This window comes from Haemaphysalis longicornis, unplaced genomic scaffold (genome assembly GCF_048455015.1).
Source record: "Haemaphysalis longicornis isolate Haplotype H1 unplaced genomic scaffold, Haemaphysalis longicornis Haplotype H1 scaffold_14, whole genome shotgun sequence".
NCBI classification, from domain to species: Eukaryota; Metazoa; Arthropoda; class Arachnida; order Ixodida; family Ixodidae; genus Haemaphysalis; species Haemaphysalis longicornis.
This window is the reverse complement of record NW_027526245.1, coordinates 46,999,283-47,071,371: the sequence shown is the minus strand read 5'-3', so window position 1 is coordinate 47,071,371 and position 72,089 is coordinate 46,999,283. Positions and strand designations below refer to the sequence as shown.

The following is a 72,089-nucleotide window of genomic DNA, read 5'->3' as shown; positions in this document are numbered from 1 at the left end:
ACGTTCTATCTGTTTTTCTTTTAAATTGTCCCAGTACCAAAAATAACTAAGATGAGCTGACGCGTTTGGTTGCTACTGTAGAACCGCAAGTTATTATGGGCACGGAGTCATGGCTGGAGGAAAACGTTGGACGCGCAGAAGTTTTTTCTTTCCGGTATACTGTTCACCGCAAAGACAGGCATCGATAGGCGGGGGGAGGTTGTTTTCTGTTAACATCAAGTAGAATAAAGACCAGCCGCTTTTTATACCAAGGGCAGGGAATCTGTATTTTGTTGTGTTTATTTTTTCAAAAAAAATTGTAATTGGTACAATTTAATGCCCCCCAAGCAGTGTGAAGAACAAATGGGAAAACATGCTAAGTTGTTCTGAGTGATACCTACCGAATCGATTTTTGGCGGCGATGTTAATGTGCCCGACTTCGATTGGAATGCACAAAACTCTACGACTAATACGTCGCAGCGTCATTGTATGTTTAAAGTATTCGTATCTGTTTGGCTTCAACCAGTGCGTTTCAGAACCTATCAGGCTGGCTGTGAAAGAGGATTCGATGTTATCTAACCACACAAATATAATATGTAAAGCAAGTGTCATTCCTGGCATAGGCTACCATAAAGCAGTTAAAGCGGAATGGTCGTTACGCTTTGCTTTCAATCGAATGAAACATCCTCGCAAAGTTTTCATGTTTCACAAAAGAAACTGTGAACATATAACTGCAGAAATAAAATCATACTGAGAAAGACTTATTATGTTGTCTCAATTCGTGGGTTTGAGAAATCTTTGGCATCTCTTCCGTGACAATGTAAAACATCTATCTGAAAAGTGTGGATGGTCGCAATAGTCAACGCCGAAAAAAACCAACGGAAACCTTGGAGTAACGACAAAATTCACGAAAGCTGAAGGCGAGTCAGGTGAGCCAACCAATGTTTCTGCAAACATAGGCGTGAATATAATGAACAGGCATTGAAATACGCTAAATGTATTGGTAAAGTTGTGATAAAAAATGCGAAGAACAGTTTTTTTTGCCGGCTGAGCATACTTATGAGGCAAAACCGGAAAAAATTTCAAAATACGTAAACAAAACCAGGAAGGGTGACATTTCTACGCAATTGTCATCACTGAATGGTGCTACTATGCAAACTAGTGGTGCATTGAGGGCAACATTCAATGCATTTTTCAGGTATGTTTGTTACAAAATCCTTTACTGCTCTCTTACCGTCCTTAAATAGGGATTTAACCGTATGGTATATACGACATCATTAGAGATATTCATGGTGTGGATCACCTCTTACCTGAATGTGACACTTCGAGGGCATCTTGTCCATATGGGCCATCGCCATTTCCTCTAAAGAATGGCGATGACTTTGTAATTTACAAAATGTTACTTGTGTCAGGCATTGTTTGCAAAGACGAAAAATTTGCATATGTGACTCCTTTTTATAGTCCCATGATGGGAAAGGGTAAAACATTCTAGGCCATCTTTACTTCAATTTTTAGTAAACTCCGAGATTATATATAACGCAATACTCCAATACCTCAACTCCATTACCTATCCTCCACCTTCCCAGCTTAGCCTTCGCAGCGGAGTGTCATGTAAGACTTTACTGATAAAATTTCCGCACAACTTATCTCAGGCCCTCGATAATATTACCCAAGTGGACGCAACCTCTCTTGATCTTAGGAAAGCATTCCACTATGTACCTCAGAATCTTTTGTATAATGAGCTTTCACCCCTAAACATTAACCATAAAATTCATACTTGTATACATAAGTACCTGGATGGCCGCAAGCAATATATGGCTTTGAATAGTCATAAATCTAGCTCGGTTGTAGTGAGTTCCGGTCACGAAGCACGAATAAGATATATTCTTATCTTACCCCAAGGTGCTGTATATGGACCATTATTATGCTTCATTTATATAAATGATATCACAGAGTCCATTCCCTCGAAAATCAAATTATTCTCTGCTGGCTGTGTTATGCATAGGCACATACATACTTTACGAAAACCATACACACTACAGAAAGACTTAGACATGGTAGCTCGGTGGTGTGAGGGTTGGGTCTTAAGCCTAACATCGAAAAATATAATAACCATCGGTTTCTACAAAAATTAGCTATTAACCATGCGATCTGTTAAGGATATAAAAGATAAAATAGCCATATCCATTCAATATGTAAATTAGCCATTATTCATGCAATCTTTAATAAAACGATTAATATTCAGTAGCGTCATGGGCTACAAATACCTGGGTGTGTACTTGACTCAGTAGCTCAAGCGCGTTAAACATGTGCAGCACGTAATTACAAATACCAGTAGAATCTTATATTTTTTGTGTATAAGTTTAACGATTCATGTGGACAAGTGAAAGAAAGGCTATTTTATGTATGTCCGATCTATACTTGAATATGCGTGTGTGATGTCGGAGCCACCGTTCTCTTTACAATTTTTACCGGGTGGTCAGGCCTCTGGCATATCCTCACAGCCTTATCGTACAGTCGTATGCCTTCTTCGTTTGAAGAAAGTTGGGGGAATGTTCTGTGAGGTCTTGAAAGGTCAATCTTGCGATCATTAGCCATGGACACTAGTGGAAACTTGTTCGATAGTTGTACTTTATGCCGCCCATTTTCCAACCGAATTTATACATCTTCACCGGGATACGAGTCGGCAGAGTTCTTGAGCCCAACAGTGTCTAACTCCCTAGACCTCCGAAAAGGGGAAGAGAGGTGTTCCTTCTCATGCGTGTCCCTGCGTAGAACACAGACCAGACTCGCTCCTTTGCTTTTATTGCTCTCTTTTAGGGATAAAAGCCCTTGTACGGTCCATCCCAGGCTTCTGGGGACGGCGACCAAAGCAGGATTCGTTTCTTCCCACTGTAATTGGATCGTCTTAATAATAAACTTCCAGATCTGGTCTGACCCGATGAACAGGATTACACCTTGCTTCAACTCCACACCTGAGAAAGCAATGGTGTCAGCCAGAAGCTTCCCCTCGGCGACCAGGTGTTGCAGAAGCGTGTTGCCCTCCGGTGCTTCAGCCTCGTCTTTGCAAATAAAAGCACGATGATGGCTTCAACCTCAGCATACGTGCTGTCATATTGACGGCGAAGGGTCGCTCTGACGACTTCAAACTTTTGAGGACCTCCAAATCAGCGGAAAGCACTGATGGCCAGATCGACTTCGCCAATTGCAGCTAACTTGAGCTTACAGGCGAGGTCTTGTCGGATGAAGGTCGGGTGGCTGCCATTATCAAAAACTCCACGGACGTAACAGCAATGCGACGAAGCCATAGTCTACGCCCGGAGCGTCCAAAGTTAGGCGTCGCCGGCGAGTCGCGGAATGGCTGATTTGAGTGCGTTAACGTGTATCGCTGCACGCCGCGTTTCTGCAGCCGATTCCCGTGGTTTTCGAGCGCGGACAGCGGTGCACATCGTGGTAGCATGTCTTCGCTTACATGCCCCACACCGGACCTTTTTTCTGCACCTCCGTAAGGGAGGTGTCCCTTGGCCGTACATCCGAACCATCGGCCGTGACTTGCTAGGCGGCTTCTCTTGTCGACCAAAGGGAGGTCGTTCGGACATTCTTCTATTGTGTGATCATTGGCGGAACAGAAGAAGCAAGTCGAAGTCTGTGCTTGTTGTGCAGTACAGCACCGGTCGGAAGAGAATGCAGCTTCTTGCGCCCTCGGTCAGCCTCCTCACTTCGTTGAGGCATGGTGATCTGGAAGCGTCTTTCCCTGCACTCGACTTCCGCTCGCAGAAAAGACGGTAGATGTTTTACGTACTGGGCTGAAGAACTCTGACTGCTCGTAGAAAGTGTGCTGGCAGCTAGGCTCTGCTGTTTGAAGTAATCGACATTAATGTCGCCAGGTATCACCCTTAAAAGGGCTTCATTCAGCATAGCCGCGTAAGAACGTAAAACGCATAAGCTTTGCAGTCCTCGCAGGTTTATTTGCACGTGGTCGTACAGCTTCCTCAAAGCGGCCACGTTGCTGGCTGAGTCGACAGGCCGGATCTTCCGCAGATTTTCAAAATGCTTCTGCTCTATCACTTTGGAATTTCCAAAAAGATTCTTCAACATATCAAGAGCATCTTGATAGCCCGACTCGGTCACTTGAAGGTCAGCAACCGCTTCAGCAGCAGCTCCATCAGGAAGCGAACGCAATAATGAAACCGGTCACTATTGGACTGCCGGGGATTCTCGTAAACGGCATGTCGAAACATGTCCCAAAAAGGTTTCCATCGCATTATCGCTCCGTCGAAGCGGAACAGCTCTAGCTTCCGTAGGCGAGCTTCAAACTTCCGAGTAGGTGGCATGGGCTGTTTGGTAGACGTCGCAGCCCGTCGTTCTCCGCTGGCCTCTTCCAATTTAGGAGCAGTCTGGAGCGTCGAAGATGACCTGAACACCTCCATGTGATGCTCGAGTAAAGTCAGTGCGCTGGTCACTGCGTCGTCATACTTCATGACCGAAGTGTAGTCTTTCGCTGCCTGGTCGTCGGGCAGGTGGGCTTCAAGCTCGGCGTTAAGGGAGGACAATTCTGCATTGCTCGCTCGAAGACGCCCGTGAAAGACACGAAGGACGGAAAGCTCTAACTGCTGGGACTGTAGCAGCTGGTCCACCTCGCTGATGATCTAGGTTTTCATAGCCCGCTGTGACACGCGGTTGTTCTTGATCCGCTCCATGCCAGTCGTAGCTGACGACAGCAGGCGCGAAGCCACAATAGTAGCTGACTGCGAAATGCACCCAATGGAAAAAATGTCCTTGCATTCGCACTCAATATATTCATGTCCACATTATCTTCCCACGATATGGATCCGCACTGATAACTGGCCCACGATTTTTATAATCATTTAGTAGTTCTAGCATAAACCCCTTCAATTTTTTTTGTTTGCTGGTAAGCATACGTGTATGCTGGTACGTATTAGGCGTTAGCACATGAACGGCGGTGTGAGTAATACAGCGTCATTATACAATTTAAAACTACCCAACTATTCCTTGCTGCATGGCCATGTGTTTAAGACACCGTCATTTGGAAATCGCAAAGGAACCGAGTGTTCATTGTTTATATACACTTTCCTATTTTTCAATTAAATTTCTAGCCGCCTCTTCGCTAGGGACTGTGTAAGAACGGTGTGTCTATTTTTCTGCTGGGCACCATTTTTGACCGATACTTTTCTTGGAAGTATCCTACCAGAGAATCATCAGTGAATAATTTTTGATTAAGACAACGGAAGACGTTCATTAATGATCCCTCATTGTTGTCAGTACCTTCTTGGGGGAGAATGTGTAAAGACCTTTGTCAATATTGCAAAGGCAATAAAGAAGTTTATTGCATCCAACAGGTTTTATAATTGTTTAATTGATTGCATACAAACCACAAAATATGAAAGTTGGGGATTTTTGTTTTTAGAACATAATGATACTTACTCCTTTTCAGAACATAAAAACCCGTACTAACCTGAGAGTACGCTAAAATGAAAAAAATTGCGGTATGTGTATTTGAAGTAGGTGCGCCGCTATTGTCGCGTGGTTATGGTACTATTTTACGAAACAGTGGAAAAGATCAATTTTTCGCTACACAAACTGAGAAGTCTAATGTATACTTTACAAAGCAAATATGTTTGACTCAGTAGGAATTTAAAATAAAAGTAAGGAATGGTCCCACACGCAAAGAACAGACCGCAAAATCAGAAAATGATACAGAAATGACTGGGGAAAATTGAAGGTGCAAGTTAGGAAAGGGTATTTAGGTTTATATTTTCAAGTAGCGTGTGCAAAATGTTTTGAGAGAACGAAGGCGAACAACAGAGTGCATGTCGCCAGACTTGCGGTAATCATTGTGGGGTAAGTACTGTGTATGCGGTTGTGTAAAATATTGCCACCAGCATAAAGATTAAGACATTTTAAAATTAACTGGTGTAAATACAGCTTGATTGGTTATATACAGTGAGTAAGACTGCGGGAGTGGTGACTCTGATAAAGGCGTTTTGCGTGTTTTATTTTGAGCCATTCGAACGGTGGATGCGCAGATATATAAGTTTTTCAACTGCAATTTCTATACGTAGGCATTTGTTGGTGTAACGTATTTGGCAAACACGTCTTGCTGTCGTGCAAAAAGCCATGTTCGGACAAAAAACAATCTGAAAAAAATTCGAATGTGTCTACGAAATGCCCGAAGAAAGGTTTGGTACGTCCTATGTTACGCCAGCGTGAAGGCAATTTTTTTGAAGAAGCATGCTATGCGTTAACATAAAGTTAAACGTTTCTGTTATTTTAAAAGTATTTTTTGAGTTTTAAAAACGAAAAGCAGCGAAAACAATAGTCAATAAAACATGTTTAAAGTTCCAGTTTCCCTCGCAAGTATTTTATATTCCGGCAGTACCAAAAATTGCATCGAAGCTTTCGCATCCGACTTGGCGTGGCAACTTAAAAGCTGGTTCATTGTTTGTAGGAGACATACTTTATTGTAAGCTTCAAATTGTTAGCCTTGCGTGTAGGTATTTTTTCTTACCTATTGTTCATAAGCCTTCAGTGAAACCGTTGTATTTTTGGTACCGATGTTTTGCCCCGCCGAGTTGCATGTTTTGTTCTCGATGTAACGTTTTTTTTCCCGACCTAACTTGGAGTGTTTTATCCGCTCACACTACATGCTGAAGGCTCACTCTTACATTCTTCTTTGAAAGTGAACCTTGCTTTCAACACTTTTTTTATATTCTTAGAGGCTTCGGATTGAATACCGAATTCCTACAAAAGGTTTGTCAAACAAAGCCTTGCTGTATTCTTAAAATACGCAAGTAAAAAGCCGAGCCGTTATGTGCTTTCTAAATACTTTTTTTTGTAACACACAACTCACGACATGTATTTTTTCTACTCACACAATAATATTCACCTCTATCTGAGCAGAGCAATTTTATGGCTGGATTCCTGCGAACATTCCAAAAAGTCTATTACCACTTTTGTTGCCGACAACTCGAAGTTTAAATAACACCTACCAACACTTCATACAATTTTTATCTCTTCTCCCTTCTCCTGACGGTCATACTTTTTTGAAGAAGAACAGCGTCATTTTGCGGCCCCTTTTTGTCCTGAAAACCTGGCTTCTCGAAATTATTTGACAAATTTTCATTCCCTGACAAACTTTAAAACATTCCCTGGCTTGCTCACAGTTCTCCACGGGTGTATTGTATTGCCAGTAACCTTGCAATAATATGCCTATGTATGTGCTGTGTTTTACCGCCCGTCCGCTCACGGATGTGTTATCTATGTGGAACAAAGCGTGGGTGCCATCCTTTTTTATGCCTCTCTGGTTATTTCATTTGAAACGAAGAATGTCTTACCCTGTCCTTAGTGGACTAGAATATTCTTGTGTGATCTCCAGTGTTCCTGGTGTAATCGGACGATTCTAGTTAATGATCTCGCCGAGCAGATGCCACGGCATTCGATTCGCCGACACTCGCGTGCGCGTGTAACTCTATGGGCTGGTCCTTCGCCGACTCTGTAATATTTAATTGCCAGTGGAGCACAAGTTTGTTGCAACATACTTTCTTCTGGTTGACGACTGCCACGCGTCGTTCCCTACGTGACATCTGGTACGGGTGCGGGGTACATGCCCCCTAAGCCCTCGCCAAGAGGAAAAGCAAGCCTAACTAGAATCAACCACCAACGGTAACGTCTTCAGCCGGAGTTTGGAGGGCTTCCTGATGAAGGGAAAAACAAAGATGTCGTGTAAATCACAAGGATCTATACAAGCACCTCGACCAGAGCTACCAATGCTACCTTCCTTCTTCAGCAACGCCGAGAGCCCCCATCATTTCATGGGTGACCTTCGGGGGATCACGAATACTGGTTTAAATAAGTCGAACGAGTCAGGCTGTTTAACCGATGAGACGAGTCGGAGATACTCAGGCAAGTAGTATTCTACCTTGAAGATTCAGCACTGATCTGGTTCCAAAACCGTGACAGGTCCCTAGAGTCTTGGAACGAATTAAGAATGCAACTTTTGACGACGTTCACCACGGTTGTACGAAGAGAGCGGCCCGAAGCCTTCCTGCAGACACGGAGACGGCACCCTTACGACAGCATTGGCTTGTCCGTCGAAGAGATGAAAACGCTTTTCAGGTGTGCTGACAATTGCAGAGCGGATAAAAAGAAGTTACGCTTGCTGATGCACCTTATGAAGAAGGAAATGTTTTTTATGAACTCGTACAAAATCCACCCAAAACCGTAGCGAATTCCTGGCCGAAGCCAGCACAATTCAGAAGGCCCCCGAAATGCCTGCTAAACACTGATCGCAACTTTGCTGGCGCCGCCAACATGCGGATGACAGCGTGCAACCCGTATGTCAGGCGTGCTAACAGCATCCAGATACCGGCAGATAGCATGCGCGAGGCAAACCGCACAGTATTTAGGGAAGAGCTGCGGTAATGAGGGAATAAAAGCAGAAAGCGCTGGCAACTCCGGCGACGCCAGAAGCACCCCGCGAGCTACAAGCCATGGCATACACCGCTGCTCTTCGCCGACCTTGCACACCTGCACCATATCGTCACGAGGCCCCGTACCCTCCTCCACTGTCGCCGGCCAGACCACCTGTGGTGCAACACCCCCGCCCCATGGAAGACCGATGTGCGACGAAAGTCCACTAATCGTCCGCTGTGGTACCAACGCCTGAGAGGCCACACACATCAATCGTCGGTGCCCCTACAAGAGGCTCGGTTTGCGAGTGTTCTTTTCGATGTACCACGCTCCATTCCCGGCCAACGCCCTACTGAGGCCGACGAATACCTGCCCAGCACAACCGAGGTCGAGTGCTAATCAACCGTAGCTGTCGCCCTACCAAAACCGATCGCCAAGCCCTAGAAGCAACTCAGATTTCACGCGTGGGAGGTTCCCCAGACCACGTAGGGGAAACTAAAAGCAGCAACTTCTGGCGGTTAAGTTGCACAGCGGCGGAAAAAAGAAAACCTTCTAACGACGCAACCACTCACCGAAGACCATGACTCACGACGTTCTCTCAGCCCGACTCACCCTGACGGGACTGCCGAACACGACGACAAAAATACAGCGCGCCGCGTACCTGACATAACAGAGGCTGCCAACGAGAATACGACGACAACAACGACGCATAGTGGCCAGACGTTAACTCGCCCAACCCGACGTACGGCGCCCCGACAAGTCCGAACTCGAGTATTGCGGCGTACGACGTCTACTTGTCCATCGACGGCTTTGATGTAGTTGCACTCATGGTATCGGGAGCCGACTACTCAGTGATCAGAGCCGACTACTCAGTCATGAGCGGATCATTTGCGCTTAAGCTGCAGAAAGTTACGACCAGGTGCGACGGTCTGCACATACCCACAGCAGTAAAGCAGCTCCTAACGCATAATTGAACGTGCACATCACTTGTTACCATAGACGCCACGACCTACCCTCCCCCGTTCGTCATTTTGCTTAACTGGTCCCACGACATAATTGGAATGAACTCTTTGACGAACCATGTGCAATACCTGATCTGGCGATAAAGTTACTAGCATTTTCTTACCATGACTCCATGACCTTGGAACGGAACTCCCAACACTGTGCTGCTGTAAAGATACATGATGAATATGTCACCGTGTACACTCGCGCAAGCTTGATGATAACCGTCTACTGTGAGGAGGTTGCTCCTCACGTCTGTGCTGTCGTCGAGAGTGACTAAAGTTGGCTTCTGCACAGTGGCGTCTCCATCGCAAGAGGCATTGCGCGCTATAAGGAGCGCATGCCCCACGTTTAGATCACTAATATAACCCAGGTGTACCACCACCTTCACAAAGGTGCTGCAATTGTATTCCTCTAAAGAACGCAAGAAGCAAGTGACTTGACAGCGGTCGTCGATTTTGAACGCTCACTAAAATAATCTTTCAAGCTTTCGCGTCCCTTCAACTTGATTCCGGCGCTACCTCAAGAAAAACGGGTCAAACGAAGCATTTGTCACTGCGCTACAGACGTTTTTTTTTTTACTCAAAATTTCGTCAGAGAGCTTTAGCCAAGCACCGAAATATAAGCGCACATGGAGCCCCACCTATCCAACAGTCACCGTACCGCGTGTCTTTACATGAGCGGGAAGCCATCCGGACACAAGTGGAAGACATGTTCAGGGACGACATTATTGACCAATAGAAAATCCCATGGTCTGCGTCGGTCGTACTCGTGAAGAAAACATGCGGGACATAATGGTCTTGCGTTGGCTGGCTGCGACAGAACAAAGTCACCAAAAGGGACGTGCACCTACTGCACGAATCGACGACACTCTCGACCACATCGGCTATAGCGAAGCACTCGTTATCAATGGGTTTAAAGACAGGCGACTGGCAAATTGAAGTTAACGAAAGAGACGGCGGGAAGTCTGCATTCGCAACCTCGGACGGCATTTGCGAATTCAAGGTGAAGCTATTTGGGCTCTGCACGCACCGGCAACGTTTCAATGAGGCATATATGCTATACTCGATGGCCTTAAATGGCGGTATACCTTGAAGACGTTGTGCTACTCGGCCAAACTTTCGGCCAACGCCTTGAAAGGTTCCGACCAAGTCACCGCGTTCTTCGGAGTCGTGACGGATAGCGACCTACCCGCCCAACCGCGTGCCGACTCCGAGCTACGCGTCATGATCGACTATCTTTAACGACGCAACCTAGGTGTGCATAGGGCCTTCAAACGCAATAGCTAGCATTCAAGTAGACAAACTTCGTCCTCGTGAAGAAACTTTCATACCCGGAACGAGAATAAATTCTCTTTGTGTCACCCACACAGTCCTACATGGCGAAATTCGGAGGCCTACCACGGCGACCCATCTTCCCGAAATGTCGGCACAGCTCGCACTTCTGGATAAATCAAGAAGTACCACTGTCCCGCCTTACATCCGGCGTCGCCCTCTAGGTCCGGCGCTGCCGTGACTGCCCGCCCACGAACCACGCGACCGACGAGACCCGCCGGGCTTCTGCAGCCGATAGCAGTCCCATCGGGACTTTTTAACAGATTAGAATGGTTGTTATTGCCAGTCCCCTACCTCACCATCGCACAATCAGTGCATTGTCATAGCAAAAGACTACACGACGCGCTACGCAGACACCGCCGCTTTTCCGGGAGGCGCTGTTTAAGAAGTCGCGAAGTTCCTCATAACACATGTGCTACGACATGGAGGTATTGCCGACCTAATCATGGTCTGCGGAATGAAATTAACTGCGAAGCATAAAAAAGGCGTCCTATGTTTAAGCAACATAAATCACCTGAAGAAGACGGCTTATCAGTGTAACACGAATGGACTAATCGAATGCATAAGCAGAAGAGTTGCCGATATTCTGTCTATGTATGTCGACGTTGTGCATAAAACATGGGACAAAATACTGCCTCATGTCACGTTCGCTTACAACACAGCTGTCGACGAAAATACGCGGATCAATCAAGTTGAGCTTGTATACGGTCGACAGCCAACGACGATGCTCGACGCCATGCCGCCACGCGAAAAGGACAACGACCGCAACTCGGGCGTCCAAAAATACCTGCACCGTGTGGAGGAGGCCCGTCATGTTGCTCGCGTACGGACTGCGGGCCAGCAGGTGGCAGATTCCGGATGCTAATACCTCTGACATTGAGACGCGGAGTATCACCCGAGTTACGTTGTGTGAGTTTGAACCTCAAAAAACGACGTGGAGTAGGGACAAGCTTCTGCGATTTGAACTCTACCATATCCTAGAACACGTTGGCCAACTGACCAACGCGATAATCTCCGATGGTGATTCGTCTGCATCACTACGACACACGCAACCCGAGGTCACCCTCAAGCCTCGGTTCAAGCTTTACTACTCAAAAGGACGGACTTTGTGTTTATTAGGACTGTTGTTTTATTGTAGCATCTGGCAATGCACTCTCACGGGGTGGGGTAACGCCCCGAACCTTTCATTGGTTTGATTATGTAAGTGTTCTGTTTTACCGCACGGCCGCCCGTGGCTGCATTATCTGTGTCTAGTGAACCATGCGTTCTATTTTTCTTGGTAGGCCACACGGGTTATCGCATTTGATACAGAGAATGTTTTCGCCTGTCTTTACTGGACTAGATGAATCTTCTGCGATTTCCAGTTTTCTCGTTTTTAATTCGACGGTTCGAGAAGCTATCACGCCGAAAATTGAATGCTCGCCATGCAGACGCCACCGCATTCCATTCGCTGACACATGACTGCGCCGGTCACTTTGTTGACGGCTGCTTCGCCGCCTCTGTATTTTTTTAGTTGTTTTAAGCGCATACGTTTGCTTCAATAAACCTACTTTACTTTCAAGACAGCTGCGTCTTGCTTCGTTAAGTGATAGTATATTCAGAGTACTCTAAATACTACTTTCAATTGTCTTGGGCAATTTTTTATCCTTGAAACGCATGCAATCTTAACATTGGTAAGCGATCTCGAACGTAGAGATTCGAATTACAGTGATTGAATTGGCGGCCATGTCTATACGGCTCACAGAAAATCTGAACCGAGTCGCTAATGGCCAAATATTAGACAGGACATGTACCCAAAACGCAGTTTACGAGTCCTGTACACAGTAATTGCGTCTCCCGCATATTTTTTATGCGCAAGGTTTTAGCCCTCGACGGCATTTTTTCTCAATGTGAAGCCGATTGGTACCTCGAACAGATTTTTTGCGTAATATAAAAGCGTTGGTGTAATGCACGTTGTTCTAAACAACGCCGTTGAACGGGACACTTGTACTCTATTATTAGAAGCTGGCGCCTCTGCGATAAAATAGAGTAAATATAAGCGACTTTACTTTAGTGTGAAATTTTTATGTGCATGCTGTTCAGCCATTTACTTTGTATCGTCATTCATGAGAGTTGTAAACTTGGCAAGTTGTTTAGTCTACTAAAGATTTTGAACTGATCAGTTGCTGGAAACAACATGGCACATACCTGAACGTATGGTAACAAGGTGACGTAAAATTTACAAATCGTATTAATGCAGGCTTGTCGCATCATGACAACATAATAACACTTTTAAAGAACAGAAGTGACAAGAGTAAGCGCTGTTGCAAACAACGAGTTTTATACTTTATACTGCTTTTTATTTATACTGCTTTAGATTTCGTCTAGACAGTAGTATCATTGTTCGTCTTTCCACTTTCTAGTGCCCGATGCCATGTGCTCCCGATTCGAGCAATGTATGGTATCTGAACGCTTCAAATTTAGTTTTCTGTTAGTATCGCAGACGTACTTCCAAGTACACTTGATGAGCTCGGCTGATAGCGGACAGCTATCAGGCACACAAATGCTGGTAAATAGGCCTAACACCACTATTGCGTTAATATTATTGGCAGATCGCCTGTGATGACCTCCATCGGACAAAAACCACTTTCATAACGCTGCATTATCGTCTTACCGGAAATAAAGTGGTGCCCCTAGGTTTGTGGGATCCACCGAACCTACTCAAGCGCCTGATACATGCATTTGTATATTGCTTCAAACAGCCTACGTTGCTGTGCTACCTGAATGACGTGGTTGCAAAAGGTGATCTGGTTGGAAGCACGATGAAGCTGAAAGAAATAGATGAACCACCGCTACTCGGGCAATAAAGCCCGTGACATCTCCATCATTCCAATGATGAAGCTCGAAGAATCGGCTCGAAGATTGAAACGTAGATTCAATCCACTTGAGCTTCCTCGTATTGCGCAAATGTCAGCGTATTTTCGCCGACGTTAAAAGCCATTTTGACCGCGTTTTGGCGATACTTGACGTCTTTCAGGAGGCAGGGTTCCAGCCTAATTAAAATAAGAAACTGCTTGGTGTCGTGAGGTCACGATATTGCAACACAGGTTGCCGCAACGGGAGCTCTGGAGCCCATTTTGAGGCACACTTTGGTAAGGCATTGCATTATGTCGTCAGTAGATAATTAGGCCTAAAGAAAATCACAGCATGTTAGAAGAGCCCCTTATCAACAGTGCAAGCGTATACTATATATGGGATGACCTGCTGTAACAGTTTTCCCACGGAAAATGTCAGTGATGTTGGTCTCAAGTTTTTAATTGCAATTTTTTCCGGCTTCCGAAATATTGACCCCTTGGGTCGTTTTACTGCGTAGCATTCTTTGCCCAGTACTCCGAAGGCCGGGAACGGGAAGCAACCTGCATTAGCACAAATGGAATAATTGGTGAGTGTATCATATTTATTCGTTATTTAGCCATACGCGGAATACATAGATAAAAAAATAGAAAAACAAAGATAGAAAAATAGAAAAAGAAAAATCAACATGAACTGACAAAAAATCTACAGCTTCTATATCTCACAAAAGCACGCTTACATAAAAATCCTGGGTAAAAAAGTGAGAAATACGAAGGAAAAAACTGATTCCAATTAGATCTTTCGAAATCCTGCGTTTCTACAAAAACTCGGAATTGGCGAAAGTAACAAAATTTACCATTATATTAGTGTAAACGAATATAATTAGTTGAACAGAGTTTTGAAAACCAGAAAAAATACAAAAACTCCCACCTCCCCTCGCGGGAGCCCCTGTGTAGATGCGACGCATAATGGGTTCACGTTGCAGCGTTGGACAGCGGAGGAACGGCGCTGGAACGATGGAGCGGAGCGGCGCAGGCACCGCGTTTTATAGCGCGCATAACAGCGAGGAGACGCACCGATGCCACTGCGTCTGCCGTGGCTATGACGCAACACATTCTAACCCAATCCACTTTATTCCAATCCAGTCCAAATCCAATCCGATCCTATCCAATCCAAGCCAAGCCAAGCCAAGCCAAGCCAAGCCAAGCCAAGCCAAGCCAAGCCAAGCCAAGCCAAGCCAAGCCAATCCAATGCCTCTCGCGAGAGAGTGTTCGCCATCGGAGAGGAGAGGGGGTGAGTGGCAGAGAGCGCAGCTAGCGCGGCGAGGAGAATGGGGGAGGGGTGGACTCCGACGACGACGCCGGATGGAGGGACAAGGCGAGGGAATGAGATGCCTTCGCATCTAAAAAGTGCAGACTTTACAACAATAAACTTTCAAAATCAAAAATGTGCATCATGTACAAGTCTTGCGAAGGGCAGACTAATTAAGAAATGCGCATAAAGAAATATTGCAAATACAAGTCAAAATTGCGAAAATAAGCAATCCCTGCAGTACGCCTTGTACTGCACAAAAAATAAATAATTAGCAGCATAACGGCACTTCTTTGCTTTATAGGTGTCAAATGACATTATGTTGGGAGTAGAACAAACTGAAATCTAAAAATATTAAAGTAAGGCGACTCCTTTAAGGGCTCATAGCCAAATATTGGTGTTAAAAACTCACATGCATGCAAGCGGCGTTAGAATCCCAAGCATTAGTTAGCGATTCTCTCACTTTCCTTCAGACATTTTCCATACTTTTTTCAGTCACTCTATTGTACCACATCGAGACGTCTACAAATTCGTGTTCTAGATTTCCTAAAATTATTCTGTTATCCCATCGGGGCCAGGTGAGAACCTGGTGCGGAGACCACTGAAAGTGGACTTCACGACGGCGATCGTAACGGATTGGTAAGGATTGTACTTTCTGTTTGGCATATGAGTTAGGGCATTCTTTTGGACACATATATTAAACCGCAGTTTAAATATTCTGAGAAATTTTTTGTTTGGGTTTTCTGCAATCGTGTACGCTTTTACTCCGCTTTTTTCTTGGTAGGTTCCACAGTCGGCATTTCATAGACATTGAGGAATTTGCCGTTGTTTAGGGTGCTTCACAGCTCCGTGGTGCCGCAAGTGTTGTGCAACTTGAGACTAGTTAGCGGGTTCTCCTTGCTCTTACATTTGTTGTTTAGAACAAAACTATTTGCTCTCAGGCAAAGATTTTCTTTCGGACAACTGAAACTTCTCTGAAAGGTACTTTTGCCTCCCCTTGTGCAGGTGCCTGCTGTCCCCAGCTTCTTCGGGGATGATATACTTACCTATTTTTACGCATTAGTGTATATCGCTGATTGGCAATGCGGTCTCCGCCAATTTTCTATTAGTTTGTCTATGCCTGCTATGACGAAACAATTTCTATTTGGTTATTCTGATCTTGTTACCCTTCGGTCTTATCTTTTTAAACGGATCTGGTTTGTTTTTATATACTGAAAATGACTGCATTTGAGGAACCTGAGTCGCATCCAAATTTCCATAGAGAACTTTTTGGGTTCAAATAAAGGGATCTTGCCAGCATTGCTGCCCACTCACTTTACAGAGTCAAGTTGGCGATAATTGTTTGTTGAGCTGGGACACATCCCCACTTTCGCATATTTGTGTTTTATCCAAAAATTTACTTTGTGCCAGACTGGTTGGTAACAAGTGTTTTACCCTAATATTTTTAAAGCTTCTTCACACTTCTAATTTTACTGTTTCTGAATTCTTTTATGCTTTTATTTAAACAATTCGTGTCTTGATATTACATGTCAGTCGGGCTTTACAATGGGCGCGTTTCTTTCCCTATAGTTTTTGTATTATTTTGTTTAACAACTGAAGCACTACATGGAAGGCGCGATATTTCGGCCGAAGAAATATGCCCGTTTTTCAGTGAATACGAGTCTTCCTGACTTGTAATGGCTATACGGTCTGGGTTTTAGTTCGAGCTGAACTTATTCTTTGGGGGTTGGTTGCTTTGCTAAAGTTATTGTTCGCAGGGCTTTTTTAAGGATTTTGTGAAAGCTATAGAAAAAAAAGAGGCTGCCACGAAATGTAATATATTTTCTTGCAGGTTTTAAACGTGCCTAGCCTGCAGCGCTTGTGTTTGTTCATTGGAAGCACTTACAATAAAAATTGAACATTTTAATGTCATATTTTCCTCAAAGTACAGCGTTTTTTGTCTCTGCAGTAAACGAGAGCATTCAATTTTGAACGTATGTAGGGCTCTGGAAAAGTTGAGTGGAAGTTGAGACAGACCCATGAAACTAGAAATATTTTATTTTGTTCTTGCCCTTAGTTCATCGGCCAAGTAAGTCCATGTTTTTCAAGTTGTACGAAATTGGCTCCGCGCGGAGTGCTTTTCGGTGTTATTTTTTGCTAACTTTTTGTCTACATTAGCATTTTATCCCCGTAATTATGCTAGCAGCAATCGTCCTCGGCGGCTGTTTCAAAGCGATAAGTTTAAAGAAATTAGGTCGATGTATTTATATTGCTATCAGTATTGTAGTTATCTGATACGAGGCTTCAAACTTTGTTGTCGCGATAAAGCAAGGTTCGACACTGTAAATACGTTTTAATATTAAGTTACACCACATTTAGGACAGTGGAGTTCGTACAGGTTATGGTTACGGATTGGAACATCATACTGAAGAACAAAAAAATTGATTTTCTGCTAAATGTACACACAAATACGTACACAGTGAGCAAACCAAATGCTATAAAAATACAAATGTAGGCAGATGTGACGTTACAAACTATACGCAGTGATACATGTACAACGTAAGCTTTAATGAGGTGTTAGGCGGGTATACTGACAAACGTGCACGTACCAAGAAACCTACTGCCAATTCTCTACCCCAAGTTTATGATTCATTTGCAACTTGAACTCCATAAAATGCGGCCTAAAATTAACAGGCATTCTATGAATGTATGAATATATTTGGCAATATGCTGTACTCGACTCTTGTTGGCAGAAAAAAAAACGATATGCAAAATTGTGGCTCTTTTTCCTCGAACGTTCGCTGAATTGACTGAGAAATAGTGGCGTGGGTTTAGTTATTACGGCATTCTGGCTGAGTGAAAAGGAAAAATTCGGTAGTTCAAAAGTGAGGCAGTGTGCTACTGTTGCCGAAGTAGTAATTTCTTGCGCCTACCGAATAAAGTGACTGGGCGAGTAATGGTATAATAACCGCGAGCCACATCCACACAAAAATTTTGCTTAACAACTGCTAGAAAGGCAAATAGCTTTTCCAGTGTCGGTACCAGTGTTAGGTTTCTCTGAGGAAACAAAGTTTATTATCGGCCGAACAGAAGGTATTTATATAAAAGCCCTGCTCGGAGATATTTTCATGGCTTCAGCTATTATTTGTAATGAAAACCCTGTGTTTATTTTTTTCATTTTCATTCATTTTTGTAAATGCGTAAAATTAGGAGCATTTGAGCTTTCATTATGAGCGCACAAACGCCCAATTTCTTCCTTAAATATTTTTGTTTGCCAGAGTTCACAGCAAATTTTATTCCTTGCAACACCTTTGCTCAGTTGTGCTTGGTTGTCGCTGTCGTTATATTTTCGGTATATACGACAGTTGTTTGAAAAAAAACGACCAGTCATTGTCGCGTGATTACGAAAACCTATGTCCTTTAAAGACAGCAGAAAGAAGAGATTACCCAAGCTAGACCCCTTGAGAACGCGAAACGGTGGCGTCCGTGTCACTAGATAAAGTTAGAGCATCGGCACTTTTTTCTCCTGTTGATTCGTGTCGCCGCCATGATCGTTTGACCTGTCACATAATGTGGCATTTGTTTACACTGCGACGGTTTTTTGGCCGGCGCCATTTTGTTGGTTGCACCTTTTATTCAGTCAACTCTGGTAGGTTGATCTTGTTCATCCCGCTCTGCGGCTTCGCGCGGCTAACACAGTTTCCAAAGCAAATCATAGATTACGCGAGAAGCAGCATTTCAGCAGCAGAAGTGTGTCCGAAGATGCCAGTTTGCTGTATCTTCGGCAGTGTTGTTATCAAACAACCCGGTCAAAGTACGGGGTAGACCGTTGGAGCAGCCATCTCTCAATTCTCATGAACACAAAAATCGCTTCGGTTGCTGACTTGCCAGCTTCAGTGGAGGTACTCTGATACCTTCTCTGGTGACACCAGGTACCTTCAGCTATAGCTTTAAAAACTTGTGGGTACACACTTCCAGAAATTTCGTCCCGTGTGTGAAATAAGCTATTACCTTTTGTAATATATTCTGAGGGTTATATAACTGCGATGTATTTAAAACCTTATCATGGGGTACTGCGAAAAAAAAATTATGTCCCTAAAATCCTAATCTCTCCTTTGTAATTTACGTTACAGTCGAAAGCATTTCAGGATATCCGCGTTGGTGTTGAAAATGGCATGAGGGATTTTGAAATAAGTATAATTGATTTTAAATTTTACAGAAATTTGTTTATTGCACCTACAATAAAAGTTGCTTGTCGTTTCCCGTGAACTGGCGACCACAAGGCTTATGCCCTAATTAGGTATCGCCAGAAAATGTTTTTTTACTGCCAAACGTTGTTTCAAGATGCCCATATTGCGATTTAGGGAACCAAGTTGTCGTCTTGGCATATCGTTTCATATAACACTATATAAAATCCGGCCAGTTTGTTCCCGTTTTCATTTAGTGACATGGACACACTACCTTTTTAGCTTATCGCTACTGCCGAAATGCCCGTCAATGTGCTGAGTGAGCCAACGCATGTAAGAAAGATCCGGAGGCAGCCTTCGGCAAAGACAACAACTAGCTTTATGCTAAAGGAGCGACCGGAGACGGTGGTTAAGATGGCATGAGCGCGGAATGCAAAGGACAATAAACGCAAGATGAAGAAAAGGAAAAAAAACTACCTACAGAGTTCTATTCGTATTCTCTCGATGTTGCCACGAGGCCTGCATGGTCAAGTGAGACATGACGGCGCGGCTGGCTTACTGAACGGCACGACGCAACGTTGTGGCTAGGCATGGAACATCGGGGAGGCGTCCGAGAACGTGTACAGTGGTTATCAGCTCGTTAGCACAACCGCAAATGTGAGACCGGATGCTCCACCTCCACCCCCACATGAGACCGGATGCTCCCCTAGCCTTTCACCAGCTCCAGGAACGGGGCATCCGGTGAGTTGTCTGGAATAGGATTCCGGGCTGTTGGCTGTGAGGCAACAGCAGCGGTTCTCAGCAGGAATTCCGCCGCAAAGCAGCACAAGGCCGCGCCTTCTAGCCGAATATGGCGCAGGCATACACTGACCAGCATTTTGATTCTAGTACCATGCGCTTCAGCTTCCCGCTCCAGGGTCCCCTTGTACAGTTTCCGTCGGCCCCTCGTCACAGCCATACATGAAGAACTTCGTGAGGTATGGCCACCCTTCTGCTGTGACGCTGAAGACCGAGAAATGCAGACTTCTGCTCTATATTAATAAATATTCGTTCTTAGCAACAATGTGCGTCTTCACTTTAGTAGTATCGGACACATTGCGGCAAAACACAGCAGGGCTTTAAGGGATTTGTAAATGTGTATTCCAAGATCTCATGCATTCCTTTCGCTACATTTTACTACCGAAAAAACATTAGAACTTTTCTCCATTTACTGTTTTTTTATGGAAAGTACTAATTAAGTGAGACTACATCTTAGCAGCCTGTTATCCCAAAAATTTATGGTTTTGTAGTAAACAGCCTTCCACCATGATGAGAACCTACAAAATTAAGGCGCAAACAGTGTGGTTCTAAAATCTCATATTTTCACAGTATTAACAGACAAAAGAAAATCACTTGTAACATTTTACGCTACACAAACACATCAACATGATTGCACGCACTATAGGTACTGCCAGTATAACTGTAAACCCCTATTTTTTTTGTTAAACCAGACGTGACCTTTTTAAGCTGCAAATAATTAGTATAAATATGAAATATAAATCAAAATATTTATGGTTAGCATGTCTAAGCAAACCATTTTTAATGTTGTTTTATTTATTTTGAGGGCAGAAAATTTCAGAACAAAGATAAAAATATGTGCCGAATCATCACCCCCTCCCCTCCTACAATAACTAACTAAAATTTTGCTTGGATTTTTCTCTGACCATGGTTTTATCATGCGTTCGGTTCTTGTTCTATTGTTGATTTTATTGTTCGGGCACGAAAGTGTTTATGCCCGGGTAAACAAAAATCTGACCGGTGTCATACCCGTAACGGAAAGGACGTCGCCAAAAAATGTTCTATTGACGCGGTTGCGCCAGGATTCGAGCCACGAACTCTCTCGCCCAAACGGGTAGAACACACCCCTCTGCCCATTGCGCTACGAATTGATGCACAAGTAGGTTTACGAACGAGCCTTATACATTTCCTACAACGTTCTTCATTCAGATGCCGTCTAGGAGATGCTTCCGTCTAGGAGAAGTGAAGCGAAGTAATTCGTCATGACACTAATGAGCGCCGACAGTTGGCACATCGATGCCAGCGTTTTCGTGGACGCGGGTGAATTGAGGTGCCCTCCGCCACCTTCTACTTTCGTTTTCGGTTCTGTTTCTGTTCGTACAGTTTTCAAAGAGCTGTGGTTTCAGTCGCATTTACGCAATGTTCAGGCGCCTGCAATCCAGTGTCTAATGTGGATGCGTCTAACGGCGCCTTCTTATGTAATATAAATAGCGATGTGCAAGTTTATATGGATGCACAATAAATGCTCCTGCGAAGCCACAGTTCACGTTCTTGTTTTACTGATTCCGATTACAAAACTCATCAACCATATTTTTTGTGTTATTTTACGCTGGTTAGGACGGATTTTGTAAAGCATATTTAAACCGTCTTTGAGCAGCATCAGACTTCGCATTATTTCTGTCGCAGTAACTATCTCGTTGTAACGGGAGCCGGCCTGTTGTCTGGAATGCCCAAATGTTTACACTTCTCCCTCTTCTCATTTTAGAAAATACAAATATTATTTCCCTCTCACTATCACTATCACGTATTATCAGCTCGCAAATCTTGAGAGCAGACGGGTAAAGTACAAGATTTGTTTTTTTATTTCTTCTGTACTCGCTATAACGCATTGACAAAGTGAAGCGCTATAATTCATAGCCTTGGCCAAAACGGTCGACATGTTTTGCTGAACAGTGCTTTTTTTAGAAAAACAAAATATAGATGATATTGATCCTGTCCTCATTTTAGAAGTCCATAGCATGAAGAATGTTTTATACCTTTTGTGTTTTTATTTCTTTTGGCGAAACGCACACAAGCTGATATTTTGGTACGTTGTTTTCCGATACGCGGTAATCCTTGAATTGGCCTTAAGTATTTTCTTTTCTGTGACAGATTTTCCAACTTTCTGTTACAGAAGCAGTGTCATTTACTATTTGCCTGAACTCAGGCCCAAACCGCAATCAAGGAGCAGTTTGGCTTGAAATAGTGCTAAGTGTGCCCCATTAAGTCTCTTTGAAGTTTAATTCTCTCTCCAGCACTAGTACTAAGAAGGCCCTTCGGAAGATAATTAGGGCACTCCAGCGATTAGTTAAAGAAACACTACGTTATGCTCACGACAAGGGAATGTTTTAAAATTCATTATTGCATCAAGCATTTTCGTGGTTGCGGATGTTGCGAATTCGCATGGACTCGATGTTCTCTTTAGATCGCAACCCACATTCACCTCTTTTGTGTCATCTCTAAGTACGTAATACAATACACATACTTTTTTCGCCTCATCCTGGTAACCACAGCAACGTAAATGTAACTTCTGGATAGTTGTCTAGGGCTAGTGTTGGCGGCACATCTTGCATTAGAATTTGGGACTTTATATACTTTGCATGTCAGTGAGTAATACGTCAGTCTTTGTTCGATACAGGGGTGTTTTCTTTAAAAAAAAAACCCTCGCAAATTCGAAATAACGACTTGCAAAATAACATACATAGCGCTATAAATCACTTGCCCAGGAGCCCGCACTGTCAGTGTTGGCAATATAAGGTATATACTATACAGCCAGGTTAAATTTTTATTTATTGTTAGCATTTCAATCATATTAGATGACTGTTGTACAGCGCTCGTGCAGGATGCGTCCCCCAAATTTCCTCAATATCTCACGTGTAGCGATTGCAATTCTTAGACGGAAAAGCGTTTGCAGGTGTGTCGTCCGGCGGCTGACCGCTGCGCTTGTTTGCCAAGCGCAAAAAAGTGCTTCCTCCACAAAAGTAACGCTGCACGGCAAACGTTTAAGTTGATTTTATGTCCATAGTATCAATATGAAACTCGGCTGACTCTTGTCACTCCTTCAATTGGCCTTCCAGCTTCATACTAGCCTACCAATCGGCGAAGCGTCGCATGTGCGCTTGAGCAGCGCTTGTGTGGAGAGACCTTGATTTGGAGGTTGATAATCCCCCAATGTTTACAAATCACTTCAGTCTTTCCTTTACCACGCCGAGTTTTCTCTCGTGTTTCATCAGCACAGCCTCGGCATTACACACCATTTTCGAAGAATAGGCCACGTTCACCTGATTTTCAGTGAAACTGGAGATTGGCAGTGTGATCAGCAAGGCGACCAGCCCCAAACAAAAACGGTTTCTATTACAGTTCGCAAAGTTTAAGGCGTTTGCTGCATTTACAAAGCTTTAGGGCCACCAGATTTTATTTCTATAGAAAAAGTTCTGGTAGAGCAAGAGCGACACAAAATTTTCCCGTTTAATTATTCGAAAGAACTGTGGTGTGGAGTGCATCTATCATAATTGCTCTTTGTAACATCAAGCGGTATCCTGTTAGTTAAGTTCACGCACCTCACCTAATTGTTTAACACCGCCCGAAACTAGGTATCACTCCGTAGGCATAGCGTGTTTATTTTTGTTGTCTGTTTTCCCGCTGGCCGAGCTGACTTCGGTAGAGTGGAGATGGACAGAGAGAGAGAGAGGAGCGTGGCGAGCTCTGCTAGACGCGGGCTTGCCCAACCTCTTGCTTGCAATCACGATCCTTGAAAGTTGTAAATACGTAGCATAAATAAAGTGTACATATTGTACATTTTCTTTTTTCTCGGAGTAGACCATCGTCGGCTACGCGCCTTCGGCCAACCAGCCAACGAGTCATCGATTCAGCGATCATCGCTTCGATCATCGACTTCAGCGACCGATCCTTCAATAAATTTAACTGGTGCCGTGACCAGGATCGGTCGACATAGCTTTCGGCAGACGACGAGGAGGCTACTCCAAGGCTGGGGCACCATCTTGGTGAGAGGACCCAGGTAGCAGAAGCTCCAGGCTGCAGCGCGGACACAAAGCCATGGTCCGGGGTGACATCTTGGTGAGAGACCCCGCGGAGCAGAATCTCTAGGCTGCAGCGGCGAGGTAGACCTCAAGCACGGGATCCTCTACGGCATCACCCGGCGTCAGCGCCAGAAGGAGTTCGAGAGTCCCAGCCAAAGTTCGAGGCTGTGCCGTCATCTTAGTGATTGGCCCCAGGTAGCAGACGCTCCACACGAGCGAGGCGACTTCAAAACCGGGAGAGCTGCATTCTCTGAGGCAACACCAGGATCCAGCGACGGTGGGCGTTCGAGCGCTCGTGTGAGTGGGAGTCGTCGGTGAGGGGACTGCGAGGATCGCCTGACAATTCGAGCTGAGCCTCGACGGAGCAGCAACTTTGTGCGAGACTCCGGGAGCACGGTTCCTACCTAGCGGCGAGAACGTCGCACCGGCAACGAGAACACCGTAACTAGCCGGACCCGGATTGAGCATAGGTGGGTTCTCATTTGTTTTCTTCGAATTCACCATGGCCGCAATGCTAGCGGGATGTTGGGGCACCGACCCGGAGGTTAGTGCCACTGGGCTAGAAATGGAGGAGCTGAGAACTGAGTTAGCTCTCAATGTTGCTAAGCACGTTTTAGAAAAAGCAAGGCTAGCGGGTAGTTGGGGCACGGGTATTCCCTAAAATTGGACGACTGAGGAGCTTAGCGCTCCGCTAATCCAATGAAGAGCCGAGATCCCCTATGAGTAGCGAAGCTTCGTACAGCAAATCCACTCGAAACAATGGCCGAAGGTTTGTCGGAGTCTTCACTGTGTTCGCTCCTTCAGGGGCGTTAGAGCGCCGCGAGATAGGAGTGTGAGAAGGTGGTTAGGTGTGTAAAGCCACTCCAATTGGTGAGCAGCCCCTTAGTATTACCGCTGACACAGATGAGATCACTGGATCTCACGCGACAGCTGCTCTATATTCGGCAATTTCTCCTGTAGAGCCGGATAATGTACAGCTGTCTGTTGCAGGGGCAGCGCAAGTGGCGTCATAGGCATAGGTCAATCGCGATTCGCACGAGAGTGCGCAACGCGGCGGAAGGTGTGGTGTCCCAGGTGCACCAACCTCGTAGGCGTTACTGCAGCGTATGCTGTTCCTTTTCTCCCGGGAGCACCGGACACCGCGAGCTACACCAGGTCTTGTTTACAATCAGCTGGTGGGGCATGGAACGGAATAAGCTTTCGTGCGACAGTCGGTCCGTACCGCCGATGAAGAGCGGTGGCGCGTAATGAAGTGCGCTAAAACAGGAATCGCCAGTGTTGTTTGGCGCACACTCAGTTGTGACAATGCTTTGCTTGTGTGTGTTAAAATTGCTCAGGTGAGGATTATTGTGTTCTATCTCTACTGTCGTTTCCCCCTTTATTCTTACTTTTTCTGTGCATGTGTTGTTGCGTTCAGCTATCGCAATGCATATGATATACCAGTAGCGTAGCGTGGTGGTTTTATTGCTGTCTTCTTGAGAAGTGGAGCTTCTCGTAACCACACGGTACAGCGCTTACCTTCGGGTAGGAGGACGGGTGGCTCCCGTTATTTGCATTCATTGGCGTGTGGCCATGGTGGGCCGAAGATTGTACAAGTGGGGCCCCACCCTGTGCGTGTTAGGTGGTGTAGATGCTGGACAGTTTGAACTCACGCAAGTACACCGCAAGTGGGCTACTGCATGATTGAAAAACTTTGAGCTTTGCGTACTTCGAGATTTGTGCATGCTTACGCGAAGAAAAGATCCGAACGTTCTTAAATATGCTGTCATTGCTACAGAAGTAGCCGAATTTCTCACTTTTGCAGTGTTCGAGTGTTATTCTCCTGTTAGAGTGAAAGAATACTCCGTCTTGTGTTTGTAGCTCTGTTGGGGTTTGGAGTATAATTTGAGTTCTATTGTAGATTGTTGGCACCCTTAGTGGAGCTGGTAGCCTTTGACTGTCAAGCGCAGTGTTTTTCACCTGTCTCCGGTATAAAGGGAGATCGCTCTTGAATGTTGTTGAAAGCGTTGGACTTTTTGGAGGTGAGTGAGGGGCTTGTTCTTTTTTTTATTTGATGGTGAGTGTCCTTTGGGAGAGTTTGAAGTTTATGCCCTGTCTGGCTGAGCGTTTTCGTTTAGTGTTTGAGTTTGCGGAAGGCGCACCTTCTTCCGTAATGATTATGTGGAGTTTTTTGCTGCATTTGCCTTTTTTTGTTACAAGTGTATTTAGCCCTTTCATGCCGGTTGTCGCAAATTCGCGACATACTGCATAAAGCTGGCCAACCAACCCGCGAAACCTTTGCTGCCTTCAGCGGCGGCTGTGATGTGTTTGCGGCAAAGAGGTGGTGGTTGCGCTCCAGACAGGTAGCGCCATCTGGTATAAGGTGTTGAAAATAAACTCAGCATGTCCATCGGTTGTTGTTGTTGTTGTTGTTGGTCCAAAAAAAATGGCTCGTACCCACTCAGGGGGATTGGCCAGGAAATGGGTAGCTAACTGAGAGAAGAGAAAAACTAATTTGGATTAAAAGAAGAAAAGTGAATAATTACAGAAAAAAGGTGAGCATGGCGGACTGCGCGCGCCACGTGCGACAGCTGTGACTTCTTCGTCGTTTTCTGTCTAACCATAGTGAGTACAAGTTTCTCCAATTTTTTTCTATTTGCACGCCTTCAGGAGACTGCCCATGAGGTGTTACATTATCAAAAAATACTATTTTTGTTGCATGCTTCTTCCTTTCGCGACAAACCTAAAAGTCCGCGATTAAGTTGCATGACAGATAATACAACTGTGGAATGTAATCACCGTGTCCGTTTAAAGCCGAAACACGAAAAAAAAAATTTTTGCGGCCTATTTCATAATCCCGGCTTTAAGGGTTAGGGACAATTAAAACTGTACGTTTTTTCCTGCGTAGCATTGAAGCTACAGTGCTTCTGGGTATGTTGCCTCCTGTGTATTATGTAGCAATTGCTACGAGTGGTTCTCTGGGTTGTTCCTATGTTGGCTTTTAAGAACCCACAGCCAGAGTTTATGCTTTGCGCACAGCCACTGTGCGGACAACATTCATAGTGGGGAGGTGGTAAGTTCGCGGACCTCACCTAATGAATCATTACCGCCCGCCAGCTTGGTATCGCTCTGTGGGCATAGGGTGTTAACCCGTATTGCGGGTGTTTTCCCGCCTGCCGAGCTGAATTGGGCGGAGGAGGGATGGAGAAAGAGAGGGAGAGTAGCGTGGTGAGCCCCGTTTGAAGTGAGCATTGCCCGACCTCTTGCGTGCAATTATGAGCTTTGAAAGTTGTAAATACGTAGTGTAAATGAAGTGTGCCTATTGTAAATTGTACGTTACCTTGGAGTAGAACGTCGTTGGCTACGTGCCGTCGGCCAACGAGCCAGTGAGTCATCATTTCAGCGACGGTCGCTTCGATCATAGACTTCGGTAACCGATGCACCTTATTTGACTATGTTATTCTGCCGAACCCTGTCCTCTGAGCTACTCATGTCTTTATTGTATTTATAAGCTTCTTAAAATCTCTGCCATGTCCAGCATGGCTTTGCTAGTTGTTTTATCTCTATAAAACTTCACTACCTAAATGAACATGTTATCCCTATGACCTACGCTACCGATGTTTCGCTGTACTGCACCAAGTACAAATCTGAGGACATGCAATTGAGATCTTGTGTGCAGGGCAGAACTACAGTGAAGAGATTGTCGTTTTTGTAGTTCTACCAACAGTACTGCGGAGTCTCTTCAAAAGCAAATTGCACGTTTTTCCCACGCATTGCTCGTTGAGTGATATGGCGCACACTGGTGCTTTCCGAAAGGGTCGGTAGTGTATATATTCGGTCTATGTTTTCGTCCCGCCAGAGTTCCTTGTGAATATCTGCGGCGTACGCTTTAAGCCTAGTCAGCTGTTACCTCCTTCTGTATAGTTATCGGAATATCTTGTCACAAAAATAAAGTACTTTTTCGCCATGAAAAATTGTTTGTTCCGTCCACTGATATTTGGCCACATAGACTGCACTAGAAGCCGGTTTAAGAAGGAACTTTTTTGGGTCGACTATATGATATCAAGGCCTCCCAAGGATGCATGGTTGGACAAAAGAACAGGTTGCATCAAATTGTCATCGTTAAGAAGTGTTGCGCCCACTCCCCGGCGCCCTCCTCTAATGTCCGTTTGTTAGTAAATGGTGATTCGGCATACACCAGTCCTAATAGACGAAATCAGATAGAACTATACGCCATAAATAAGTGTGATAGGTAAGTTCTTGGAAGTGGGGCAAAAGTGACCTTGGCAGTGATTTACAAGAAACCCTTGTGTGTTTAGGTTTACTACAATGCAGGGTGAGCAGAACTCAGTCGTTCACAATTGTATGCGGTCTGGCGGCTTGTAGAGGTGATGCTCGAGAAAGTTTCGAATTTTTAACCAGTTTTTTATTCCCGCAATATTCAACCTTACAAGTTATATTATGCTGCTAACAAAGCACAAAGAAATTGGCCATGATGACAAGTGAAAAAAGTAGTTCTGAGCCCAAACATTGACAAAATATAACGCTTTGTGCATTTGGCGTTCCTGAACGTTTGGAGGTTTTGTAGCAGTGTGTAGAGTATTTCAAACTTATTCATCCAGTCGGCGTGTTTTTGGACGCTACTTTTGATGCTTTACCTGCCTTTTACAAATGGGGTTCATTTCCGCGAGCGATTGAGCTTTCCTAATTTTGACAAGAAAGGTGGAGTTGTAGGGTTTGAAAGCATCTACATGCTCATGGAGATTGGAACGAGACGACGTTAAAAAGGATTAAATACGTCCAAGGATAAAAATCTTGGAAGTGTTATGGTGGACGAGAAGAACATATTGGTGGGGGCGGAGATTACGGCAGTATTCAAATGCTCACCGTCAATCACTGTGGGAGCTAGTGTTTCATATTCCTGATTTCTCAGCGCTAATAAACAAGCAAGGAGGAGAAAGACATCAATGCACAAACGCGCTCACTCCCATTGACGTAGATTACTGCGGCAGATATTATGGTATGAAACGCACTGAAGTGTCTCATTGGGCCTGTTGGGTGAACAAGAGTAGGGCACTACAGCGCAGCTTGCACACGGACAGGAGGAAGGAGAACTATGCACACACAAGCGCTGGGACAAACAGAATATTGAAAGAAATGCACATATATATATATATATATATATATATATATATATATATAAATATATATATATATATATATATATATATATATATATATATATATATGTATATATATATATATATATATACATATATATATATATACATATATACATATATATATATATATATGCGCAGTAGCTACACTATACCGCTTGTTTATCAGCACCGCATGCGTAGAAAGTTAAATTCCATCTTTGATAGTGCTACGGTCGGTGACCTGACAAACGCCAGTCCCAACCAATAAATCAGTTCAGCTTCTATGATCTGACGTGCGATACGGTCGGAGCCTTTCTTTACCACAACTGTCTCGCCGAAAAAAGGCACACAACTGCGCGTGGAGCAGTCGTGGGCTAAAAACCCGTCGCTCACGTTTCTTTCGACCGCGTTATTACTGTGGTGGCATGCTCCCTTAACCGATCATATAAACATCTCGCAGTCTGCCCAGCTTGAAGTTCTTTACAAGGAACTGGAATTTATCGGCTACCTTTTATGTGCATTCAATATAGGCCGACCAGTTCTTCATGCCGCAGCTTTTTACCAGAATAACCTCTCGGTCACTGAATTTGCACAGCTTCAAAAGCGAGTTTTTAGCAGAAAACACGACTCCCACGTCTGGGCGTTGGGCCACTTTTTTAAGTTGTGGGATAGTCGGTGCATGCATGCATCGACATCGAAAGGATGCGTGCCTTTCGGTACTAACACACTGTAAGGTACATACAGAGCAGATGTGTGCCTTTCTTGGACAAAAGAGCTGTGGTTGAAAAATACTTTGACCAAACCGCACGACAGATCATAGAAGCTGGACTGAACAACAGGTTGGGACTGGCATGCGGAAGCTCACCGTCCGTAGCCCTGCCAAAACAGGAATTTAACTTCTTACGCATGCACCGATGATAAAGAAGCACGGTAGTGTGGAGACTGCGCATATATAGGTGTGTGCATTTCTTTCAAGAAAGTGTTGGTCCCAACGCTTATGTGTGTCCAGTTTTCCGCCATCCTGTTCGTGTGAAAGCTGTGCTCTAGTCCCATAAAGATATCAAGGCAGCAAGCAAACGGAAATGCAGCACAGGAAAACAGAACACCAAACTCACATGGCATGCCTACCACCTTGCGTTTACACCCTGTCCAGATAGATGGTTTGTTTTGTCAATAGCGCAGAAGAAGGGGAGCCTAACCCCCAGTTTCTTTTCGTTACATTGGATGTGGCTTAAAATTTGAAGACCACATTGGGAAAATGTTGAGGCCTATAAATTAGCAGCAAAAGAAGGCAAATATCCGTTTCAACCGCGCTTTCGGCCATACAATTCTCCTATCTGTGCAGTGTATCACTACATGGTAGTTCCGATGTCACGGAAACGTGTGGTTTTTTGGCGTATCATGTTTCTTCTTGTCTTAAGATCTACCGTATTTATTTTCCAAAAGTGTCTTGGTCACCCATATGTCAGCACCTGTGCAATGCTCTATCTTTGATTTCGCCGTTATTCGTTGGTTTTTTGTGCTTTGAATTCAAGAACCATTGGGCATCCACATAGTAGCGACTTGTTGAAAACCGAGTTCCAACTGTCAGAAAGCCTCGCCAGACAAGACTTAAGGGGCGCCGTAGATGTCTGCTTGGCAGGATCATGCATAGCTGTCTTTGTTTTGGGGCACGACTCTATTGGTACAAAGAAGACACTTTCGGATATAACGTCGTTCAATGTCAGTGGAATGCAGTATGTCTGTTATTTTGTCACCTGCACTGGCGATTGTGGACAAGGAATGAAACGACGCAGGAATGCTTGTCAATATTACGTCTCTGTATAGCATTCTTGGAACAGCGCAAATGGACGTGGATGAGGCGTGGATAGAAAACAGTCCAGAGTAACAGGCTTTTATAGCACAAAAGTAGTTAGACATAGCAATCAACTGCAACAATGCAGAGAAATACAGGGCACAAAGAAGAAGTAGGACCTTTCAAGCCGCCAGTGCAGCTTAGGTGTTACCACTATATAAAGAAGCAATTTATTTGTCGATTAACAGAACAAAAGGGCAGCTGACAAACGTGGAATGTCTACGTGTTTTTTTTCCGGTCTTTCGTTTTTTTCTGTAACAAAATTCTTTGTGTAATCATATTTTGCAACAAAACCGTGTTGTGTGTTGTTAGTGTACGCTGTGTCCCGTCTGTGCCCCATCGTCCTTCTTTTGTGCTGTTTGATGGATGTTGTTCCAACACTCCGAAGCTTGTCACCTTGGTTACTCTGTGTATACTTCGGTGAGGCCGCGTTCGCTATATATGAAAGTATCTGTAACCAAGCCACTGATGTTGCGTCATAGGCGAGGAATAAATTAACCGACTTTATTATTTTGATTTCGCTACACTCGCGTTTTCTTCATGAGATATTTGAGTCCCATGTTCACCTTAGTACGCAGCAGGATATGAGTTTGCATTGTAGACTTTACTTCTGTACTACCCCGCAGGGATGAAAAGAGTATTATGTAAGGATGCTGCTGCGCAGCTAAGACAGTTTCAGGATTAGGAGCTAGCGAAAATTGCGCCTTTTGTGCATGCAAAAAGGGCGCCTACTTGCGCTTTGTGTGCAAGATTTCTCAGTTGTTTTGTACTAAGAAATGAGCGATGGTTCATCCGCAAAACGGTACTTTTTGGTGCAGGGCTGACACGGAATTAAGATTTACGACCACGAAATACAAATGCGGGGACCCGGTAAGTAATAGCCTGCTCACCCCTGTAAAAACCACCCTCTCTAGCCATGTAGCCGCAGTTGACGCCCTAAACATATTTAAAAAGTTGGACAAGAAATGTATACCGTACTTGCTTATTATGCTGGAAATGGTGTACCAGGAACGACAGCGTTCTTCTCTCTTTGACTCTCTTCTCATCGTACCTGTCGTGATGAGTATGTCGCCTGCACTCCTGTTACATTGGCGAAGGCATCCCGTGCCGAGATCTGTCGCTTGCGTCGTGTAGTAACAGCATGGTGGACGAGTAGCGGGCAGAAGTGCTACCTTGGTGTACACGACAAAGGGCCGAGAGGAAACAAAACGGAATTACTGCATCACGAAAGACGAGCACTTAGGATACAGGAAAAACTAGCTTGCGGGTGAGCTTAGAGCATAAGTCGGGTAGACCAGCGCTGTTTCCGGAAGCCCGAAGCGGCATGTGTAAGCGGTTATTATGAAAAAGGGCCCATCTCCCCGCGAGGGGGACTCGAGTAAATGCGTCGCACAGGGGGTGGGTGTATTGCGTTAACGTTTAGTGTTTGGGGAGTTGGTGGTAGTGAATGCGTTGTATCAGCAGCTTCTTGACGTAGTTTGGATGAGTCAAGGATATAAGGCGCGTTCGTAGCCTTTCATTCTGTGTCGGTTTTCTGGCGCAGTGGGAAGAGCACCATGTATATCGCGTCCCGCCCACAGGTAAAGAATGCGTTGTATCAGCAGCGTCTTGACTTAGTTTGAATGAGTCAAGGATATAAGGCGCGTTCGTCGCCTTCCATTCTGGGTCGGCTTTGTGGCGCAGTGGGTAGAGCACCATGTACCTTGCGTTCCGCCCGCAGGGTCGTGGGATCGAAACCAGGCACCGGTAAGTGTTATTTTTTTATATATAGTGTAGGGGGAGGGGTGCGGACCTGTTGTTGAGAGCGAGGAGGGTAGCGTGATGCGGGAGAGGAGGAGTGAGGGAGAGGGCGCACCTGGAACGGCTGTTGCGGACGCGGAGTCACGCCAACGCCGGGTGACATCGTGAGTTAAAGAAATGCTCTGCATTTAAAAGGAAAAGAACCTGCTCTTCCAGTAACTGTCGGACGTATGAAGACGGCGCACTACGCAGAAGAGAAAACGAATGCGGGAAAAAAGGTAATGAATAGATTGGAGAATAAAAGGTACGATAATTAGGCACGTAATATCGGAGAAGAAGAGAACGGTGCAGGGAGTGTTTACTGGGTGGTATGGTGGGCCAGTTCCAATAGGCACAAGATCAAAGACCGTAGTGCCTTCTCTTGTACTGATTGGTGCCTGGGGAAATAGGAGGGAATTGGCCATTATATAGTGCAGGAGTACCTAAGGGATATTCATAAGTATTTTGTAGCAAGAACCCGAGTATTGTGGGTATTCTATTAGGAGCTACTGCCGCGTTTCTTCTGACGCGTAGTTGCGACAATTAGTGCTGTTTCCTAGTCCTAGCGGTGGCGTAAAGGTAGAAAACGGTGGCGTAGAAGTAGATGTTCCGCCTGGCATGCAGAAAAACCGTGGTTCGAAACCCGAGGTCTTGCATTTTGTATTCGATAAAAAGGCGTGTATTGATAGAATTGCAGAAGGAGGCTTTGGTTGTAGCCTGATCCCGCGACCATTGCGGTAACGCGCTCTCTCACCAGAGCAGAATCTCATGAATACACCAATTAAATCTCACTTCTCCGTCCCCAGCATCTGCGAAGCAAGTGACCACGGCGGCGGTGAGACCTGTGACACCGCAGAGGGTGCTAAAAATGCGAGGATCCTCACAGGGCGCCATTTGAGTCTAGCAGTGGCAACGTTTACACGAGAACTCTATCTAGTGAGGCGAGTCTATAGTGGTTGTAAATGAGTTCGAGGGCCATATATGGGATTTCATATGGCTTAGTGACGTTATCAGGATAAGTGAAGCCTCTGAAGTGCGGTGAAATGAACGCGTCCTATGTTACCATGGTCTAGTGGACACAACACAAGTGGGAGAGAGATGTCTAGTCAGTAAAAACATAGCTAGCCACGTAGACGAATACTACAGCAATACCTAAAGGATATCTGGTCTTGTAATTTGGCTTACAAAAGAAGTGATTCATCGTGGTAAAAGGCTAGGCGCCTAGATCCAGCTACGACGACCGGCTAGTCTAGTTGAACGCTTCTTTGGAGGTGTGCAATCGGCAATGGGTAAATTAAAGACACAGTATACCGTAGTTATGGGAGACTCCATTGCTAAAGTGGGGAAGAATCAGGCAGGAGAGGAGGCAGTTGGGAACTATGCTTCGCGTGGTAGGAGTAACACAGGGACCTAGTTAGTAGAGTTCACAGAATGAATATTCTGCGGAATAAAAATACCCTTATCGCAAACGGGAGAGCAGGAAGTGGCCATAGAGGAGGAGAAATGGGCAGTGTACAAATGCAGTAAAAGTAATACAATGCGATGAGCCTTGCGCGTGCAGGATGTGGAGGTCCTCGGAAGGATGACCACGAACGGGTGACATCAAGAATTGGTTAATATTTGAGGAAAAACCGGTGCAAGCTAGTACAAAAGAAGCCGAACATTGAGGTTACAGTAACACTGAAAGTTTAAGAATTCAGGATCGCGGTGCAGACGCGATATTAAGGGCGAAACGGGGAGGTTTACCCTCATTATCACAGAGTGCGCAACAGAAGTCGTAGGTAACATCACTACACTGTACGCTAGTAAGTTTCGCCATGAGACGAAAGATTTAGTTAGGAAAGGGAAAAGTATGACAGCTTCCACCCAAGCTCAAAGAGTAGAAATATCGAAGCTTTAGAATTTCAACAATAACCATAAGACACCTGAAATAGGATATTATATTATGGAGACTATTGAGCGTCGTGTAAAATACAGAGGCAACGCGAAAACATGGAAAAGGGGTGGTGGCATGAGGAAAAATTACACGTATACACATAAGACAAACAAGGCAATGTCATCCCTAATTGGGATAAAATAGCTATAGTAGGCGAGGAGTTCTATCGAGATCTGTACAGTTGCCGTGACATCCAGGATAATTCCGAATGGCGAATAAGTTCAGTGGAGGTAGACCTCCCACCAGTAACGACACATGAAGCAAAGAATGATTTGAAAGAAATGCAACTGGACAAAGCAGCTGGTGAGGATAACTTAACCGCAGACAACAACAAACAAGTGTTAATGGCATATCGGGGGAAAATAAGAAGAGGAAATTCGTGGGGTAGGGCATTTATTTCAAAATCAAGGTAACCGTTGGTTAATAAGGGCAACAGTGCGGGTTTCTAGAGAAGGCAGTCGCGCCAGGGAGTGGCACAAAGTTAGGTGAGCCGATGAGGACAAGACGATTGCGGGAATAAATTTGTTGCAGTTAGCACAGGACCGGCATAATTGGAAATCTATGGGAGTGCTTTTCTAGCAATATGATAACGAAGGTTCGACCTGGAATCAACCTTTAATTGTTTAGTATTTGCAGTACAAAGCTAACCATTACACCCAGCAAAATCACAGGGGAAGTATTGACTACGACGCTTTCTCCGAGTGCCAATCTACGAACTAAAGAGTGAAATTCTTGTAGATACCCTGCAAGAACATATGAAAGTCATCCGGCTGCTCATTTTTACGTGTGCGGTTATATTTGCACAACAACTACTCTCCAGCTATAAATGACCCTAAGATGTCCTGCTCGGCGCAAGTAGGCTGTATGAACATAGTGTGTCCACGATACTCTGTGTTGTTTTTTGCGGTACTCAGTACGCTCTTAGACCGTGAAAAAGACGCCCAGCAACCAGTTTTTTTAACAGAGCTCTATTATTTCCTACCCAACCATTGCTTCCCAATGCAAGGCAACTTCATAAACGCCGGTGAATACAGACATTGAAAGCACAGCGAGAAACAAAATCTGAAATAAATCACTCTCCTCCTCTTTATATCACCTTTGCCAAGTGTACCACCCGGCTTAAGAACACCTTCCTTATATATATGCTCTTTAATATCAGCTTAGCATAATGAACATTTACGAGCATCTAGACATCACAATCTCTACGTTCATGAGCTTAATTTGTTAAAATAATAATCGTGAAATGAGATTGCAGGGAAGGGTCATTGCAAGTATAAAAATTCATATTGTATACGGAGCTGCAAAAGTCACAATCCATCTCAAACCACGCTGTCTCGACTTTCTAGTGAACATAGGCCATTCTAGAACCTTCTAGACGAACCAGTAGCAGATATTTGGCCTGGAACTGGATCCTTAGGAATGTATTTATTAGGTATCCAGGAGGAAGTAAGACACTCCTGATCTATGAAGAACCCTTCCAAGCAGATGCATCTTGTGCAGCTGTAATTCTTCAAATGCACTTCATAATAACGTGGCTAGTTGAGCTCACCCGTGGTTTATCAAAGCGCAAATACCGCCTCAATGACAAGACTCGTGTTCGTCTAGTGCACGCGCTACTGTTCTGCAGACTTAGACATGGGACTGACAATGTTTAACTTCAACCATAACAAAATGCACTTACTCGCTTTGATCCATACGGCGCACTATTCACCCCCCAGAAATATACAGCCCTAAATGCCTCAAATTTGATTGTTTACGTTGTTCTGGATACCTCTAAATGGCATGACCTATGGGGTTTGTATGTTTTTCAAGAATGTACACAAGTAAATACAATATTGTTTCCTGGAGGTAGCGAATGTATTTTATGGGCAGATGTAGTGGTCTCTCAAAATGGCAGACTGCTTCACCAACTAGTTCACCCCCACTGCTTCACCCAGCCAGCTCTACTTCAAACAGCTAGCTCTTCAAGTAACAAGAGTCGACTGCGGCTTCCTCACCTCCCCAGTTCAGTTCATCCTGACCATAGTGCATGGACAGCGAAACATTTCGTTCGGTACAGACGAAACACTCCACACAAGCCAAGGGCTCATGTGAGGATAGAAAACAAAAAATCTGGCGAAGCTTGCACTAAGTCGCGCAAGCCTTGCACGGTAGCAAATCTGAAGGATTTCTCTCTACGGAAACAGTGAAGGACGCATTACCACGCATTTGTAGATGTTTAATAATGTTCATTTACATGTTACGTCGCTTTTTTCCACTGCGCTTGTAGTAGTCACCATCATGTTCATCGGGGCACACGCTCATGAGCGCCCAGCATTTTCTGCTCTTTAAGGTTTTCAGTTTTTTTTTTGTTTTCTAGGACCACTGTGCCTGCCGGAGACGCTCAGCTCAACGAGGCATGTGCTCACGAGCTCTCGGCGTTCATCACGGGTTGCTTTTTCAGACATAGAACTTGTGTCTTTCAACTTCGACGGCCATCCGTTAGAAGCAGGGTAACGACGCGGTTGACGCCGCTCATCAGGTTCAGGACTGAAAATGGAGCGATGTAGCGCACCAGCACCTTTTTTGCAGTGGCACCGCAGCATCCCCGCGTTTTTGTTCCTGGAGGAAAGCAGCCCGAAGCAACACTAAGGCGCGTTTTTCATATATAATGCCCCATAATGGCTGTCGTATTACAGCTTGGAGCTACGGAGCATGCGAGGCCAGTATACACAACCCGAGCAACGCATTTCCGTTCCCCATTTCGGCCCAGTGTCTCGACGATGCTACGGTCGTTCTGCACAAAGAAAGAAAAGATATTGTCAAGGAAGCTGTTCGGGGAATGTGCATAAATAAGGCAGTAAGCATCGTATCCACAGCCTTGTGCGGGCCACATTGTATTCATAAATCACCGAAGAGTAGAAGGTGCCCCTGGTTTAGTAGTCCGAATCCACAAACATGGCGATCATGTTAACTGCTGTAAAAGAAGAAGCTCTGCCTCTCTCGTACCCCATAATCATCATCAGGAATTGACAGGTTTAAAGGAATCATCGGGGAGGGAGGGGGCCGTCTCGGCGGGTCATCTCTTTGTCCAAATATTTTTGGTGCCGTTAAACCGGGGACAAGGGACCTCGAGGGGGGAGCCACAGTGAGCACATTTTTCTTCTCTACGGCCGCCCTCTCCCCTCTTGGACGCAAGAAGGAAGCCACAGATGGAAGACGCCGATTCGAGAAACATCGGAGCAGCCTAAGAAAAATAAGATGGAACAAGCCGAGCCGTAGGAGATATCTGCACGATTCAAGACATGATGATCCAATGCGGGGCCGATACTTACGCGGAGACGATGCCGACTACTGCCCTCTGAGCCCGGTTGCCAGCGCTTACGGAATTTGAGACGCTGGACCGACCTACGGAGGCCCTACTGGAAGGCGGCGCACCGTCCATTAAAGTAACGCGTGCATCATAGGGAAGATTTAAGATCTCCTCCCAATCGAAATACCATCAATAAGTAAGTTGAAAGATATACTTCATAATCTGATTGAATATCGTGATTCACTGAAAGCGATCAAGCGAAACGCTCAAGACACCGTGGAAATTGATGAACTGGACGGCGAGGTTGAAGATTCACTCAAGTTTGAACAATTTGTTTGTATGGCAAAGGCCAAGGCTGTGTTTAAAATAGTCGACGCACAGAGAGCCCCGCAAAACCTAATTGCTTTCTACAGAGGTCCAACCTACTAATTACTGAAAGAACACCAGCAAAATTCCGAAGAATACTTTAAAAAGAGCGATACTTCAGATACGAATCAGAGTAATAGAGCAGTGAATCGCAAGGCCCAAATTACGACAAAACCAAACGTGAAGTTGCAAGGTGCAGCAACACTTATAACCGGCCATTTCGTGTGTAATGAAGGAGAGACTAAATCCAATGCGGTTACCGCTGGCAATAAGGTAATAAATCATGGGGCACTGATTTCTTCCACAGTTGGACAAGCGCAAGTGAATGACATAAGAAACGACTCGACCATAAACAACCTTCCATTACATGCAACACCCTAGTAGCATTATAGTCTTCCAGCACATCAAGTGACCACGGATGAAATGTGCAAGAGTAGAGAACCCAAGGATGGTTTCGGTACCATTCGCCGGTCGAAGATGGAAATAAATGTTTGTTATAGCGCGACCTTCTTTGTCCTCCAGAGTTAATGTATACGGTTCCGAAGAAAAAGGTGCGGACGCCTAGCAAAGCAAAAACTGCCAAGAGGAAACGTTCGGAAACGGAGGAGCAGGAAGCTGTTTTAAATCTTATTTCTACCCCACTGCGAAAGTATGGGCGCCGCAAGGTAAAGGTCGTGGATGGGAAAATATCTGTAGGCACCGGCATCTTTCAGAGAAAGGGCGTACAGTCCAACGCGAGCGAAGACACAGAGATGAGTTACCCACCAGTACGGGCCTCATGTTCTGCGAAAGCAAGCGTACGTCCACTGCGTTCCACGTGCATCTGGCTGCCACAAAGAATCATGGACCAACCAACACCAAGGCATAGTTATCATCGATGGTGATGGAAGCCACAAGATGTCAAACTCGTTTGGCTCGCATGTACTTGAAAGGAACTCTCCACGGACTAAATTTTTTGAACGCGCACTATTCTCGTTCATTGTTGCGCGGGGGAGGATGTAAAACAACTAGCTCTGCCTCTCTCGTGCCCCATAATCATCATCAGGATATCACAGGTAAAGAAATCATCAGGAGGGGTATCGGCGCCTCGTCTCTTTCTTTATATTCACAAAGGTTCTGTTGGCGCCCTCTGTAAGACCATTTGTTTGTGGGTGGTGCCATACAGAATGACGACATTTTGAAGCAGCAAGGCATAGCCGCTTCTGAATAACACCAGCGGTGAATTGGTGTCCGCAGTCGCTAATCATGATGCGAGGTGGTCCATACCAAAGCAGCATGCGGTTCAGTAAAAAGTTGGGGACCTGCGTTGCAGTGGCGGGGGCTGTCGCAGCTGCCTCCTTGTAGCGGAAAGATAGTAGATGCAGACAATAACCCATCGATTGTTATTCAAAGATCACGTAAACAGGCCAAGGACGCCGATAGCGACTTTGTCAAATGGAAAGTACGTCGAGTGATCGCTTGGTGCTGGCCAGGCGGAGCGAACGTTGGTGGCTTGTACCGCTGACATTGAGGGCAAATATCAGCGTAGCGTTCCGTCACGTGAGAAATATAGGGCCAATAGAACCGTTGGCGCTTGCGTGTGAAGCGACGGATCAAATGTCATGTGTTCGGCAGTTGCGACATCGTGCTTGGAGTGAATAACTGAACAGCGCAAACTTTAGAAAGCAACAGGTAGGAGTCGCGACTTTGAGGACGAGTAGTTAATCTTCTAGAGCTAGACACTGTGGGTGAAGTATTGGCTCTGTGCTGTACAGTCACTCGCACGATCGAAGAGTGAATGAAGGTTTTTATCTAGTTCTTATTCAAGCTTGAACCTTTTTAGGTCAGGCATTTCGGTTCTTGCACCGGGAAGATCTCCGTGAGCGTTGTCAGAGTCGTCATCTGTTACTTTGATTGGGAGCCGGAAATGACAATCCACGTCGGAATGCTTGCGGCCGCTCTTGTGGGTGATCGTAGAGTCATATTGCCGATGCGACAAGGCCCACCCCACAAGCCGGCCGGAAGGATAGCGAAAATTCCCAAGCTAGCACAGCAAGTGATTGTGCGCGATGATGGCGGATCGAACGTTGATGGCAGAGCGATGATGGCGGAGCGAACTGTGTCAGCCGATGTACGACCAGAAGCGTTGTGTGACGAAAATTACCTCAAAGCGCTTTTCTTCTGGGCCGGTGTTTTTTGGTTCGGCTTTGCTCAGTAAACAACGGGCATAAGTAACGGCATGTTTTCGGACCCCATGATGCGAACAAGCACAGCCCAATGCCCACTTTTCTGGAGTCCATGTAATCTTTCGTCAGAGCCAATGGATCAAATTGACGAAGCACTGGCCTTGATCTCTGCGAAGAGTTGAGCGAGCCCTTCGTCACATACAGGAGTACCTGTGAAGGAGACGTCTTTTCGTACCAGGCGCATTAAAGGTGGTGGGCCATCGGCAAATTGTGGCAAAAAGCGGCAGAAATACAAGCACATGCAAAGGCAACTTCTCAATTTCTCAACAGACCGGGCTTGCGAAAAACAGTCTGCAGCTCTTTTCTTGTTACGGCCTATGCCGATACCATCCTCGTCACCAGGAGACCTAGTACACCAACATGGCATTCATCGGAACATTTCTCGATATTTAATTAGACGTCCGCGATCTGAATGCTTTCAAAACAAGAGCTACGCATGCGATGTGCTCGGTGAATTTGCGGCCGAAAATGGCGTCACCCAAATAAAATGCACCTGTCCCGCTTCAGCCCCCGACAAAACCGTGCCCAATACCGGTTCGAAGGTGGCAGGCCTATACCATAGTCTGAGAAAACAACACTAAATTTGTATAGTCCATCTGGGGTGACGAAAGTGGTCTCATCTTTGTCAAGGGAATGCATACGAATGTGCTACTATGCAGACCCCAAGTCTCAAGATGAGACGTACGAAGCCAAGTGAAAGCAACCAACAGAAGCGTCAGTACGGGGCAGAGGTTTAACATCCTGTTTGGTAAAGGCATTAAAAAAGCAATGGTCCACGCAGAATTGGCACGAGGCATGCTATTTTACAAGAATGGCGGGGGTGGCGAAAGGGCTACACCTGGCCCGAATCACTCCTTTCTGCAACGTTTCGTCGACTTGGTAGCTGGTTATTTTGCGCTTTGATAGGTACACGTACAGATTCGACAGATACCTGCCGAATTGGCGCTGCTGAGCCAGCATGTGTGCTGTACTGCTTTCGAGATTCTAGAAATGACAGCATGGCGGCGGTGCTAGAGAAGTCGAATACGGCTGTGTACCGCAAAAGAACATTACAAGAGTGCAGCGTTCGTCAGAGCGAAGAGTTGTATCACCTCAAGAAACCTTCATCCGATGGGAGTAAAAGTAGTACAAACCAGGGAAACTCTAAGAGCAGCAATTGCGTTTGAGGCATATTTGCCTCCCACAGCTTGGCGGGGGCACCAGAAGCTGGGAATATACACCTTAGAGCCAATACATTCTTCTATGCACAGCCCTCTCGAAATGGTTCTAAAAAGACGTCGAACGCTAGTGATAGAATCACGGGTGCCGCAATCACAATAAATTTTGCTGAGAGCGCTGGTAAACCAATACGTTCTAACAGCCAAGGCGAAGAGATATTTGTTGATTATTCGTCCTTGAGGATGCCAAAAGGGCAGCCGGTAAATATTTTTTTTTCATTTATGCAATCAACACTAGCGCCACAATCCTTTAGAAAATGTATGCCCTATGTGACGTCACGTGTTTAGCGGAGAAGGATAATGAACACGGTACTGGAGACCTTCCCACCCTGGTACACACCTGCTGAAAAAGTACCTACTAGTTGCAAAACTTCCCCTTTACTTGGAGGAAGTGTAACCGGGTGGTCCCAATGAAACACTACTTTTCGGGCAAAGTGCTGGGTAAATTCTCAACTTATTACAGAAACAGATGATCCAATTCACCACTCGTGCGTACTGTGTCAATCACAACGTCCACTTTGTTTTTTCACAATAATACGTGCAGAGATGTGCAGGAGATGTTCGAAGAAGGCTGTTCGGTGACCTCACACTCATCAGAGCTGCCACTTGTTTCATGGCGAAGGGGAGCGGCGTCGTGGAGATGGAGAACGAAGGGTCCGCTCAGTCGGATCCGCGACACTGGTATCAGAGGCAGGAGAGTTCATATTATATGAGGTGGCTGGATGGCGCCCCGCACAAGGTGGAACGTCTGGCGGCTAACAACTGTAACCTCCTAGAACCCGGCTGTGTGTCTCCGACAAAAACGCCGGTCATCCTTCGAATCGTTGGTCTTGGCAGTGCGGGTGACAATTCCTCGAGATGTGTGCAACTAAGCCTCAGCAGTATCAATTAGGAGCCGTTCGCCGAAATTCTGGGTGAACGGTACTGATTCGAGGGTTGAACGCCCGACATAATCTGAACTTCTTGTACACATGAATGGTTCCCGCACCCGACGCTGTTACGAATGCGACAGGCGAACGGAGGCTGCGGTGGGTGGTCTAGAACGTCATTGGATTTCGTGGTTTGAAAGCACTCGGACGCACTTCGACTGCAAAACCACACGTATGTTCTAAGGATGCCGAGTTAGCTTTTTGTGGCGCAACACTTCTTCAGATGCGATGCATCGTACAGTGTCAGCAACTTTGACTAATGCACCTACGTCAACTGTGGAGACATGGTCACACTATCACTGCGCCCAAACTCTGTCGTATTGGGCCGCATCTTCAAGGCTTGAAATATCCTACAGTGTTGAATGACATCCGCCGTGCTAGTAGCCTGCTCTTTTGTAATTAAAACCAATACAAATCTTTGGCGATGCTCTTACGTAGATAACCCACTTTGTCTGCATCGGATATCTCCGCAATCTGTAGGAGCCGTAATCTTGAGCAACCACGGTTACTCATGCCCCCGCAAATAAACATCTGCTATATACACATAACCATTGTAATCAAGAGCGCTGTACACATGACGACGGATGTACAGCCCACCCATATTCTTTACCGCAGCCGACGAGTTGCTGGCTTACTGTGAACGGTTCCTATTAAGCCCGACAATCCAGAGGCTCAGCGAGTAGTCCCAGCCACAAAGACAAGCTTTCGACGTGCACACCTTCTCTGGTGTGTCCAGTGAGGACTCGGACGACTGCCTCCTACACTACGAACGATTGAGGAAGTTCAATCAATGGGGCGAATTCATTGCAGCTCACCAACGCATTATTTTAGTCAGCAACAAGGCGTTGGTGTTGTTCAAAAAACACGAAAACACATTCGCGAGTTGGGAACGCTGTGTAACCGAAAAAAGACAGTGCATTGCAAAAAAGACACTTTTAAAAATAAAGGCTCTACATACCTTTCTAGGAAAAGCTTGGGTACCAGGCGAAACACGCACGGCCTACATTAAGGGAGTGTTAGAATAAAAACGAATAAGAAATCATTCATTTATGTTTGAGGCAACAGTCCATTCGCTCACATTAGGCTCCGTACAACAGCCCGGATGGCACTGGAATTTAGGTACTCCTTTACTTCATAGTATAAAACAGGAGAAAAAATAAAACCCCGTATGTAGGTATCCTTAATGTCGCCGTAGTGCGAACACATCCAAGTCAAAATTTACAAAGGACGTTACAAGCAAACCCTTTGCCAGCTCGGTAACAATGTGTCATCGGGTACTGACGCCGACAAATTATACATAGTTCTCTAATTTAAACACACAATCCAGAAAGGCCACGACGGATAACAGCCACGTCTACCCCGAAGCCACTTACCTCACTTTTCTGCAGCCGCAATAAAGAATACGACAATTCCTCTCGCAGCAAACACAACAAATTTATAGTATCTAACAATTGTTTTCAACTCACAACAAGCTGATCAAAATATCTCCCAGAAAGAATTCGGCTGACTTCTCTCCCATTTCTACAACCTGGAACGCTCACTTCTGCAATATTTGTAGCAAATTTAAACACCATTTCTCACCACAGGAATGACGTCGGCCACGCTGCATTCCGCAAACACTAGTATTGTGTCTTCACAACAAGGCCAGACCAATTGACTCGATCATCAGGCCCGTTAAGACCATCATCTCATGCCTCTTACAATAGCATAGCACACTCAAGACACCTCTAGGCCTGACTCCCAAGCCCCACTCACTATTCCTTCCGCAAATACTTCTGTCCATACCAGATTTCTCTACAGTACAAATTTACTACCTAGCAGCAGAAGCATTCGTTAACTTTCTTGGACGACCAGTAGGGCCAGCAAAACATGGTTTATTTCGCAACACCAGCAGGAAGAGGACTCTTGTACATCAATCATGGGACGAAAGCCGCTGCTCTAAGCTTAGATGAGAAGAAACACACACTCGCTCTAAACCTCCTAAATTGCTTTGAAAAACTAGTCCTAAATATTCATAATGCTTGGTCATCGTAATATAGCAAGGTTCTGCTTGAAATGTTTCTCATATTTCCGTACCGAGTATACTACGCGTGTATGAACTGTGACAGCTTTATTTTGGGAGCTAATAAACTAATTCCGCTGTGCCTTAGTTAATAATTGAAGTGGTTTTATTGCGCCATAAGAAAACAGGCAGACATACCAAGTTTTTATAATGTATCTCTTTATAAATCTTGCTCCTAGGAAGAACCTAGCATGCACCTATGTCACTATTCGGTGCACTTTGGCCACTTTAGTTGTACCTTAAATTTTCATCTGCGTAAAAATTAGTCTAAACGCAAAATATACCTCTGTTTCTAAGATGCAACAACCTCCAGAGACTAAAATATGGACATTTTCTGATGTAACTATCCCAATGTACTGTAACTCTGCGATAAAAAGGCGTAGGATATACTGTTTAATATTTTTACACACCAACAACAAAAAAGGCGCTTGAGTCGCATGAAGGGTTTAAATCCTAACCTTCTACAGATGTATCCACTTTGATTTGTCTAGAAAACACCGTGCACTGAGCATTGCACTTGACTGGCCTGATAAAAAAATATATAAATACGGACGGGGCCTTCCCTTCTATGTGTTACAAAAATTAGCAATGAAGCACATCACTGTGCTCAAGCAAAAGATCGCAAATTCGAAATTTTCCCCTCCAATAGTTTGAGAACCGCTAGTGGCAGAACTATTGCCGTCCAGTAAGCCAGTTCCACTCAAACTAAAGCAGGTGAAGCCCGCAGCAATGATTCGCCCGGTGGGTAGTGGTGTCAATCTCCTCTTTGCTACAACTCCTCACGCTCTTCTGGTTTCCTTCCTCCTCACATGATGAGTTTAACACAAGTTTGTTTAATGGATTTTGTTTTTCCTGCCCACTGCTCCCGCGCCATCTCCTGGGACAGATCGCAACGTTTTCTTTATTGTTTGTTTCTTGTTTTGCGTGGAACATCATTATCAAAATTTCTGTTGCTTTTGTGCTTGCTTTCATCTTGCACCTGTTGGTGCCTTCTCCGCTATTTTTGGCGTCGTTGTGTTCTTCCGCGGCAAGGTTCTTTCACGCAAAATCGTAAATACTAACCAGTGTTGTACACGTTCCACTAAAAAGGAACAGAAGCACGTTCCTCGTTCCTTCCTAATTTTGAATTATGTTCCCGTTGCAAGTTCCATTACTGCAAAGGGAACGCGTTCCAGTTCTACTTTGAACATTGGAACGATTGTTACATTAATGTTCAATTTATTTTACAATTAAAACATGGTGTCGGACAATTCTGAGGTGAAATAAAGAGACGATTTTAAAAAGGCATCGAACCACGTATATTATACGAATATAAACACCAGCGGGAGCAGTTTATCTGGATTTGAAAAAAATCCAAAGAAAAGCTTCTAGACGATTTTTTCAAGCACCGACATAGACTGCGATTTTTGTGCTCGTCTATTACAGGTGCAACACATATAACACGTTCTACTTCGGTCTTACAAATGCGCAGTAAGATTACTGCGCTTCAGATGTGCAACTAAAGAGTTACTCACATGCAGGATCATCAGGAACGTGAATAAATGTCTCGCATAAGAAACTGCGGCAAAAGGAGCAATACATAGGCCTATATTATTTCTGATTAAATATTACAGTTTATAAAAACTTACAGGCCTTTGCAGAAAATTTAGTAAGAGGGTAACAAAAGTGAAGCTTTCCGTATCATACGGCACAAATGTGCGAGTAACAAACCACAGCAGAACAAGTAATACCTACGAGGTTTGCAATCCAAGTTTATATCGGAAGACGATAACAAGAAAAAAGTCAACAGCGTAGTCATGCACAAAATCTACGAACAAGAATTACAAAGTATACCGAACACAATCAGCTAGTAGATAGAAAAAACAACCAAAGACAGCCAAACACCTGGAAGCGACACATAAATAATTTGTTGGGCTTAGAAATCCACATAAAGGAAAAGCATCGGAAGTAACGCGACCCATAATCCCGCCTGTAAAAAACCCTTTACACCACAATAATGTAGTCGGACACAAAGTGCGATAATAAAAATTAAACGAAACAGCACCAAATGAATAAAAACTAATAAAACAAGAAAACAAGTTCTGTGGCCCAAACATGACATTTTCTTGGGTTTTTCAAGCAGAAACTAGTTAAGAGCATAACAAAGTTAGCGGATATGGCAAAAAAAGTAGAATGAATGAAAAAATTTAAAAACAATTTGTTGCAAAAAATGCCCCATGGCACAGTAGCAACTGAGTAGAGTCCCTAGTCTGAACTGAGAAAAAGCTGCATCCGGATGCTGGAGTCAGACACACGAACCCGGGCTTTCGTCAATACTTCGCTCGCAATGTTGAAGAGCCATTCCACGGAAGCGCTTGAAGGTGCTGACGTGTTTACCTTGAGGAAATGTTGGCTCAGTCCCTCGAAGTTCTTCATATGCGACAGCTGGTAGTCAGCTGGTACCAGCAGGTACCGCTACAGCTTATTCTGTGTGTCGGCTGGAAGGGTTTTCTGCCCAAGGTGAAGGAAATGTTCGGGCACGATGAGGTCGCGAAATCTGCGCTGGATGGCTTGGAGAGATAAGCCAGCTCTGTCTTTATGTCGTGGGTCGGCTTGTTTCACATAGAACTGTCCGGGATCCATGATAGCTCAAAGCGTGTGATCAAGCAACTGGCACCTACGAGCTCGAGCTTTTCTGTGAGGGCTCCAAACCTGCAATCCCGAAGAAAGGCCGGTGACCCGGTGTCCCTTCAATCCCGGTGACCCTTAGAATGACCTCACAGCGAGCGCACCTCCCGCGACAACAACGCACCCACGCCTCGCATGCACATATGCGGTAACTACGTCTCACAACATCTGAATGCAAACGTTTAGTGGCAGCAATACTGAGTTGGCACAAAAGAAGCACCGATGCATAACCTCACGAAATATATAGCTACCACATACAGGAATATGCGGCTGCCGGGACGCAGCACTCTAGTTGCTACCAACATGGGCACCTAGGCAAATACCTTAATGCAATGATTGCTTAAAATGTGTTTTAGAACGCATACTCACAAGGTTTGCACATGAAAGTCACACTGTGTGCAAATTTTAACGGCTTGCTTCCAGGACCGGCAAATTGTGTTACAAGACATGACCCTTATGATACAAAACAAGATCAAAACGAGCCATTGAACTTGACCGATTGTGGCCAAATAACTCGCACCCACAGGTTGTGGATCGTGTACCCTCACTCAGGTCATACAGCGAGTGCCAGGTAAAAGCCCCTAATGACATAATCTACCGGAAACAGAGACATGGTGCGTACGTCCACCAATTCTCTTCAGATCAATTGTCGCAAGCGAAGATGCCAGTCAAGTCAATAAACTTTGTTCCAGTAGACCACTCTTCGCAAATCAACACAACACCTAACGAGCCTCCCGCAATGTTGTTCGGGATAACTGAAGTTGCTGTTTTCAGAGCACGTACAAACCGACTCCACGGAGAAACAAGATTATGACAGTACCTCTTAAACACGGCGTGTATGGCCCGATTACCAAAACTTGGTATACAACGTAAGCAGAGGGAAGCTGCTATCTATGAAAACCATTCTTCACCCCTCCCATTCTGTTCCTCTTCGCGTACCTACATTCTCCGAAGCTGTTTCACGAAAACCCCTATTCACGGAGATTGTACCTCCGACTCAGCATCGACACTTGAACGCCATTTTTACGCCTTCAGCTCCACCGCTTTTCCAGTCAACGTGGCAAGCACAGCATCCTATAAACAAATTGCCTTTCGGCTATCACTGTGGTATCCGCGGTCCTATTTCTCAATTCTGCCGTCTTCGGCCGCCTACGAGCGACGCGGCTACGCCTCCTACGAATGGGACAAAAACTACAGCTACTCCCCTCATCAGCCTGTGTATTTGACCTGTCCACACCGCTTATCACCGCCTCCCGACACCACGAACATTCCCCAGATCCTCCGTTTCTCTCGAAGTAGTTTTCTCCGCTCTTCTAGCGTGTTTTGCACCGCTTCTCTCCGTTTCTCATGTCCTCGAACAGCTACCAGAAATCGTGACGCTGAAGTTTCAGGAAGGGAAACTGAACAAATTTAGAAGCACCACGATTCCCCCCGAACTTCGTTAAAACATGTCTATCTCTATTCCAGTTTAATTAGTCAGCCATTCCAGTAGTCAGCCGTCAACTTTACCGTCGTATACTAGAGGCGCTTCAAGATCATGCCACTTCTGGACGTGTCGGATTTCAGACGATATACGATCGCGTTCGCAGTCCGTTTTTCTGTTCCGGCCTGTCTATAATTGTAGCACAGTACGTGGCCTCTTGCGCTTTGCGCTAGTACCGCAAACAAACGACCTGAACCCGTGCAGGTTTGCTTCTACGGGTCCCGTGCCTCTACATTCAGTTTGCAGCGGTAAACAGGTGTGTGTCAGAACTCTTACCCCCAACAGCTGATGGTTGCGGCTGCTTTGTGACGGCTGAGCATCACTTAATTCGATACATTTGTTGAAACTTCTCCCCTCCAATGGGGCAGGGCTGAAAACGTTCCTGACTTTGTATTACTCAATGTCATTTTGCGAAATCGAGCGTCGCGCGTTGTGTTGAGCGACCGCCGGAAATCTTTTCTTTTCGACATCCTTGCCGAAATGCTCGGGGCTGCCGATACCGTCCATACAACCTCTTCTAGTAACCATCCCAACACAAATGGGCTCTCAGAGAGTTTCCACAGCACTATGCCCGACAGGTTCTCGATAACAGTCAGCCCGTACCACGGCAAATACGACATCACCCTACCCTTCCTGATATTCGCATAAAAATCAGCAGTCCACAGCACTACCGGTTACTTGCCCCTCTTTCTTGTTCAAGGCCGGTCAACCTCGTTTGCTCTAGACACCTCCTTTTTCTCCGTTGCGGTCCCTGCTAGTGCCCAATTTCATGAGCTGTTTGCCCTAATGACCGCTCTCTGTCGACGTGTGGCCAGAAGCCGCGCCAAATCCAGCCAGCGAGGACGAAAGGATTGGTACGGCTTAACGAACTGAACCGTTCTATTCCCCAAAGGGAACGACGTCCATCCTTGGACCACTGTTCTTACTTAAGGACTTTCTTAAACGCTTCTTCACCGCTACCACGGCATCTACGTTATCATCGAACAGAAGTCTAAAGTTAGTTATCGCTTCTCCCAAGTGGACATGTGAGTGGAATGTCACCGCCACGGAACCGAAACAATTCACGCCTCATAGTTAAAACCCTTCACGCATCGCTAGCAGTAACCGTGCACGCTAGGCGGCCGCCTTCCGCCGCGGGGGAAAAAGTATGGAAATTGAGAGCATGATGCTCTGATATTTATGCGAGGGAGAGATATCGAAATGGCCATATGCTGTGCGGAAGACATCAGGTCCATCTTCTTGTTACTTCTATCCACCCATAAGCATCGTCAATATAATCTTTGAATATGCATCGTCATGCCCATGGGCTTGTTCTTTCGGTGAGTTGTGATCGTCAACCTAATAAAAGTGAGCCTTCCGCTTCTCGGATCTCCGTCTCTCAATATATATAGGGGTCGAGGCATGCCGTATGGACGATTTTCAACGTTGCAGTCCTATTGCTAGTGCTATTCAAACGTTTTGAGAATATTATAATGCCGAATTTTGTAAGATCGTCTTTTAGATGCGGAACATCTCTTGCTTGGGGGTGTGTCCCACGCCGTCGGCGTCCGCACTCACTCTACGCATGCGCAACTCCCCTCCTTCTCACTCTCAACAGCTGCGCGTTACTCTCTCACTTCTCTCCTACCACCTGCTTGTGCTTCTCATGCGTTCTCGCTTCTGCTCTCGCGGCGCATGGGCTACTCTCCTCCTGTAGTCTCCTATGCTTCAAGTGTGAATATAAAGCGTGTAGATGGCTGCGCGCGTTCAGTGTATCGCTTGCTTCGGTTGACTCCGTTGATGCTTCCGATGAAGTGTGATCGAAGCAACAGTTTCCATCAGTGAGTGGGCTGACGCAAGCACGCGTCAGCATCAGCCCAAACAGTAATAGCAACGTTACGTCCACTCAAGACAAAGGTGCGAAGCGAAGGGCACGCGACGCTGAACGCAAACGCTTGAAGCGAGCGGCAGACCCTGAACTTCGTCAGAGGGAAGCAGCTTCGAATTGCCAACGTCGAGCAGCGGATCCTGAGCTTCAGCTACGTCAAGCAGCGTCGGTTTGAGAACGTCGTGCGGTGGTACCGGAACTTTGACAACGTGAAGTGGAACGCAAACGTACGAAGCGAGCGGCGAACCGAACCTTCGATAACGGGAAGCCGTTTGTAAACGTCAACAACGTCTACATTCCCTTGCTTGTTAACAGCGCAAATAAAACAGGACACAAAAGGAAGAAGGAACGGACACAGCGCTGACTTACAACTGAAATTTTATTGCGGTTGCCAGCGGTTTTGTAGGAACACTGGCAATAACAACAAAAAGGAAAAATTAGAAAAGGAGAAGGAAAAGAAAAGTTTTTATACATGATAACATGAAAGGAATAGATACATCACGTATTCCTTGGCGTGTCACGATAAGAATTTTGGGAAGGCATAAAACTCACAGTGGTCATGACGAAACGAGATAAGTACAAATGACATAACAAAAATCATGGTCGCAATCGAACCGTGGACAGGCCTAAGTAATCTTCATTTACCGGGAGGGGAGCGCTGCGCCAAGTACTGACACTCCTTATCTGAGAGGCAGATAGATGGAGTGCTTACGCATTGTTGTCCTAACTTTAAGATTTCTTTGGCTTCTAAAATTTCCCGCACGATTTGGTTGTCATGCTTCCCTATCACTATGCTCTGATCTGTGTTTCCAAATGTCAGCCGGCGCTGGATCAGAGCATAGTGATAGGGAAGCATGACAACCAAATCGTGCGGGAAATTTTAGAAGCCAAAGAAATCTTAAAGTTAGGACAACAATGCGTAAGCACTCCATCTATCTCCCTCTCAGATAAGGAGTGTCAGTACTTGGCGCAGCGCTCCCCTCCCGGTAAATGAAGATTACTTAGGCCTGTCCACGGTTCGATTGCGACCATGATTTTTGTTATGTCATTTGTACTTATCTCGTTTCGTCATGACCACTGTGAGTTTTATGCCTTCCCAAAATTCTTATCGTGACACGCCAAGGAATACGTGATGTATCTATTCCTTTCATGTTATCATGTATAAAAACTTTTCTTTTCCTTCTCCTTTTCTAATTTTTCCTTTTTGTTGTTATTGCCAGTGTTCCTACAAAACCGCTGGCAACCGCAATAAAATTTCAGTTGTAAGTCAGCGCTGTGTCCGTTCCTTCTTCCTTTCGTGTCCTGTTTTATTTGCGCTGTTAACAAGCAAGACTATGTACCAACTCGCCCAGTCGTCAGTTTTTGTCTACATTCCCATCGGGGGTTCCGTTGCGTTCCGTTGTGCTAGTGGATGGGTTTGTGGGAAATGTAGGTGAACCCCGCGATGCTCCGCATCCTACTCAGAGTTCCTCTCGGAAAAATGGGGTAATTTTTTGTGATGCAAGTATAAAGAAGTGAAAATCAAAGTTGAGAGACAATGTCCGCCGTCGTCCAGAACCGAGAATCAAACCCACATCATCCGCATGTGCAGATGTATATAAAACTTTGGGTGAACATATTATTCAATGTTATGCCAGTGTGTTTTAGGCAATGATGCACTCAGAGTTGCAATGTAAACCTAAAATCCTCAGATATATTGCAAGTGATGAATAATTCTGGTAGAGCAAGTGTGCCGTACGCAGTTTTTTTTTCTTTTTAGTAATTATAAGTTCTTTGTTTTGTTCTTTTTTCTCAGTGTCATCCCACTCAACTGCCGTTGCGCTGCCCGGATACATGCCCTTGCCAGTTTTGTGGCCCAGCAATTAGCCATGGATATTGCGCGTATAACCCACTTCCTAATATTAGTAATATAAATAGGAAATAAAGATATTGTGGTGTGGTATATTTCACTTCTGCCTTTTACGTCTTCTAGATACACAGCCGGAGCAGTGTTTAGAAACTGAGGTTTGTCACCTGAGAACTTTAACCTGCACCTGAGCATTAGACAAGAAAGCGAAGGCGGAGCAGCGGGCTCATCCGGAAAGAGCGACGAGACTTACATGAACAATAAAGGCATCTGAACGGATAACATGTAAGGTGTGATGGTTGCCTGCAAACAAATGCGCAAACTATTGATAGTGATGAACCGTAAGACGCTTCACTCCGAGATTAGGGCGTTTATCTACTCAACAAAAGAACACTATAAACGTGAGCGAGGAGAGGGAACAACTACACAACTCACAGGAACGTAAAAAATAAAATAAGCGAAAGCCCTGAGAATGGCACAAGCAAACAGAGAAAAATCGCCCTAGCGAAACACTAAATGGCAAACCTGATAAACAAATGGAGTACGTGATAGAAGTGAGGGCAGTTCTGTCCCCCATAGAGTTAAATAGTCTAAAGCCTGTACAATTGGGTGCGAACAGCGCAAAGCATTCCACAGCACCATTTAGAACGCAAGACCCAAGAGTGATAGTTACGTTGCTCAAACTAGAAATGAAAGCGTTTAGTCAAAGAGCTCTCCAGTGCCACCGCTTCTTGGCTCAGAATAGTTCAGCAGTTTACCTCAGACGTAGCATAAACAAGAGACAAATGTTCAACTATTTTTAGCCTTTCTACCGCTAAAAGCTGCAACACCTATACAAGAGCACGAAAACTTCTGTGATAGAAATATTGACGACGAGATAAAAATACTCCCGGGGCCCGTTCGGACATTTCGAACAATTGCCGGTACTGTACGTGATTCAGCTAGTAAGCTTAGAGAAGGTAATATTGAAAGAAGAAGGTGACGCCCTATTCTGTTTTGTGCATAAAGTACAGATAGACAAATTGGCGCCTAAATTACTGAAGGTGAAAACCAAGTGTTACGCACCTTTGTTGTAGCCTACCTTGAAAATATGGATGCACTCCCGCTCAACGTGGCGGCCGTCGAAAGTGCAGAGAAGTGATTGGCCAGTGTTTTTCTTACGAAAGTGTGGCGAAAAGCTTTCATTTATTTGTTTTGCTTTTGTTTTTCAAGGTTCCTTGTTTTTATGGCTCATAGCCGGACTCGTAACCGGCCGAACGAAGGGTGCACTAAGTCATACGGAAAACGAAGGAAGAAAATGAAGCGAAAGTGGAGGTGGTGGGGATGGGTTTTGGTAGCGCATGACGAATATTAGATAATTAGATAATTCTGTTGCCTATTACATAACCTATAGCACAAAGAATCCACCATCCCGGAACATTTGGGACGTCCCCGAAGGCTTTCATATTTGATAGGCGAGTAACTTTCAAGCTGAACAGTAGACAGGCAGAGAATAAACGTCCGCTTCTTCCGCTGACCAGGCTGCCCATACTGCGATGGTGTCGGCGCGATCTTTTTAACGGGTGCCAGAAGTGCACCAAGAACCGCGTGATGCGCCGAGGAAGGTGGCAGAAGCATGAGCCCATCAGCAGCCTTCTGATTGGGCTTCCCAGAACGTTTTCACAGGCGAGTGATTTTCAAGCTGCACAGTAGACAGGCATACAATAAACGTCCGCTTCTTCCGCAAACACCGCTGCCAGCGCCGCAATGGTGGCTGCACTGTCGTTTTTTCCAGTACCAGAAGTGAACCAAGCACCGCGTTATGAGCAGAGGAAGCTCGCCGAAGAAGGAGGACATCATGAGGCTTCTGATGGGACGTCGCGGAACGTTTTCAGAGGCAACTGACTTTCTAGCTGCGAAGTAGGTAGGCATAGAATAAACGTCTGTTCCTTCCGCTGCCCACTCGGTCAATACTACGTGCCAATTACTGCATAATGCAATAAAAATGCACAAAGAAGACAACACGCAGCGCATGTGCTGTGTGTTGCCTCTCTTCGCCTGTCCCGTTCTTACATGCGCATTTTCATGCGCTCTGTTGTCTCCCTTCACTTGTCCCGTCCTTTACAAGCGCATTTTTGATTACATCATGTCAATACACCAACTAGACCTTCAGATCGCTTTGATGAACCAATTATCTACGTAGTACAGAAGTCAAATGTACAAAGCTGTGGGCGAGAGGTGGAGTATCAGCGGCGAAGCGTACCACCGCGCGACCGCAGCAGCTCTGCAACACAGGGCTGGCATGCTGCGCGCTATCTTCCGGTCAGTGGCTTCCGCGCCGCAGGTCAGCAGAGCCTCAGTGCAGGCGCAGGGTTCTTGCCCGTGCAGAACCCGGAAGACGGGAGCCAGCACCTAGCATCAAGCAAATATATGGGTGAGAAGGGGTTGATCAGCGATGAATGTTCCTGCGCAGTGAACACTGCTGCGCAGTGAACACTGCTGCCCTACCACTAGTATCGCCAGCAGTAGGGCAAGCCATTGTTTTCAGCAATAAATTTCGGGGTCCGCAGTTATCTTGACCGGTTGTGAGGAGGAGCTTCTCGCCGTGCTTAGAATTGAGGCAAAATAAGCGCTCGCCCGTGGCCGACGAGGATCACGCGGAGGGGATGGAAGAGGCAGAAGAGAAGCGGAAGCGAGGTGGCAACCAAGGCTATGCAAGGTAGTAACCACTAAGCTTCGGTGAAAAATTACCCCATTAAATTTTTATCTTTATAAATCTGGCCTAGCTTCATCTTCGCAATTCCCTTTCTGCGACAAACTGATACATGCAGAACGTTTCCTGTTTAATAGCAGCAGCTTTTCCTCATTGTGACGATAGCTTCTGGAGTCAACCTTTAGCCGCCTCCACCTTCCGCTATATACTTCAGAGACTCGGTCACCAGGCGCTTCCGCCCTAGGAGTCTGCCACAGAAATGTTGTGTTCGCCCTTGACTCTGATGTTGTGGCGACAGGCCTGTTTTTCTGCTAGCCAGGTAAGCGTTCACATTTCATTTTTCTTCCTGGCTTTACTTTTATATTACACATATTAAAAATGTTCTGTATTTGCTTTATAGTTTTTGAGATCTAAAATAAATTAGGTCACATCCTGATTAACCACAAAGCTGCTTGCCCAATCCCCCACGTGGGTATGTGTCATGGTCTAAGGCAACCAACCAACCAACCATGTCGGAGGCAAGAAGAACGGGGCTATTGGCGAGTTTTCTGCTGGTCGCGAACGTCCAGGAGACCTCAAGGCCGAGCCTCGGCCTCCTCCTGTCATGTCCTGTCCAGTATTCAGGGAGCAGGAAGCAGCGTGTTCGGGCTACTCGGGTGTAAGAAGGAACGCTTTGTTCGGAAGTGACGGGCTGGAGGCCAACGCCCAGGGTACCTCCGCCGTGCGCCTCACCTCCTTACAGACCTTCGAGACAGCCAAGGCATCGAGTGTGCGCAACGCAAACCTCTTCTGTCGCAAATGAACGCACGGGCACCAATTACCCAACCGGACAGAGCCAATGGCTAGCGCTCCGCTAGAGAGCTCCAAAACCACCCACTCCACAAGTGAGCGAGAAATATTTTGGGTATTACTTTCTTTTGGGACATTTAGTCTACGGATTACATATTCTGTGTGCGTAATTTGTGTACGTGTTTGTGCACTCGTCTCGACAAAACAGTCCGTGTCTGATGTCATCTGCTGCGCTTCCTCTACGCTACTTAGCAATATTCTCCTTATGATATAGCAACCTGCTTCACAAACGGCGTTCGCTACAGGACTATCTGCGTAATTTCCAGAGTCGAGGAGGCACTTTTTGTGGGAGAGACATGAACAACTAGCGCCAGAAATAAACGTAGATTTATCAAAATATCTCGCTGTCGGAAAAGAGGTAGGGCTGTCAGGCATCGAGCTGAAAGACTGGTTACAAAGATAGGCGAAGCTGCCCGAGAAGAAAGAGCTATACTGAGATTAGCTGAAATTTACCGGCTTGAGCCCGAACGTGACGAGCTAGACCGCGACATACAGCTCCAAGAAAGGAAGCGCTAGACTCCCGATGTTAGACCTCGAAATTGCAGAGAGAAAGCGCTGCATCGCAGACCAAGTGTTCAGCGAAAACATCGAGCCGGACTCACGTGATAGAGAAACACGTGTATCACAGACACACATTAAACGCTGTGCAAAAGAACAGCCAAAAAAAAGGTTTGTGTCCACCGTTCACCAAGGATAAACGCGCGTGCGAAGCGCGGTCAGATCTCCTACTCAAGCATAGGACGGTTGCAGATGCACCGCGTGCAGATGAGCGGAATGCGCCATAGGACAGCAGTCGTATGCAGCCGTGCAGTGAGCTTGATAACCAGCTGGAAACGCACACCCACACAGAGCTATTCGACGGCTGACAATACTCTCAATAAAAGGACAGGGTGTTTGTGCAGGGGCTAGTAGGCTGCGGTAAAAGCATGCAAAAACGCATTAAAGGCCGAAAGCAATGCAACGAGAAAAGGGTTTCAACCTTTCCTTTGCACGCAAAACCAAGTGAGGCAAAAAGATCGAGGAGCCTGCCTGTTGGTGGGGGTAGGTCTAAAGTGAAACGTAGGCTAACCGGAATGTGTAAGGCATGAAAAGGAATAGTGAAACCAGAGGTCCAAAAACTCAAACGGGGAGCAGTGACATAAAGGTCCTGGGTACGCGCCGCAGGGTACTTAGTGCAAGTTGAAAAGTACCCGGTTAGTCCCACTGGTTGCGAGCTCACAAATGGGCCGGAAGGATCGCTCGCAAGGGCATTTTAGCGGATAAACCCGGAATGCGGTGGTATCTAGCCGAACTGTTGAGCCACCATTCTTGCCCTGGGGGCATTACAGATCTGGACACAGCTGGTTCTAAGAAGCAAACTGATGGCATAGCCAAGTATGCGGAGTGGAAGCGCCTCAAAAGTGTAAAAATGAAGCCGAGCCGACGATCAACAAACCGGTATGAACTCACGGAATCACCTTGGCTGGAAATCGGATGCCTTAGAAAAAAGAAATTTGTTTGAGACACTTTATTTTATTGACAGAAAAGTGGTATGTTGTTGCATAATATTTTCAGTGGTTGTACTCTATGAAATGGGTGCGGGCTACTTGATGCCTTAAATTAAGGTCAATCATCTAGACTGTGGAAATTTTTCACATATAGGTAAGTTTGTTGCTTGGTTTGGGTTAAAGGTGTGTTCGTTGGTTTGTTTAGCATAATGTTGGGTCTGTTATTGTTTAGGTGGTTCTTCTGTGTAGCACGCGGTTTCAAAGTGTGAGCACGATTTTGTATTCTAACCAGGTGTATTTTTAGTTTGTGTGCTTCTTGAGATAGTCACCCTATAGACTGCTGGTACTGACTCGTTATGTGAAATTGTGGTGCTGATATTGACGGTGAAGTGCGTGTGTGAAATTTTAGTGCGATGGTCAACCACCATTTCCATTAACTGAATGCTTCACAGGAAATGTCATTTCCCAAAAACACATCTCCTGATGGGGGTACATGTGAGGAGGAGCTTGTGCCACCGCTTAGAATTGGCAAGAAGAAGCGCTTGGCCGTAGCCGATAAGGATCACACGGGGAAGAAGGAATAGGAAGGAGCGAAGCGGAAGCGAGGTATCATGTCGGAGACAAGAAGAGCGGTGTAATCGGCGAGTACTCTGCTCGTCGCGAAAGTCCAGGAGACCTCAAGGCCGAGCCTCGTCCGCCTGCTGTCCTGTCCAGTCTTCTGGGAGCAGGAAGCAGCGTCTTCGAGCCGCTCGGGTGTAAGAAGGAACGAGGTGCTCCTAAGTGACCGGCTGGACGCCAACGCGAACGGTACCTTCGTTGTGAGCCGCACCTTCTAACATATCTTCGATACTGGCAAGGCCTCGAGTGTGCGCAACGCAAACCTCTTCTGTCACAAATGAACGCACGGGCAACAATTACACAACCGGACAGAGCCAATGGCTAGCGCACCGCTCCAGAGCTCCGATGCCACCAACTCCACAATTGAGTGAGAACTATTTTGAGTGGAACTTTCTGTTATGACATTTAGTCTATTGATTAGATTAATCAGTGTGCGCAATTTGTGCACTTGTTTACGTACTGGTCTCGACAACACAGTCCATGTGCCACGTCACCTGCTGCGCTTCCTCTCCGATACTTAGCCATAACCTCCTCATCGTAAAACCACCTGCCTCACACGTGTATTTTTTTCGAATTTCATCAGCGGAGCAAGCAATAAAGCAGGAATGTATCGGGCACCAACTTCCATGAAAATGTTTTAGGGAAGATTACATAAGTTTAACAATTGGCTTTCCGACGTAAAATTGTTTTACCTGCACGAAATTGTCAGGGGGCATGGCGGGTGAATAAAACAAGTTGTGACTCCTTTAGGGTATCAATTACCTTATCTTCTTATTACCTCTTTTTATTTACTGCAGGTAGGCATAATAACGTAATCTCTACACTGCAAAAAATCGTCCGTCAGCCCGATATCCAGCGTTAGATTTGCGAAAATCTACTTTCCCTCAAATCTAAGGCGGGACTATTTCAGTCCTTCGGATGCATCCACCTGGCGCATAGCGGCTGCAAGGCACCGCAATGTCATGCCCCTGTAATGCAGTACTTTATCTCCGCACTGCGCCTCTTCACCGTCCGACGCGTTCATATCAAGCCGAAAAAGTTAGCAATGTTTCTTGTAGCACAAGCGTATTTAAAGTTTCCTTCAATCCTAAAAATGTGGCAAGTTGGAATTCGCTCACTCACACCAGCCGAATGCACTAACGTGAAAGTATCGATAAAACACCTCTCAATTAACCGTGCCACCACATTGGTCTTGCTTAAGCCTTTATTTAACGATATATTTGATTCAGCTGAGTGCAAAATGCTGTTTTTGATTTTTATGTTCCTCGGCTGTTGTCTGAACAACCGGCATTTTCATAACATAGTTGTACGCGCCTATAGCGCTCTCTTACGTCAACATTGTTGCCATTTTTTTTTCTCTTCAGCGAGTTATAACCGTTTCCCTCCCCGTACATTTTGTTTTTTATTTCTTGTTTGGCAGTTTTTTCACCGTTCCGTGATTTTCAAACTGCAAATAGCTGTAATCGGCTAAATTGTTTGCAGTGGCGCGTTGAAACATGTCATGTGCATTCAATTTTGTGGGTATGCACTTGTTCAGTTTTTTTTTGTTCTGTTTTTCTTCTTTGGCACATGTTGTCAATGTGTTTGCTGTTTGTAGCGTGAGCTGCACTGTTTCAGGTTGAGCACTTTCACGCTCCTCCTTGAGAGCTGTGCTGCGCGTGCTCGAGGACCACCGACGTCACACGGTGCACAGCTGGCGCGCCGCAGCCGCCGCTGCGCCAGCCTCAAGGTCTCCTCCTTCCAGAAGAGTGACGTCATAGCCGCCACCCACGCAGACCCAGCGTGTGCCCTGCTGTGCGCCTCCGTTGCGCAGTATCCAAGTCGGACGCTGCGGCTGAGCCGCTGGATAGCGCCTCTCAATTTGTGCGCATGTGCAGAGATATCAGTAGGCGTATGCATATAGCGGGGCGTTTGCCAGTGTGGTGTACCCATAGAGAAGGAGAGCGAAATTGCCGTTCATCGGCGCAGAAGAGCGGAGAATCATAACTTATCGGATTCCGAAGTAGTTCCCTGGAAGTTACGGTTGAACGTAGGAAGACCGAACCGAAGAAGGCTAACCGTGCTGCAAAGACACCGAAGCAAAGTGCGGAATGTCTAGAAATTCGTGTCCCCAGGAGCCTGAGCAACGTGCGCGACAATCTCAGCAGCAGCAAAAACAAAATCGCCGTCAGTGACGAAAAGGCTCGCCGATTCACTGCAAGGATGAAGTCAAGGATGACGTCAAGGTTGATTACGATGATGTTTCAACGTCAATGGCGCAGGCCAAACAAGAGCAACGTTTTTTGATGAATAAGTTACCATTGAAGTTGGTTAAGGGAACACCAATAAAATCAATTAGAGAGTACGAGCACGGATTTCGTAAAGTACCAGGATGAAGACCAAGAGTGGTAAAAAGATCAATAAGGTGGCTTGTGTATGGGACCAGGGGTAAAACTATGGGTGGTATGAGATGAGCTGTAACAAATGAACTTCTGAAAGAAACTTAAATGTGTGCTGAACAGGCAACATGGCACCGTCTCCTAAAAGTATGACGGATGTAAATGAATATGTTGTATTTGAAGTGTTTGCGTCTTGTATTGTTGAGTGCTTTGCATTGAATGAGGATGTGTATCACGGAGGGGCCCTCCCCAAACCTGCTACACAGCGGTCTTGGGGATCCCGTGAGCAGGTGCGAGTGCGTCACACGCGTATGGCTTATGCGCAACCTAGCTAAGCTAACTTAAAAGGGCCTGTTTTGGGTGTCAGTAGTGTATTGTCCCAGGTGTGGTTTTATTCCTTGTAGTTTGCTTTCTGTCCGCTCCAGTCTTCTTGCCATGTTTTACGAAGTTGCTGTCGAATGTATGGCTTGAGATGTGTGTAAGGTAGTGTTGTTATGTTTATTGGGATTCGGAGTGCAGCACTGGTGGTCATTTCATCCGCCAGTTTATTTCCGCGATTGCCAGAGTGGCCTGGCACCAAACACACAGAAGCCCAAAGGTTTGAAGTATACGCCAGCATAATTAAGTTCATGACAAGGTCAACGACATGGTGTTTCAATTACTTTTTGAATGCCAATGTACGGACAACGCTCAGCGCATCTGTATAGATGATGTATTTAGCAATTTGATGTTCAACTATGTGACTTACAACCAACAAAATGCCATATGCTTCGGCCGTAAAAATACTTGTATTTACGTTGCAGGTTCTACCTGCTTTAAAATTGGGTTCATCTGCAGCACGAGACACCGCAGTGAACTTTTTAAATGCATAAACATAAAACTCTGAAATCCTAAATTTATCCTGCAGATACAATAAATCTGCAAAATCCTACTTCTTGGTGTCCTGTTCTTATTGCATTTTAGAAAGACAAGTCACCTGCCACAGGACAAAGATGCCATGCTGCTACAAGATCAGTGTGAGAATATTGGAATGTGTCTCAAATGGAGACCTCATAAACAGTCACCTCCTTCCGCACTCTCTGCCAAAAGGAAACAGAAATGGATGAGCGATTTTAAAAGAGCTATTATGCAGATGTATCATTAAAAACCTGTTTAAAAAAATGGCTGTCCAAAGGGTCAAAAAGCAAACACAGGAGATTGCACTCACCGATACTACGCCCGCTGCCGATCCCCATTGCACCCATATCTGGGACGCCCGGCGAAGCCTCACTAAGAGATTGCAGAGTAATAACATAATCGCACATTGAAGAAACGCAGAAAAGTAAGCCCAAACGTATGCACAAGAACTCCAACGACAGAACTGGCGCAGCTTCTGCTACCAACTAAAGGGCACGTTACACTCAAAAAGGACATGGCACGTGCTTCGCTCTCTTCTCGATCCCACTAATACCCGGCGGCATACGGGCCATAAGAGACAACGCCTCATCAAGAACAGTGATCGCCCTTCGCAATGCCTTCTTGACTCGATCCAGCATCATCTCTTCGGCCACCCAAGCTTCTACCCCCCTCCTCCGGTCAGCCAATATACCGGTAGTTTTAATGAAGACTCCGATGCCCCTTTTACCTTAACGGAACTCACCGCAGTGCTTGCCCGCCTCACACGCAATACCACGACCGGAAAAGATAACATCACATACCACGTACTCCGTAACTTGGATGAGGAGACCCTGCAGAAACTGGCAAGCAGGAACCCTTCCAACAGATTGGCGACATTCAGACATCACCCTCATCTCGAAGCCGAACAAATTCCTAACCCCCCCCCCCACTCTCCGCCCAATCTCGCCGACCTCTTGCCTCGTAAAGCTTCTTGAACACCTGATACATCAATGCCTATCCGATCACTTAGAAAAGCAGAACCTCTGCCCTCTTACTATGTTTGGTTTTCGCCAACAACTTTCCACGCAAGATGTGCTCATCCAGATCAAGGAAGAGGTGCTTGACCACCTCAGACGTACCACCCCGAAGACCATTCTTACATTAGACGTCAAGGGTGCCTTTGACAATGTTACACATAAGGCCATACTAGACAACTTAAACACCACGTGATGTGGACTGCGAACTTTTCAATTCGTCAGTGCCTTCTGCCGAGACAGAACAGCAACTATCCGCCTGGCCCCCCTTACCTCAACTTGTTTCCACACCCTGGCCAAAGGTACTCCCCAGGGTTCGGTTATTTCACCTTTACTCTTTAACATCACCATGCTCCACCTCCCGGCCAAGCTGCAAGAAATCCCTGGAATTCACCACGAGTTCTATGCTGATGATCTCACCATTTGGACAACCCGAGGCTCTAGCGGTGAGCAGCAAGACAGCCTACAGCAAGGTATTGACACAACAATGGAATACCTCCAACCTAGAGGACTAACATGCGAACATACTAAATCTGGCCTTCTCGTTCTTTGTGCTCGTACTAGGGGAAGAAAAGCTAACTCAACTCCCGATTCCTAGGTCAGCATATCCGGCGCTTCCATCCCACAAGCTGCCACGCTTCGCATCTTGGGAGTTCCATTCCATCAAGACGGATCCGAGTCAACTCTCCTACCACAGCTAACCAAGACAGTCTCCAAGCTGACGCATCTCATTCGCCGTATCCGGGGCTCCTCATATGGACTGCGAGAGTCAGACACATGTCGCCTCGTACAAGCCTTGCTCACCAGCCGTATCACTTACGGGACCCCCTTCGTCAATCTGAAAGCCCAAGAGACTAACAAGTTGGACGCCCTCATAAGAAAGACGTACAAATCAGCTCTCAGCCTGCCTACTTACACCGCGAACGAACTTCTCATGAAACTTGGCCTCCACAACACCCTGAATGACCTCATAGAAGCCCAGCGCATGTCTCCGATGCAAAGACTTGCCCTCACCCCCACATGCCATCAGGTTCTTCATAATATAGGCTGAACCCCGCCCCCTGCTCGTCTTAACCTACAGCGCATCCCCCTTTCCATTCGGCAACAACTGAGAACAGCGCCCATACCCAGGCACATGCACCCCATTTTTAACAGGGAGCGAAGACAAGCTCGAGTACGCCACCTCGAGAAGCGTTACGGCAATGACCCGCAGACCCGTTACAAGGATGTTGGGCATCCCTACCCCGATTCTCCGGCTACGCTTGTCACCCTAGACATTTCTGGCAACAACCTTACTGCGGCAACTTACCGAAATATGCCTACACCCGAAGCCGAAGCCCTGGCCATCGCCCATGCCATTACTACACATCGAAATCAGCCTTATCTCACCATCATTAGCGATTCACAGCAAGCCTGCCGCCTTTACCAGGCCGGTCTCGCCCCACAGCTAGCCTTACCCATGCTACGCTGCCTGCCTCCGGACCTAGAAGTGACCATTGTATGGACTCCTGGCCATGCCGGCCTGGTTGGGAATGAAGCGGCTCATGCCGCAGCCCGCGATCTGCACTACCGGGGACTCCCAAATTCAAGAACCGACACTGGGTGCTACCCTCCCACCACTGAAGACACGTTCCCTGCCCTTGATTCCACCTTCTGCTCCATACTGTCCCACTACAGGAACACAAGAAGAATATACCCTCCGCACCACCCGCCCTCCCAACACACCACGCCACCCTTTACCGCCGCCTGCAAACTGAAACCTTCTATATTCACCCCATGCTACACCACATCTCGCCGTCCCTTTTCCCCTACAACTGCCCGCACTGTCACATACCTCTCACGACTTACCACCTTGTTTTCTCTTGTCCTCACCACCCTAACCCGATCCCATCCCCCAACCCTGAGCAGTGGGAGTCCGAGCTAATCAGCTCAGCACCAGAGCGACAGCAAGCCCTGGTGCAACGAGCTCTGGACGCAGCTCCGATTCGCCGCCTCCTGGACTTGGGAAGCTGAGAACATCGTGGTGTGCACAATAAAAGTTTATTCCTCCTGCATTGATGAAATTTTATAAGCATACAAGAAGTCAACTGAAGTTCAATGGTGTGATAAGCACCATTTTCCACACTCTGCGTAAAGACTCTCTACAAACCTCGTACGTATTGCGCCATAAGAAAGGCGAAGCCCCAAGTGAGGCGCAAGGTCGAGTATTTTAAGTGCTGTTTTTGTGGCTGACCCATACACAGCACTCCCAGAGTGCTATCGAGACCCCACAAGGCTTGTAAAAATACGTAAGAGTTCCTTGTCGGTTCCGTAGGACTGATGTGACAAGATTTTAAGAATGTTCATACATATTAGACATTTATGTTTCAGTTGTTTGATGTGAGGGATAAACATAATTTTTTCATCCAACACAACACCTAAAAACTTGTGTTCCTTCCGCACAGGAATCGAAACACCAATAAGGGTAATGTCTGGGTCCTGATGGATCCCACGCTTCTGGGAGAAGACAAGTGCTTTTTTCTGGGTTAGGTTTAAAATCGTTCTTGTCTGCCCAGCTGCCAAGTTTTTTTACAGCGAGCTGGACTAGACTCTCACAGATGTACATATTGGTGATTTAATAGATACCTGGACCCATTGTATATACATTGAATAAGAAATGGTACGTGGCAATGCCTTCCCAAAGGAGTTCTCTTAACTACGAATAGAGTGCAGCTTAGAACTCCGTCTTGCGGAATGCCATTTCCTTTTACATGAAGTCTTGAGAGTGCGCTACCTACTCCCTTGCAAAATGTGCATGATGATGATGATAGTTGGGTTTTATTGGCGCAAGGCCCACTATGGGCAAAGAGCGCAAAAAGGAAGTTACTGAATTGTGATGAGACCGTAAATATAAAACATGTGACTAAAAGTAAAAGTGATGCAAAACAAAAGACAATGGAGATGGCTGGTGTATAGGGCCAGGATGATTACACCTGATATGACAAGAGCTGCAGAAAGTTCACCTCAGCTAAAAACTTAAAAACACGCTGACTAGAAAACATTGGTTTGTCCGCTAAAAAATATGATAGGTGCAAAAGAATGTGTCGTCTGTATAATTCAAGGAAATGTTTGTGTCGTGTTGTGTCAAGTGCTCTGCATGTGATTAGTATGTGGACTACGGATAGGCCCTTTCAACACCTGCTACACATAGGTCCCGAATTTCCAGTGAGCAGGTGGGAGTGCATCCCGTGTGTGTGACCTATCCGCAGCCTAGTCAGAGCGACTTCAGTGTATCTGTTGTGTGAGTCAGTTATGTAGCGTCCCAGTTGTGGTTTTATTACCTGTAGTTTGTTGTCTGTTTGTTGACTCCAGTGTAGTTGCCATGTGTTACGAAGCTGTCGTCTGATGCGTGCCTTTAGGTCGGTGTAAGGTACTGTTGTTATGTCAACTGTAGTCATGAGAGCAGCAGCACCAGCCATTTGATCAGTGGTCTCATTGCCAGGATTCCGACAGTGACCTGGTACCCACCATATGGTTATTTCTAAATCTGAAGCATATGCAGTCATTACGGCCTTTAAAAGAACATTGATTACATAGTTTTTTGACGATCTTCCTGATGACAATGCCTGCACAACGCTTAGAGAATCTGTGTAGACGATGCACTTTGGATTCCTATGTTCAGGATGTGATTTGAAACGAGCAAAATGCCATACGCTTCTGCCGTGTAAATACTGCTGTGAAAATGCTTTGTTTTGGTAACTCTAAAATTTGGTCCGTGCGCTGCACAAGAGACAGTAGAACCAGTTTCAGACGTGTAGCTATAGAATTCTGCGCACCTGTACTTGTCCTGCAGGAACAGGAAGTGCTGGAGAATTGCATTCCTGGGCACCTTATTTTTTCTACAAGATTGAATGACAGGTCGCATGATACAGGACGAAGATGCCATGGTGCGATGAAATTATGAATGGGTGTCGTGTGCGTGTCTGAAAGGGGGACATTGACTGCAGAAGCCTCCTCCCTAACTCTGAGAGGGAACGGTAAGGGAATAGATGGACTGTTTAAAAAGAGTTGTAAATTTGATGTATCTTTCATGATGGGATTACAAGGATGGTTGGTCAGAGACACGATCTTGGATGCATACAACAGGTCAACATACTCCCGCTGATGCCCTAGGCACCATTTGTCACATTTGATATAAAGACTTTCAAAAGGGATAGTGCGGAATGCGCCGCATGAGAGGCGAAGACCAAGATGCAGCTCTGGGTCGAGCATTTTCAGTGCTGTTTTTGTAGACGACGCATACACGACACTGCCGTAGTCGAGCCGAGACCCCACCAACGCTGTGTACAGGCGCAGCAGGAGTTGTTTGTCGGCTCCAGCAGATTGATGTGAGAGGACCTTAAGAATATTCATTGTTTTTAGGCATTAGCATTTGAGCTGTCTGATATGTGGGATGAATGTATGTTTGATACAGCCGGGGAACTCCAGAACAGAACTAAACAAGCGTCTAGACATTTTGGCAGCTAACTATAACAAAGTAGAGGGCCTTCTAGATGAACTAGCGAATGTCTGTTTTCCCAAAAGAGGCTATCCTGCCTAAAAAGACTACAACGGCAAGACAAACAACATGTGCTACCTTAACCAGCCAATCACTAGGGCAGAGCTTACTGAAGACATTGCTTAAGCTAACAGGCACTCAGCCCCTGGGCCAGATCAAATTGGGAACGGTATTCTTCGCAATTTAAATGAATAAGATTATGCGTATCTTCTGCAGGTGATGAATATTGCTTGGGAAAGTAAAACATTGCCGCAGGAGTGGAAGGATGCTATAGTTACTTTCATCCCTAAACCTGGAAAACCTATAGAGATTGGAAATCTGAGACCCATCTCTCTAACATCATGTCAAGGCAAGTTATTAGAACGCATAATCTTGAAACGGTTAGTACGATATTTAAATGAGAAGAATTGCTTGTCGTTCCAGATGATTGGCTTCAGGGAACATATTTCAACTCAAGACGCTCTCCTTCAGATTAAAGAAGGCGGGATCAACAGTCCAATCGCAGCTCAAAATAAAGCCTTTTAGCAGTCGATTTAGCCAAAGCATTCGATAATGTCACACATGACGGCATCCTGGAACAGCTAGAAAAACTGACTGAGGTGACGGTATCTACAACTACGTGAGAAAGTTTTTGAAAGACCGCGCTCTACGCATTGTCCTTGGATCGCACACATAAGAAAATAAAAAGCACCCAAGCAGATGGACCCCACAGAGATCGGTACTGTCACCAACGCTTTTTAACCTAGTCATGTGTGGAGTCGCCAGAAAACTGAATGAAATTCCGGACATAACGTACTCCTTATACGCGGGTGGTATTACAGTATGGATAACTAAGGGTTCTTTGGGGCACATTGAAAGCACGCTGCAAGTAGCACTAAATACAATCGAAGAGGAGGCTAAAAAAAGGCCTCCATTGCTCCCCTGCAAAATCAGAGGTACTTCTCTTAACGAGGCATACCAAGCGAAACCCCCAACGAAAAGTTAATCTGACCTTAGGGGAAATTTCCATCCCACAAAGTGCTGAAATTAAGGTCTTGGGGCTTCGCATTCAAAAAGACGGCAAGTCTTATACCACAACTCAACAACTTTTGAAGCAAGGCAATCACATTTCTCACATGATGAAAAGAATCACCAACCATACTATTAGATTGAAGGAGAAGGAAGCCCTGAGACTGAGGGATGCCCTGATAATTTCCAGGTTTAAATATCACCTCACGTACATAAACCCATTACAAAAAGGAAAACTTAAGCTAGAGGCCCTCATCAGAAAGGCTACCAAGGTTTCCTTAGGAGTACCAATGTCTACTAGCAACGAAGCCCTACTCAGGACAAGTACTCACAATGCGATCGATGAGATCGTTTCAGTTCATTTAGCAAACCAAATTCAAAGACTTTGGTCAACAGAGCAAGGCAGGAACATCCTCAGCAGCACCAATTTTGATCGAACACCTCAAAACGAGGCACAGGAAGTGAAGGGCCTATTTCTCGACAGCAAAACTCGGGACCTACTCAAAGTCGCCCCTTACCCAGAAATATGGATCCCGAAAGGAATGAGGACAGAATACGGCAAAGAGATAATCTTTTACAGAAAAATTTGAAAAGATCTCCAACAAGCCATACAATATACTATGTAGATATTAGTTCCAGCAGAGGAAAGCACAGCATCGTAGTGCTGAACAGAGATCTTCATCCGGCAGTAGCCTGCATTCTCAAAAGTGGCGCCAACATCAACACAGCAGCCATTGAACTCCACGCCATCGCCAGATTCATTAGATACCACGATACCTTCACACCGCATAGTCCGCATGATACAGAACTCCCGGTGATCATTTTCACAGATTCCCCTAGAAGCATGCAGGCAAATTACACTGAATGACATAAATAAAGATACAGCAGATTTATTTAATAGTCACTGTCATTGTCACTACGATATTATTTGGACACCTGTCCACGGGGAGATGTTTGGCAACGTTCGGGCAGACACGCGCGCTCGTGAGTTAAGAATCCGGGCACCGAACCTCTCCCTGGAGAGGTCCAATTGTCGTGGCATCATGAACAATACACTAAGAGACCTTATACCAAACAGAACAGAAATACCTCCACCTCATCGTAACCTAGACAGGCAGCGATCAGTATTACTGAGACAAGCACAGACTAACATGACATGCACCCCAGCTAGACGATATCTTTTCCCTAAAGGAAGAGCACAAGAGCCACCAGTCTGCCAACACTGTGGTGGATATACTAATCAGCAACATATCCTGTGGGAATGTCCTTACACCATTTCCAGCATTCCTCAAAAACGCACTAGAGCTGAGTTCCCCATTCACTGAAGATGACCTGTAATTGGGTTGTCTGAACCGCCTTTGGTTCTAAATAAAGTTTTCTCTCTCTCTCCCTCTCTCGTCGAATAAAATAACTAAAAACTTGTGCTCCTTGTTCACAGGAATTGGCACATTCGCAAGAGTGATGTCTGGGTCCGGGTGGGCGCCACGCCTCCTGGAGAACAGAACACAAGAGCTCTTCGCGGGATTAAGTTTAAAGCCATTGTTGTCAGTCCAGCCGGCAAGTTTTTTGACGCCCAGCTGGACTTGACGTTCGCAGATGGACAGGTTACACGATTTAAAGGATATCTGCACGTCATCTACATACATGGAATAAGAGATTGTAAGTGGCAGTGCCTTTCCAAGAGAGTTCATTTTTACTATGAAGAGAGTGCAGCTCAACACTCCACCTTGTGGCACGCCATTTTCTTGCACGTGAAGATTTGACAGTGCACAACCAACTCTGACGCGAACGGTTCTTTCCGACATATAACTACAAAGGATGTTCAACATGTTCCCCGCAACACCGATTGACCTTTGGTCATTGAGCATACCGTACCGCCAAGCGGTGTCATAGGCTTTCTCTATGTCGAAAAACACCGAAGACAAAATTGTTTATGCACAAAGGCATCCTTTATATACGTTTCAAGAGCTACGAGTTGATCGTTCGTTGATAGCCCCACCCTGAAGCCTGCCTGCCAGCTCTCGAGAAGACCGCTGTACTCGAGGAAGTACACCAGCCTGCGATTTATCATCTTCACGAGAAGCTTGCAGAGGCAGCTGGTCAGGGCAATGTGTCGATAGCTTGCAGGAGAGGAAGGTTCCTTCACTTCTTTCAAGAATGCTACAACTATGGCCTCCCTCCAAGGCTTTGGAATGTGCCCCGAAAGAAATATCTTGTTGTAAAGGTGAAGGAGTGTTACAAGAGTGTCTGTGTGTAAGTGCTGTATCATTGTATATGTAATGTTGTCCGGGTGCTGTAGCTGAGGGTTTACACGTGCTTAGAGCAGCCCTCAGCTCATGTAGTGAAAACAGGGAGTTGTAAGAAGTCTGTGATTTGTTGTCGCGTAGGGACTTCTTTTCACAAGAGGCTTTTTGCTTCAGGAAAGTGTTTCTGTAGTGTGCAGAGCTTGACACGTGTTGAAAGTGTTGTGCAAGTGAGTTAGCCTGATCTTCTAGTGTGTCCCCAGTCGTGCTGACCAAGGGCAGGCTATGTGTTTGTTGTCCTTTAAGTTTACGTATTCGTGTCTATGCCTTGCGTGTGTCTGTGTATGAATTTACGGATGTTATGAAGGAGCGCCAACTATTCCGTTTTGCCTCACTGCGCACGCGCTTTCCCAAGGCCTTTGCTCTTTTAAAAGAAATTAAGTTAGCCGACGTGCGGTACCGGCGAAGGACACCCCACGGCTTGTTCTGGGCTACTCGCGCTCGCCTGTAGTCCTTGTTCCACCAGGGCCTCCTTGGGTTGCGTGGGGCACCGCAGGCATGGGAAATGGACTTTGCGGCGGCGTCGAGGATATGCGCCGTGAGCAGTTTGGTCGCCTCTTCTACGTGTAGGTGTTTTATGGATGTGTAGTGCAATTTAGATGTTTCTGTGAATGTACTCCAGTTTGCCCTTCCCTCATTGAACCTTTTATGAGAGGGGGAAGTGTTTGTGCCTATGCCTATGTATGTCAATTTGGTGGGGAAGTGGTCACTACTATATAGGTTTGTGTGCACATGCCACTCAAAAAATGGGAAAAGAACTGCAAAGCCAAGAGCCAAGTCAAGGTGTGAATAACTTGTTTGTCCTATGTTATAATATGTAGCTTGGTTGCTGTTAAAAAGGCATGCTCCCGATGATAGAAATTTTTCAATTAGGCGACCTCGGGCATCTGTGCGGGAAGAGCCCCAGATTGAATAATGTGCATTGAGGTCGCCTAAGACTAAGTACGGTTCAGGTGTTTGATCTATCAGGGTCTGAAATTAGTGTTCGATAGTTGGTAATCAGGAGTGATATAGAGGGAGCATACCGTTATTAACCTATCATAATTGTTCGAATCGCGACAGCTTAAAGCATGGTGGTTAGGTGGATGGTGTCCCACGCTAAGGATTTTCGGGCTACTATGGCCACACCACCTGAAAAATAAGTGCAAGTGTGCCTGTCTTTTCGAAAAACCGAGTAGCTATTCAAGAAGTTAGTATGTTTACTATTTAGGTGTGTTTCCTGAATACACATGGGACTTGGCTGATGGGAATGAAGTATCTCGTACACATCATCTAGATTGTTGATAAGGTCTCTACAGTTCCATCGAATGATGTTGTCTGTTCCTATTATTTACATTTAGGAATGACTGGAGTGTGTGTGTGTTCATGTGTCGTCTTTCGGGGCTGTTACTCTGGGATTAGGCTTTTCGGGCCTGTCTGTAGGCTTGGAAGTCGGTGGCCGCTCCTTCCGCTGCGTTGCAAGCAGGAACGGCCCGACATCCATCTCGTCGTCGGATGTCCGAGGGGTGCCCGACGGACCAAACGCCCCGGACTTGGCCCCCCCTCTGGAACCCTTCGTTTCAGCCGCCACCGCCGAGGGCGTCCGGGGCGCCAGAGGAGGCACGGGCGGTGCGGTGGCGGTGGGAGCCGGTGCGGGGCCCGTGGTGTGCATCACCTCGGTACCCTGCAACGCACTGGAGGATGGGGAGACACAGGCGGGAGCGGCACCGGTCCCGACGGAAGACGTTGCCAC

The 72,089-nt window shown here is 45.8% G+C and overlaps 1 long non-coding RNA gene across 1 annotated transcript; it reads left to right on the top strand.

Annotated features, from left to right (window-relative positions):
- The first annotated feature begins 16,801 nt into the window (after nucleotides 1-16,801).
- On the top strand, nucleotides 16,802-52,663 carry LOC144165073 (uncharacterized). Its single transcript, XR_013321335.1, has 3 exons — nucleotides 16,802-16,956; nucleotides 31,725-31,776; nucleotides 52,525-52,663. It is a non-coding gene; the product is annotated as an uncharacterized LOC144165073 (long non-coding RNA).
- Nucleotides 52,664-72,089: the final 19,426 nt, after the last annotated feature.